Source organism: Artemia sp. Qi Xiang Cuo, chromosome 4, assembly GCF_049724085.1.
Source record: "Artemia sp. Qi Xiang Cuo chromosome 4, ASM4972408v1, whole genome shotgun sequence".
Lineage (NCBI taxonomy): Eukaryota > Metazoa > Arthropoda > Branchiopoda > Anostraca > Artemiidae > Artemia > Artemia sp. Qi Xiang Cuo.
In genome coordinates, this window is record NC_142797.1 from 23,594,566 (window position 1) to 23,655,513 (window position 60,948).

The window sequence follows — 60,948 nt, forward strand, 5'->3', positions numbered from 1 at the left end:
AAATCAAATAATCTACCAAGCGTGAAACTACCAGAAATCAGCATCGATAAATAAATGAAACCCAAAGCGAACAGAAATTGCAATAAATAACCGAGTCAAACTCAAAACGAGCAGAAATTAACATAAGTTGGGCTCAAAACCCCTATGCCTTTCCAAGGCCAGATCATAATTTGCACTTCACTAAAAAAAATACAAATGAATGTACATTGTCAGTTTAATATACATATACTGATATTTAGTAATCAAAATGTAAATATTATTTGATATATTTAAGTTATAAAGACAATTTCTTAAACCTCATTGGCCTGACACCACATAAAGAAAGAAAAACGAGCAAAAATGGGGTTTTTATAGGCCAAATGAAGATACTGAAAAAACAAAGCGAATATTTCGAGAGCTAATCAAGCTAGTTTTATTTCGCATGATAAAGGTATTGTCCAGCACTACAGAGAAGCTGTTGAACTTTATAAATACCAACATTTAAGGATAAACGAGTCATATTTCGGTTTTCTCAAAAGAGAAGCCGATACTTTAGTAATCCCTGAAATAAACCTTGAACAACTTTCCCAATCATGTAATCAAACACGTGAACAACCCCTTAGATCTCAAAGGATGTCTGCAGGAAATACAATAATTAAAATCCGAAATCAAATTACATAGTTTTCCAACTTATTTAATTGCTGGTTCGTTTTGTTTTTCGAGTGAATGAATTGTTTCCTTTCCTCTGTCAGTTGTTCGCTAGTATCCGTCGATGGCAGTTCATGTTTTTTTGGATTTTGTGCAAATTGCGGATATTGGTGAATAAATCACTTTTATGGTTGTTAGGTAGTTGGTTTTTAATTCTTTTAATTTTTGGCTTTTATTGATACATCGTTTCGTTTCGCGCTGAAGAAGAGAGGCGTTTGTCCTCTCGAAAAATTCGCTTTGTTTTTTCAGTATATTCACTTGGTCTATAAAAACCCCAATTTTGATCGTTTTTATTTATTTATATTAAAGTTATAAAAGTAAAAACATTTATATTTTTTTAGATAGCCATTTTGTTTAGCGTAGTTGATTTCCAGATAGAAAACATATTTTTGAGGAGGACACTCCCCCACAACCCTCAGGGCAAGAATTATAAGTTATGCCCTGGGGGCATATAAGGTTTTTATTGAAATTTGTCGTAGAAACTTGAAAAAGGGCTCATTCAATTTTAAACTCAAAGGTCTAGTACTCTTTTTGATAGTCGAAAGTGATTTGAGAACAACTAACCCCCCTCTCCCACCCACCTTTCCCCCAAACACATCCAATCAAAAAGTTTTTGTAGTCCTTTTGTTCAACGTAGGTAAATGTGTTGTAAATTAGGTCTTTAAGGATGACAACCCCTCCCCTCGCACCACTCAGGGCAAGGGTTGAAAATTATTCCCTGGGGGCATATAAGGTTTTTATTGAAAATGTTGTCGTAGAAACTTCAAAAGGGCTCATTCAATTGGAAATTGAAAGAGCTAGTGCCCTTTTTAATAGTTTAAAGTGATTAGATAGCGACTAACTCTCACGCGTACAATTTTTCCACACATCGAATTAAAATTTCGAGATATCCATTTTGTTCAACGTAGTTAAAAGTTCTGTAAATTAGGTCTTTTAGGATCATAACCCCCTCAGAGCCCTCAGTGCAAGGGTTGTAAGTTATGCCCTGGGGATGTAAAGTTTTTATTGAAAGCGCTGTCGTAGAAACTTCAAAAGAGCTCATTCAATTGGAAATTGAAAGGGCTAGTGCCTTTTTTAATAGTTGAAAGTGATTGGATAGCGAGTAACACCCCTCTCACGCCCACCATTTTCCAAAACACGTCTAATCAAAATTTTGAGAATTCCCTTTTGTTCAACGTAGTTGAACGTTCTGGAAATTACGTCTTTTAGGATGATAACCCCCTCAGAGCCCTCGGTGCAAGGGTTGTAAGTTATGCCCTGGGGGCATATAAGGTTTATATAGAAAGTTGTTGCATAAATCATAGGCAGTGCGATCGCGCTGCCTAAGTAAAGAACGGGGACACTCGAGAACGAGACAAGAAACGGGGACTAAGTAAAGAGGAGGACACCCCCTTTACGTCCTAAGGGCAATGGTTTTAAGTTATGCCCTAGGGGTATATAAGAACGATTTTGGTATAATGTATTATTTATTAATTTTTTCCTTTTGAGCAAGGCACTTCGTATCGAAGAAGTTGTCGTAGAAACTTCAAAAAGCGCTCATTCAATTGGAAATTAGAGTGGATTATCCCCTTTTTAATAATCAAAAGTGATTGGAAGTTGACTAACACCCCTTCGTCACCCACCATTTCCCGAAACACATCCAGTCAAAATTTCGAGATAGTCATTTTGTTCAGTGTAGTTGATTTCCAGATAGAAATTATGTTTTTGAGGACAGTCCTCCTTAGGGCAAAGGTTGGAATTTATGCCCTGGGGGCATATAAGGTTTTTTTTATAGAAAGTGTTGTCGTAGAAACTTTAAAAAAGGCTCATTTGATTGGAAATTCAAAGAGCTAGTGCCATTTTAAATAGCTGAAAGTGATTAGAGGGCAACTAACCCGCCTCATGCCCACCTTTTCCCCAAACACATCTAATCAAAACCTTGAGATAGCCATTTTATTTAACGTAGTTTTAAGTTCTGGAAATTAGGTCTCTGAGGATGACAACCCCCCCCCCCCACCGTCCTCAGGGCAAGGGTTGTAAATTATACCCAGGGGGGCATACAAGGTTTTTATATAACGCGTTGTCGTAGAAACTTTAAAAAGAAAGGGCTCATTTGATTGGAAATTGAAATGGCTAATGCCCTTTTTAATAGTTGAAAATGATTGAAAAGCAACTAACACCCCTTCCACGCTCACCATTTCCCCAAACACATCTAATAAAGGTTTTGAGATAGCCATTTTGTTCCACGCAGTTCAAAGTTCAAGAAATTATACCTTTGAGCAGGACACTCCCCCCACAGTCTTCAGGGCAAGGGTTATAAGTTATGCCCTGTTGTTAATAAGGTTTTTATTGAAACCTTTGTCTTAGAAACCTGAAAAAGGGCTCCTTCGATTGGAAATTCAAAGGGTTAGTTCCCATTTTAATATTCAAAAGTTTTTTGAGGGCAACTAAACACCCTCTCTCGCCCATATTTTCCCCAAACGTATCCAATCACATTATTAGATATTAATTTTGTTCAGCGTAGTTGATTTCCAGATAGAAAATATGTTTTTGAGGAGGACACTCCCCCACAACCCTCTGGGCAAGGGTTTTAAGTTATGCCCATCTGTTCTCCAAACACATCCAATCAATATATATAAAAAATGTGTTTTTTTTTTTTTTTTTTTTTTTCTCCAAACCCGGGCACTTAGTATCGAAGTAGTTGTGGTGGAAAATTTGAAAAGGGCTCATTCAATGGAAATTGGAGTGGCTAGTGCCCTTTTTAATAGTCGAAAGTCATTGGAGGGCAACTAGCCCTCCCCCACGCCCATCAATCCCCCAAACACATCCCATCAAAATTTTGAGACAGCCATTTTGTTCAGCGTAGCTGATTTCCAGATAGAAAATATGTTTTTGAGGAGGACACGCCTCCACAAACCTCAGGGCAAGAGTTTTAAGTTATGCCCTGGGGGCATATAAGGTTTTTATATTAGGCTTCGTCGTAGAAACTTCAAAAAAAGTTCATTCGATTGGAAATTCAAAGGACTAGTGCCCTTTTTAATAGTCGAAAGGGATTGGAGGGCAACTAGCCCTCCCCCCCCCCCCCATCATTTCTCCAAACACATCCAATCAAAATTTTGGGATAGCGATTTTGTTGAGCGTTGATGATTTGCAGATAGAAAATATGTTTTTGAGGAGGACACTCCCCCAGAGCCCTCAGTGTCCTGAGGCCAGTATCCATTTTGTTTAGCGTAGTTGATTTCTAGATAGAAAATATGTTTTTGAGGAGGACACTCCCCCACAACCCTCAGGGCAAGGGTTTTAAGTTATGCCTTTGTGGCATATAAGGTTTTTATAGAAGGCGTTGTCGTGGAAAGTTTATTATAGGCTCATTCAATTGGAAATTCATAGGGCTAGTACCCTTTTTAATAGTCGAAAGTGATTGGAGGGAAGCTAGCCCCCCCCCCCCCCAACGCCCATCATTCCCCCAAACACATCCAATCAAAATTTTGATATAGCCATTTTGTTCAGCGTAGTTGATTTCCGGATAGAAAATATGTTTTTGAGGAGCATACTCCTCTACAGCCCTCAGGGCAAGGGCTTTAAGTTTTTCTGGGGGCATACAAGGTCTTTAAAGAAGGCGTTATCGTAGAAACTTCAAAAAAGCTTATTCAATTGAAAATTCACATGGCTAGTGCCCTTTTTAATAGTCAAAAGTGATTGGAGGGCAACTAGCCCCACATCCAATAAAAATTTTGAGATGGCCATTTTGATCAGCGTAGTTGATTTCCAGATAGAAAACATATTTTTGAGGAGGACACTCCCCCAAAACCCTCAGGGAAAGGATTGCAAGTTATGCCCTAGGGGCATACAAGGTTTTTATTGAAATCTTTGTCGTAGAAACTTGAAAAAGGGCTCATTCGATTTGAAATTCAAAGGGCTAGTACCGTTTTTAATAGTCGAAAGTGATTAAAGGGCAACTAACCCCCTAACCTAATCTAACATACACCAGAGACGACACACAAACAGAGACGACACAAACATACAGACGACCCACACACAGAGACGACACACACATAGAGACGACACACACACAGAGACGACACACGCACAGAGACGACACACACACACACAGAGATGACACACACACAGAGATGACAAACACACAAAGACGAAACACAGACACAAAGACGACACACACACAGAGAGGACACACATAGAGATAATACTCATAGATACACATAGAAATAAGGTTTTTACTGAAATCTTAGTCGTAGAAACGTTAAAAGGGCTCATTCGATTTGAAATTCAAAGGGCTAGTACCCTTTTTAATAGTCGAAAGTGATTTGAGGGCAACTAACCCCCTGTCACGCTCACCTTTTCCCTCCCCCACAGCCCTCAGTGCAAGGATTATAAGTTATGTCCTGGGGGTATATAAGGTTTTTATTCAAATCTTTGTCGTAGAAACTTGAAAAAGGGCTCATTCGATTTGAAATTCAAAGGGCTAGTACCCTTTTTAATAGTCGAAAGTGATTTGAGGGCAGCTACCCCCCCCCCTCTCATCCCACCTTTTCCCCAAACATATCCAATCAAAATTTTTAGATAACCATTTTATTCAACGTAGTTGAAAGTTTTGGAAATAAGGTCTTTAAGTATGACAACCCCTTCCCCCAGCGCCCTCAGGGCAGGGGTTATAAGTTATGCCCTGGGGGTAACTGAAGTTTTATTGAAAGCGTTGTCGTAGAAACATCAAAAGGGCTCATTCAAATGGAAATTGAAAGGGCTAGTGCTTTTTTGATAGCTGAAAGTGATTGGATAACGACTAACGCCCCTCTCACGCCCACCATTTTCCCAAACACGTCCAATCAAAATTTTGAGATATCCATGTTGTTCAACGTAGTTGAAAGTTCTGGAAATTAGGTCTTTTATGATGAAAACCCCCTCAGAGCCCTCAGTGCCAGGGTTGTAAGTTATGCCCTGGGGGCATTAAAGTTTGTAGCGAAAGTTGTTATGGGAATTTCAAAAAGGGTACATTTGATTGGAAATTGAAATTGCCCTTCTTAATAGTCGAAAGCGAGTGGAGAGTAATTAACCCCCCTCTTACGCCCAACATTTCCCCAAAAATATTCAATCAAAGTTTAGAGATAGCCATTTTGTTCAACAGAGTTGAAAGTTCTGGAAATTATGTACTTAAGGATGACAAACCCCCGAGAGGCTAAAGGGCAAAGGTTGTAGTTTATGCCCTGCGGGTATTTAAGATTTTATAGATAGAGTTGTCGTAAAACTTCAAAAGGGGCTCATTCAATTTGAAATTGAGAGGGCTAGTGCCCTTTGTAATAGTCGAAAGTGATTGAAGAGTAACTAACCTCCCTGTCATGCACACAATTCCTCCAAACCCATCCAATCAAGATTTTCAAATAGTCATTTTGTTCAACGTAGTAGAAAGTTCTGGAAATTAGGTCTTTGAGAATGACTTTAGGGTAAGGGTTGTAATTTATGTCCTGGGGGCATATAAGGTGTTTATAGACAGCGTTGTCGTTTCCAAAGGTGCTCATTCGATTGGAAATCGAAAGGCCTAGTGCCCTTTTAAATAGTCGAAATTGATTGGAAGGCTTGACATTTTTATAGTAAAGATCGATATGGGTATAATGTATTAATGTTGTTGTTGTTGTTTAGACCAGGGCACTTCGTATCGAAGGAGTTGTCGTGGGAACTTCGAAAAGTGTTCATTCGATTGAAAATAGAAAGGGCTGATACCTTTTTAATAGTCGAAAGTGATTGGAGGGCAACTAGTCTCCCTTCCACTCCTACCCTCCCATTTGCCCATTATATTTAAAAACTAAATGTTGCCTTAAGATTAAATGAAAATGCACTGTGATAATGCTAATTCCCAATAAGGCATCTCAACAGTATCCCAAGAACGACTGAGGGTATTATATTCAAACTTTCGGGGCTGCTTCTGCTCTTAAAATTTGACCAAATCAAAATAGCGTAAGTGTATCCAAGCTATCAAAGAAAGTAAACAGAGTTTTTGCGAAGGGTATCAAGTTTTCCATTTCAGGTCAACTAGAGGAGGTATGAAACTAAATTAAACAGTACTATTTGTGTCCAGATTTTTAAAAGGGAGCATGTTGTTAAAAATTGCTGAAAAATTTTTCTCCAGCATACAAATAGCCAGCCAAACTATAAAGTCTTAAAAAACGAAAAGATTTAAAATATTATTTACTTTTTCCCTGAAAAAACTATGTCAATATAAAACGAACAGAAATTAATTAAAAAAACTTTTTTTACAAAGTAAGTTTTTCAAAGAAAAGTAAAGAACTCCAATAAACAAAAAAAGAGCAAAAATAAAATCAAATAATCTACCAAGCGTGAAACTACCACAAATCAGCATCGATAAATAAGTGAAACCCAAAACGAACAGAAATTACAATAAATAACTGAGTCAAACTCAAAATGAGCAGAAATTAACATAAGTTGGGCGCAAAACCCCTATGCCTTCCCAAGGCCAGAACAAAATTTGCACTTTACTGAAAAAATGCAAAGGAATGTGTATTGTCAGTTTAATATACATATACTGATTTAGTAATCAAAATGTTAATATTGTTTGATTTATTAAAGTTATAAAAGTCAAAACATTTATGTTTTTTTAGTAAAGCGCAAATTTTGTTCTGGCCTTGGGAAGGCTTAGGAGTTTTGCGCCTAACTTATGTTAATTTCTGCTCGTTTTGAGTTTCACTTGGTTATTTATTGTAATTACTGTTCGTTTTGAGTTTCATTTATTTATCGATGCTGATTTGTGGCAGTTTCACGCTTGGTATATTATTTGATTTTATTTCTGCTCTTTTTTTTGTTTAATGGAGTTTTTACTTTTCTTTGAAAAACTTATTTTGTAGAAATTTTGTTTAATTAATCACTGTAAAGATCAGCTGTAGGATGGAGTCGGGGAAGGCGAAAATTTGCCTTCGCCGCTCTATTCTGTACTGTTCGGAGTTGCCGAAGGGAAGAATAGTTAGTATTTTCCCATGCAGTGCAGCAATAAGAACGATAAAGAAAGACAAATGCATAGTAAAGAGAAAGAATTACATCGGGAGGAAGAAATTGATTGGCACGATGAAGCATAGAGACTTGACAAGAAATTATAGAATGTTTATAGGAAATATGAGTTTCGAAAGAAAGAAAACAATCAACCTGCACACCAAGAAGTTTAACACAAGAGCACTGGGGAATTATATCAGTACCATAAAAAACAGAGATTGTTGGGGAAGGTTCAGACATGTGGTATGGGGTTCGAAAATGAATAATGCTACTATTAGAGCTATTCAACAACATCTTGTTCTGCTCACACCAATCACGCACATGGTTTAGCAGAAGCTGAGCCTTAGCAACAGCAGAGGGCAGATCATTAGAAACCGCAAAAAAAATTACTATCGTCTGCAAACAAAACAGTGTGGGTATCAAGGTTGGGAGATGGAGGAAGGTCATTAATATAAATAAGAAAGAGGAGTGGTCTCAAAACTGAGTCCTGAGGTGTCCCTTTGGAAACCGAAGCTAGATCAGAATGTTTCCCATTGTAACACACAAACTGAGATCTATTAGACAGGTAAGATTTAAACCATTCAACGGCAATTCCCCGAACTCCGAGTAGAAACAGTTTTCCCAGTAAGACAAAATGATCTACCATGTTAAAAGCTTTATAAAAATCAAGAAATAGTCCTAGAACGCAACGAACCTTGTCAAAGTTTACACACATTAATCCTATAACGTCATCGAGAGCAGATGCAGTAGAGAGTTTAGGTTGGAAGCCATACTAGTGATCAGACAGAACAGAACCACTTCCAGTTGAAGCACCAGTTGACAGGAATGAAAAAAGCCTCTTATGCACAACTTTTTCAAGTAATTTCGAGAAAATTGGGAGAATTGATATAGGTCTATAATTTGACATTAAGCTGGGGTCACCCTTCTTAAAAAGAGGGAGTACTTTTGCAATTTTAAACGAATCAGGGTATACACCTTTTGAAACAGATAGATTAAAAATATGGGTAAGAGGTTCAACAACATAAGAAGAAACAGACTTAAGCACATGGTTTGTTAGTCCAAGCGCATCAGCTGTGTTACTACTACTTAAAGAAGAAATAAAATCACAGATCTCTATGCTTATACAAGGAGTTAGAAAAATACTTTTCTCAGCCGGCGAAGATTTACCTAGTTTAGGAAAGGAGGTGGTCTGAACAGTTGGTAGGGTGGTAAAGTAAGAGTTGAAGGCACTAGGTACAGCTGCTTTTTCAATAGTTGAACTATCTGCTTTCTTGAAGGCAGTAGGCTGTTTCTTTGATTGTTTCCTACGAGATAAAGCTTCATTAACTACACTCCAAACTTTCTGTAAATTACCTTTGCATTCCTGAATTTTCAACCAAAAATAATTCTTCTTAGATAGTCTAATTGTTGATGTTAATACATTCTTATAATGCTTATACTTTGATAAATCATCAGGTTCAAGGCTTTTGCAAGCCAGCTTGAAAATCTCTGACTTCTGCTTGTTGATCTTACAAGACTAGGAGACATCCAAGGCATCTTGGGCTTATATTTACTAGAAGATTTTACTAGGGGAAATTTTTTTTCAATTAGTGTTGTCAGCCGACTCATTAATGAGGCTGAAGCCCTATTAACATTTTCAGAATTCATTACTGAACACCAACCACTAGCACTAAGATCAGAGATAAGGTTATGAATATTCCTCTGACTAAAAATTCTTGAATAAGACTCACCTCTGGTATCCTCTTGGCTCAGCATATTCAATTTGGGAACAGAACAATAAATTGGAAAATGGTCAGAAAGATCAGAAAAAATAATACCAGAGGAAAATTTAATATAATTTTTAGAAGACAAAAAAATGTTGTCAATCAGAGTTGCAGAAGATCTGACTGGATCAACACGAGTAGGAAAGAAAATGCAAGGAAGAAGGCTAGAGGAAGAAATAGAATAAAAAAAAATGGTCAGACTCATTATCACACCCAATTTTCAATAAATTGCAGTTAAAGTCTCCAAGCATAAAAAAATTTCTAGAAGCAAGCTTACGAATTGACTACAGTTTATAATTTAATTTATAAAATTTCGCTATAAAGAAAGGTGGAGGCTTCTAAAATAAGCAAGAGGTTTCTGAACTTACTATATCATATGAAAGGTCCACAGTCAATGCATACACACTTCCATTATTTACGACTGGATCAAAAATTTTCTCAAGGTCAAAACGTCTCCCAACATTAAGATTACTTCTGACAAAAAGGAATATACCACCAGAACACTTAGTTAGAGATCTAGTTGAGTGGTATGCAGTAAAACTTAGTATGGCATATACAGACATATCATCACTTGAAGACAGCCAGGTCTCTGTGAGACCTACTACATCATAAGGGCAGTTGATACCACCAATATATTGCAGAACATTATTCCATTTGTACCTTAAACCTTGCACATTCAAAGTAAACACATTAAAGTTTTTAACAGAAGACATTGAGGGCAGCACTTTTTCAAATGGTAACAATAAATGGTAACAATAATCAGACTGATGAAGAGATTTTAACAGAGGACCATTTTCACTATCATCATTAGAAACAAAAGGTGAATCAAAACACACTGAATCAAGAAGAGAAAGTTTAGTCAGGAAACATAAAGAATCCTGAGCATCATCCATTGTCTTTATCCAATTTTAGGAAAAGTGGTGAAATAGATAAAGCTAAATTAGTGTGGACAGGAAGAATACAGCATGGAAAATAAGTTAAAAAAGACACTGCATGTAATAATTTTGATGACAAGGGAAAAAGAACAAGCCAAAGAAAAAAAAAGAAAAATTGGCAAGAAATAACCAAGCAGATGAAATTTTGTTGTAAAGAGAAGAGTTACGTTAAGCAGCACTAGTCATTCTGAAACAATACTGGCAAAAGATTCTTGCAAAACAGGAGGGGCATTAATGTCACCAATGGATGATATTTTGAGTACCCTACTTCCACTTTTAACAAAAATATCACCATTCACAGCCCATGCATTATTCCTGCCATGATGAGCTTTAGCTTGTGAAAGTAAGGTAAGCCTAGGTTTAGTCAAAGGCTCATTAATGACCACACCAGATCCTTTAAGGTCCTTTTTATTTTTGAGAAGCAAGAAACAGGCTTTCAGGTTGCAGAACTCAATAATAACTGGTCGATTTTTATTACCAACTCGTTTTCCAATACGTTTTACAAACACAATGTCACTGTTCAAAAGACTAATGCCAGGAAACTTATCTTGGCAAAGTGACAAAAAACTTAGGTTCAGGGTTGTCAAATGTAGTATCCTCAGGCAACCCAAATACAATGAGTTGATTTTTTAATTCTTGCTGCTTAAGTTGATCAGTTTGAGCAGCAACATGATCAGCAAGCTTTTTTTCAATATCTGCAATTCTACCAGAAAAGTTCATTGCTTGAAGCTGTGTACTGACCATCTGTTTAATGTCTTCCTGGATGGAGCCTGACATCAGGTCATTTACTGCCAAATTAAGGTCAACTTTGTCACCTTTCATTGGCAGACCAAGGGATTGAACTTGTGACTGAATGCTCTTTGTAACAGTAGTAAGCGGGGATTTAAAGACATTTTCTTCTATGAACCTTGCCATCTTCTTCAAATTAGTAATATCTGTCTAAATCTCAGTACTAGCAATGGGAGGATTACTTGGACTAGCAGACCTAGAATTAGCAGCAGCAGATTCGCTCCTGGTAGACATTCCAAAGAAGCAACATGAGCAAAGCACAACTGAATAGAGAAACCAACCAAATAGCAGTAAGCAAACAGATGCTGAGTAGCAGCAGGATTGATGGAAATTAGTAGAAATTGGAAAGAATCTTACCCTTAAAATCCCCTCTTTACCGTAGGGGTATCGTTGGATATACTTGTCAGTTGTAATAGGGACAACTGATGAACCCACTGGTACCAATAGTTGTTGTTTCTTGTTAAAAACCAATGAGATATAATTCAGCACATATGTCTCGAATTTTGAATTTCCTCAGAGCCAGAATATTTAAGAAACTCATTTACCTCACGATCAGCACCTGGAGCCTTATTATTTTTAATCCTTTTAGTACTGTCGCTATATCTTCCTCACAAAACAAATCTTTCTTCACATTCAAGGTATCACAAACTTTTTTATTTTCCTCTATAGCTTTTTCGGCAGCTGTATCTCGGTTTAGCACATTCTCAAAATGTTCTGCCCATCTCTCTTTAACTCTTTCCTTATCAATAATTGTGGCCCCGTCCTAGCTGCAGTTTTAACTTTTTTCCCTAAGACGCCATCAGCAACTTCACAAATTGTTTTTCTAAAATTATTCTAACCATCTTCCACATTGTCAAATTTTAAACTCTGAACTTTAGTATTCAACTGTTACTGGAAAATTTTGCTCAAATCGTCATCCTAGAGTCTACCAACATCATAACTTCCCGGGAGGTAGTTACCCTTCCAAAATTTCAACTTTAAATTAACCCTAGCCAATACTAGATGGCTATATTTACTTTTAACATCATCTTTTGCTTTTCACATTGTCTCCCTCTGCAATAGTATTAGATACTCCGTCCTCTGCAGCCAATTCGTTTTCTTCCTGTCCTAATTGAAGAGATGAGTCATTGCTTATAATTCATTTTGATAAAACTTTGATCGCTCTCTAGATCATACTGCAATATTTTTTTTCACCGCTACTTGTTGGGCAACTTTTGGCTTTGCAACTTTGCTTCTTTCCCTCATTTTAGCGTTCTCCTCAGCTTCAATTTGTTTTTTAACTGAAGTGTCAGTTAATACCTTTATTGAGCCACACTTCCTTTCCCTTGTAGATTGTTTTCTAGGAACAACTTTTACAAAAGTTCTGGAGGGATAAAAGAAGAAGAAGGTTGTTCACTGTCAGTAAAGTCTGTAATACCCGCTTTGGAGTATGCATACTTGGGTAGTCCTTGAGGTTCATCATCTTTGTCAGTTTCATTAGCTGTATGATCTGACGGCATGCTTGGTCTGTCACTTAGATACGAGGACATAAAATCTTCCTCGTTAAAGACGTCAGGATTAAAATGCCCGATACCAAATTTGGCAAATCCACTCTGAATATTGGAGGGGGTGAATGCACGTGGGAAGGATATACCAACCAATTCTGCTATATTGTAGATGGTAACCGTTTTCCCTGGACTACTTAGCATTGAATTATCCATCACTCTGTTGTAGTGAGCATTTAAAAGGGAGAAAACACTGATGTCTAGTGGTTGTAGCCTAATGCTACAATGAGTAGGAATGATAAGAAAGATAATGGCATTTTCGTCTTCTATGTTCAAAGCGTTTACGAAAATAGGTGATTCATGAATTCGAGGATCAGTAGCTTGTTGTGCTCAGGGGAGGCACATGAATACTTCACTAAATGGTGCAAATACTCACAAAACAGCTCTTGTGGTATTCCCCCCAGACGGGTTTGCTCCAGCAGCTGACCCATTTGGACTCCCATTTAGCATGTTGGGATGGAAGTTCTTTCTTGGAAAGACAAGATAAGGCGGTAAGAAGTTTCCACTCGAAGCAACTCTTCCGATCATTGTAGCTAGAGGGCCTCGTTCGGCTGAAGGAACTTAGCTGACTATTTTCTGCCCTATATCATAGGTCATCAGGATGTGGAGGTCAAATTATCATGTCTGTCATATTTTGAAAACCCCTGATGATAGGGACAAGGACTCGCTTAAAAGTCTATTAAGTTGCTCATGAATGTGGATAATTTGTGTAGGCATACTTTTGTTTGTTTTGTCTTGTTTTCTTAATCTTTTTCTGAGCATTTTTTTATGTACAGAAGTTAACATCAAATTTTTAGAAGGTAAATAATGCTATGGTACCTATTGAGTCAGTGGCCCACTATGTACCACCTAATACTGGCGCATTATGCACCACCCGCCCTCTAGCCACCAAAACCGGAATCTGAGGAGACTGGTGCATTATGAAAAGAATCGATGGCGTTATATACAATGTCTGATCATCAAGGATCCTAACAAGCCAATAAAAAATTTTCTAGTATAATTCAAGATAGAGATAAATGAAAAAGTATGGGCACAGAATATGTTTCTAGGACGTAGCAAAAAATTTAAGGATAGCTAGCATGAAATGAAGGCTGTAAATTATATTCAAAACAGGATAAGGAAGTCAACCCCGTTGTAAGCAATATCACATTGATCAGGCAACTTGTTACCACCTGAATAGATGGCAGTTAAGGTCAATGGCTCACTGTGCACCAATGCCAACATGGACCACCTAAAATTGATATTTTAGGATATTCTCGCATAAAAAAATGATCTAGATAGGTGAGAAGTCTGGAAAAATTTGTTAAAAACTTTAATTTTGGAAAAAACAACAGTAATAATCAAATATCTTTGAATAGACTGCAGTATGAAAAGACATTCAACTGCCTAAAGAACCAAAAATCGGTAATTGCAAAAATACTTTTAAATGTTTTAACAAAAGACTACAAAAGTTCAAAAGTAGTAAAAAAGTAAACAGGATGTTTGAAATTTAGTAGACATCATTATTAGAAATTGGACTTGATTGAATCAGAAAATATCTTTGAAAAGACTCAATATGAAAATACAACAAATTGTCTGCGGTTAGAAGATAAGCGACAATGAGAATATATAAAGAATCCATAAGTAGAAGCCTGCCGCGTGCCGAGTGCACGCAGATATCAAATATCTTTTAATAGACTTCAGCATGAAAAAAAATTTAATTGCGTAAAGATCAAAAAAACTGGTAATTGCAACAATTCATAAACCTTAAAAAATAAAACCAAAAGTTTAAAGCTTAGTAGACATTGTTGTTAGAAATGGGACTTGCTTGAATAATAAAATATCCTTGAAAAGACTCAATATGAAAATACAACAAATTGTCTGCGGTTAGAAGATAAGCGACAATGAGAATATATAAAGAATCCATAAGTAGAACCCGGCTGCTGGCGGAGTGCACGCAGGTATTAAATATCGTTGAATAGCTTGCAGTAGGAAAATACATGATACCACGTAATCAGCAAAATTACTAGTATCGCAAAACTATTTTCAAATATTTTAACAAGGGAAAAAAGTAATTCAAAAACCTTGGTGAAGAACACGAAAAATTTAAATCTTAGTAGAAATCGTTGTTTGGAATTAGACTTGCTGTAATTATCAAATATCTTTGAATAGACTGCAGTATGAAATAACATTTAACTGCGTAAAGAGCAAAAAACTGGTAATTGCAAAAATATTTGTATATATTTTAACAGAGGATTACAACAATTCAAAAACCTTAAAAAATAAAACCAAAAGTTTGAAGCTTAGTAGACATCGTTGTTTGGAATTAGACTTGCTGTAATTATCAAATATCTTTGAATAGACTGCAGTATGAAAAAAACTGAAAAAAAAACTGGTAATCGCAATAATATTTGTATATATTTACCAAGTGATTGCAACAATTCAAAAACCTTAAATATCAAACTTAAAGTTTGTAGCATAGTAGAAATCGTTGTTAGAAATGGGACTTGCTTTAGTACTAGTAATTGCAAAAATATTTGTATCTATTTTAATAAGGGATTGCAACAATTCAAATACCTTAGAAGTGATCAGATTAGGAGTGATCAGATTGAGCTGAAATTTTGAAGATAAGCTCCCAGGCCCCAGGAAAGCTTATCCTCTAAATTTCAGCCCGATCAGACAACGTTAAAGGGGGGTTGTGGTGGGAAAAATTAACATGGGCTATTATAGGAAAACGAAGTTTTTCGTACATGTAAATTCGGGGGATCATTTTTTTGGTATGAAAATACAATAGTCCCTAACAAGTTAAAGTCTGTTTTAAATGAGTCCTCATTCACCCGGATCAGGGGCCAACTATGTCCTGTAGGCGTGGCTAAGAAAAAAAAAAGAGATGAATTTTCAATGGCTATATTTGGTTTTTTTGAAAACAGGGAAGGAGTGGTCGGATTGAGCTGAAATTTCGCGGATAAGCTCCCGGACCCTAGGACATCTTAACATCTAAATTTAAGCCCAATCGGACAACGTTAAAGGGGGGCTGTGGTGGGAGGGTCGAAATTTCCGGCCCAGTTTACCCCATGAAGATTATGTCGGAGGAGGATGAAATTTTGCAAGTTTCTTAGTTTGAGCTTGGGCTACAAAATGCGATTACCGCCGTCTCTCTGCGACCTCTAGGACCTGAAATCGCTTAACATTGTGGTGGGTCGCCTCTTTATAGAGGCACAAGTGTGCCTCCTTGATAAAAACAAATGTATTCTCGTTTACCCTCAATTAATGCAATTATTTCTCACAAAAAAGGACCGCGATTCACTGTAGTATCCATTCTGTATAAATCAGGGTATCGGAAAAAAAAATAACAAAACGTCGCTGTCACCATCAAGCTTTGCATATAACTGACACGAACTTCGCATAAGACCGACGAAGCTGACTGAATCCAAGCAGAGATAAGGATTTGTTTTTTTGTTTTTTCCTATCTTACCTCTCTATTATAGATAAGGATTGAGTTTTAAGAATTGGGGTTCTTACCTCTCTTTTGGACATTCACCAGAGCATATCTGTTGTTGTCGACACACACCGGTGAGGGTCTGAATTCACAAGAATGTCATGAAATATTTTATCTCTCACTGACATATTTGGTGTTTGTTTATATTCACCGGTGAAAGTTGACATTCACCATTTTTGGACTTTCACGGTAACACACAAACACACACACACACACACACACACACACACACATATATATATATATATATATATATATATATATATATATATATATATATATATATATATATATATATATATATATATATATATATATATATATATATATATATATATATATATATATATATATATATATATGTATATATAAAATTTCTAGGGGAGGGATTTCGTTAACCGGGGGATGTAGTTACTAGTGCCTACTACTTATTGCGCTACTATTTTTACTTGTATCTTCTTTCAAATTAGTTAAACGTATCCGTGTAAAAGGTATTCACTTTGTAATTTATTTTAGTTGAAGATGTAATTAATCTTAAATTTATTTAAATAACTTTAGTAGTTAGTTTTTGAAATTCATTTTGTTTAATTTGTGCTAATCCATTTTTAAATTTAATTTTAATGAAGGTGAAGAAATGGCCTCTGAAATGTTACCACCTTCACCAGAGGTTATAACACTCAGGCCTACACCAGTCTCAACGCCTAGAAATAAACCTAAGGTCACTTGCCACGTCTGCGGAAAATCTCTCGGCGACGCATGGAAGTTAAAACGCCATCTAAACTCACTAAATAAATGTAGTAGTAGACCTTGGAATTGTGGAAGCTGTGAAGCAGTGTATAAAACGGAGCTTGAATTATATGATCATATCCTAACACATCCCGAAGGTAAGAATTTTTTATTCGTTTTGAGTACTGCTCCCTGAAAAATAAAATGGAAAAAGTTTAGTTTCTTAGATAATTCTTTCTTTCATAATTTTGAAACACTTCCAACTTCAGTATCGTCTAAGGTCTTGAAAGTTGAAGCTAAAAGATATTTTTATCTAAAAGCTAAATGTTATTTAAATTACTTGAAACTTGAAAGTTGTTCTTTCAGTTATTTTCTCATGCCGTACGACTTGGTCAACTGCTATAGAATGTGCTTTGCTGTTGTCATTTTAGTCGTTTTTCACTAGTCATTTTATTCAAGTCATTGTTACTTTTGTGCTTTCTAATCTGTCGCGTGAAAGCAAGGGAGAATCTTCTTTTTATGCATAGATTTTCCTTTGACAGAAATATTTTTAATTGATACTACGGCAATTAAGTTTAGGTACTTAGTTACTTTTTGTTTAATATGATAAACGGAGAGGGGCTATTTTTCCACTGACCATGCTCAAGGTCAGTATCATTGCTTTCTGAAAAGCACTCTTTTAATTTGTGCCGAAATTTGTGGGTATTTTTGGTCCTCTGCCGTCCCCAAAGAACTTTGTGCTTACATTGCGCTCGGGTTAAGATTGCAGCTGGGCGGCTGTTCTAAATATAAGATGCTAGAAAAAAAAAATGAGGGGGGCTTACTTTCTGCCACCTAGTGTACATTTCAGAACTCCATGCCGCACAGTTTTTGCCACGCTTGGTACAGTTTTCTGCCACGCTTTGCACAGTTTCTTCCACTCTTTGCACAGTTTCTGCGACGCTTTACACAGTTAATATTACGCAGGGCTCATTTCCACCACGCTTAGCACGCGTCATTCGGTGTACGTGATTTCTCAGTAAGCTCTTAAGCAAGTGAATAAGTGTGAGTCCTTCTATAGTTATGGTCTTTGCTTCAAGTTTTTTGCTTATGATTGTCCTGAACTACTGAAGCATTTGTAGTTATTGTTTCAGATGGGCTTGGCACAGTCTATTGTGCCAGATAGTTTTTGGTCCGGCTGTATATCTTCTAATTGTTCAGAGGATTAAGAACCCCTGTGCTTGCTCTAATTACCATCCTATCACTGTGTCTTGTTTTATTAGTAAGCTATTTGAATGTGTGCTGCTACCGGCAATTAACTCCAAGTGCGATTTTACACCCTTTCAGCTTGGTTTTAGCAAATGTATGGGCTGCGGTCAAGCTCACCATATTGTAGGTTGGCTAATGAAACAAGATGTTGCTCAAAAAAGCCCCTTGACCGTTGACATATATATATTGCTTTTGGCAATTTAATTCATCCAAATGCTTTGTTTTCTTTAGCAGCGTCTGTTAATTCCTGTTAAAAAAAAGGTGTTAGGCAAGGTGCCGTGTTATCTCCGAGTATATTTAAGTTTGTTTTAGCTTCGTGTGTCCGACTTCTTTAACCGTCAGTTTTTTACAATGATAGTTTAGATATTAGTCACGTTGCTTATGCTGATGATGTTCCGCTTCTTAGCCGGACAAAACAAAGTCTAAATGCCAACTTTGACCTGCTTTCAGCCGCACTGTCCGCAGTAGGCCTTTCAGTTAATGCTGCCAAATGTGAGGTTTTGTGTTTTGGGAGTCCTCTACCAGCATCGCCTCTTTGCTTGAGTTCTTTAACTATACCATGTTCTGCCTATATTAAATGGTTAGGTCTATCTTTTTCCACGTCACTTTCGTCTACTTGCTCCGCTATTACGTCCAGCGTGCTAAAAAGTATACGGGTTGGTCACAGGAAAATTTCACCCAATCGTGGTACCGGAACCATAGAATCGTTTCTAAATTTGACATTGTTGATGCTCCCTTGCGACTGAAACAAACATCTGCAGATCTACGTTTTAAAACTCAACAAATGATTGGTGTCTTTGACCCTCTTTGGCCATTCTTTGAATTTAGTTAATCTATTTATTTTGTATTATAGAATCGTATGTTTTTGTTCTTTTGTTTTTTTATTCCACAGTTTTTTCATTGTATATTGTGGGTTATGAATAAATATTATTATTATTATATTGGATGCATTTCGGGAAAACACGACATGTGTGCGTGTGCATGGGGGGAGGGTAACTGCCGTTTGATCACTTCGACTGTTAAAAAGGGCACTAGAACTTCTGATTACCAATCCGATCCGCCCCCTCCAAAGTAAATAGGACTCTCCTTTCAATAAAAACCTTATATACCCGCAGCGCATAACTTACAACCCTTGCCCTGAGGGCTGTGGTGGGGGGGGTATCATCTTTAAAGACATAATTCCTGGAGCTTTCAACTACGCTGAACAAAATTGCTATCTCAAATGTTAATTGGATGTGTTTGGGGAAATGTTGGGCTTGTGGAGAGGGGAAGGGCTGGTTGTTCTCAAATCACTTTTGACTCTTAATAAAGGCACTCTGACTTTCAATTTCAAATCTATTAATCCCCATCTGAAGTTTATACGACCACCCATTGAATTAAAACCTTATATGTCCAAAGGGCATGACTTTTAACCCTTGCCCTAAGGCTCTGGGGAGCTGTGTCCACCTTGGAGGCATTGTTATATGTTCTTTGGACTATTTTAAACAAAGTAACAATCGCAGATTTTTTAATCAGATGCATTTGGTGAAAAAGGGGTTGTTGGGGTGGAGCTAGGTGCCCTCCATCACTTTCGACTCTTAAAAGGGAACTAGAACTTTGAATCTTTAACCGAATGAGCCTACTTGGGAGACATTTATTGGGAGAGGGGAGGTAATTTATTATTATTGTCATTATTAATGTCTTAGGTTTTTTTTTTTTTTTTTTTTTTTTTTTTTTTTTTTCTCCATAGTTTTTGGTATTATTGTTTAATTGAGTGTTCAGGTCTTTTTTTTTTTTTTTTTTTTTTTTTTTTTTTTTTTTTTAATGAAATTTGTAAAAGGTTGAGAATTAGAGGATTGCAGCCGTCTTTCATCAGGCTTTTTGAGCCTTCCCCGGGCGGCTGCTTGCATATAGTTTATTTTGGAATTAGTAGTAAATAAAGCAAGTCAAGTCAAGTATACAACCATCCGTTCCATATAAACCTTAAATGCCCCCGGGGGCATTCCGATCACTTTGACTCTTCAAAAGGGCTCTAGAACTTCTTATAACCACTCTTTAGATCCCCCTCCGAAGTTTGAACGACCACCCATTCTATAAAAAAAACGTATATGCCATTAGGGCATAACTTACAATCCTTGTCATGATAGCTTTAGGGGGGAGGGGGGTGCCATCCTCAAAGACATAATTTCGACTACGCTGAACAAAATGGCTATTGCAAAATTTTATTCGATGTATTTGGGGAAATGATATGCGTTGAGGGGGAGGGCTATTGGCTCTCCAATTACTTTTGACTATAAAAGAGCACTAGGCTTCTCAAATTCCAATCGAATGAGTCCCTTTCAAAGTTTTTACGACAACTCATTCTATAGAAAGTTCTCTGGTCTAGAACAAACCAAAAATTAAATAAAACATTGTGCCAACATCGTTCTTTACTTAGGCAGCGCTATTGCGCTGCCTATGATAAGTACAGATCTAGTAATCTCATACGTATTAATTAACAATTTAATAAAGGGCCCAGATAGCCTTATCTTAACTAGGTAACAAAATAAAATATGATTTCTATCTTATTCTTTCTCAATATCAAGGAAAGCGACATGAAGCGTACCCTTTCCTCTACAATATTTCCCCATGAGAGCTTCAAGTATAAAAACCTGGTCAGTTGTTGAATACCCCTTTTGACATCCACCTTACGTCTCCCTTATAATATTAAATAAAAGAAACAAGTTTTTTTTTAAACTGAAAGTAAGGAGCGACATTAAAACTTAAAATGAACAGAAATTATTCCGTATATGAAAGGGGATGTCCCCTCCTCAGCGCCTCGCTCTTTACGCTAAAGTTTTTTATTGTTTTAAAATATAGAGTTGCGAGAAAGAGTCACTTCTATATTCGTATATTTTTATTACATATATTAGGCGGTCACCCTCTAGTCAATACCTCGCTCTTTACGCTAAAGTTTGACTTTTTTCTAATTCTTTAAGAATGACCCCTGAATCACAAAGGCCGTTAATTATAATAAATAGTTCTTATAAAAGTACTAAAAAAAAACTTTAGCGTAAGAGCGAAGTATTGACTTGGCGAACCCTATCATATACGCAATAGTTTCTGTTCGTTTTAAGTTTTGATGTTGAAAACTTTTCAGTTAAGTTTTTCTGTTGAAAACTTTTTTTTTTTTTTTTTTTTTTTTTTTTATTTCTGATCGTTTTCTTAAATAATGCTGGAAAATCCGGCGCCCTCTTCATAGCAATATCCCTTCCCCGATGACAACTTCCTCCATGGAAAGATCCTCCCACGTAACCTCCGACCCCCCCCCCCCATCCCCACTATCACAAAAAATCCCCCTGAAAACGTCTGTATACTTCCCAGTAACCAATATTATATGTAAACATTGGGCAAAGTTCATAACTTACAGCCCTTCTCTCGGGGACTCTGGAGGATTAAGTCATCCTCAAAGACATAGTTATTGTATTTTTTTTACCATGCTGAACAGAATGGCTATCTCAAAATTTTGATCGGGTGACTTTGGAAAAAAATGAGCGTGAGGGGGCCTAGTTGCCCTCCATTTTTTTGAATCGCTTAAAAAGGGCACTAGAACTTTTAATTTCAGTTTGAATGAGGCCTCCCGCGATATTCTAGGACCACTGGGTTAATACGATCACCCCTGGAGAAACAAAAAACAAATAAACACGCATCCGTTATCTTTCTTCTGGCAAAAAATACTAACTTCCACATTCCTGCAGATAGGAGCTTGAAACGTCTACAGTAGGGTTCTCTGATACGCTAAATCTGATTGTGTGATTTTCATTAAGGTCCTGTGACTTTTAGGAGGTGTTTCCCCCTTTTTTGAAAATAAGGCAAATTTTCTCAGGTGCGTAACTTTTAAGCTTGATGAAACTCGTTTATTTGGAATCCTCATAAAAATCCGATTCTTCTTGATGCATCTACTGGTATAGAAATTGAGTTTTTTAGAGTTTTGGTTACTATTGAGCCGGGTCGCTCCGTACTTACAGTTCGTTGCCACGAACCGTTTGATTACCCCTATCTATCCAGCACCCCAATCTAGCTTTCAAAATGTCTTTCAAGAATTTACTAATAATTGGTACTGTGCTTATTGGGCGGTAATTACTATGCGTCATGCGGTAACTCTTTTTAAATAACGACTTTAAAACCGACGTATTCCACGCTGCTGGCCATCTGCACGAAACTTAGTCCGCAAAACAAACTTCAATAGAACTGGGTCCTACTAATTCTTTATACGTATTAGAGCGGATTCCACGAACCGTTTGATTACCCCTATCTATCCAGCACCCCAATCTAGCTTTCAATATGTCTTTCAAGAATTTACTAATAATTGGCGCTGTGCTTATTGGACGGTAATTACTATGCGTCATGCGGTAACTCTTTTTAAATAACGACTTTAAAACCGACGTATTAAACTGCACGAAACTGCACGAAACTTAGTCCGCAAAACAAACTTCAATAGAACTGGGTCCTATTAATTCCTTGTACGTATTAGAGCGGATTCCATCAGTATCTGTTGAAGATCTTGTTGAAGATCCAGCACTTGTTGAAGATGACTCTTAATACTTTTCGTCAACTCTTTCTCTGACATCTCCTGTATGAACTGTTAAGAATACTCTGGGAGGCAGATACCTGGGAGTGTATACTCGGTATTCACCTGCGGGTAAGTGGGTGGGGTTGCTATGTTCATGTGACCCTCCAGGTTTGTAAAAAATGTTGGTCAGAAATCAATTTTTGGGACAACCCTTGACTGGTCACGTGACTCACGCATGGACTTCCAGAATTATTTCGTACTGGCCGATTTGAAGACTTGAAAACAATTTTCTTGTTCTTTGATTTTATATAAAAGTTTCTTTCTTTTTACTAAAGCCTTCTGGTGCCTTATAGCTAATCTTAATGCTAATTGGTCTTCGTGTCGTTCCTCTGACCCAGTAGCATTTTTTATCTTCTGTAACAAACTAATTAGGGCCACCTTGTTGAATTTATACTCATCATCAAAAGTTTTCATCCTTGCCGATTTTTGTGTCAGGACCCGGTCATCCTCTTCATGGAAAAATTGTGTCACTGAAACCTTGCTTAGTATGCAATGTGCACCAATTGTATACGCCGTTCCGAATTTTCTCCAGTTGATCACTGTTCAAATTTTAATCATAAAATTCTTTATTGACTACTTAGAGTCAAGAGTTAATGCATAATTGTTTTTAACTGTAAAAAATGGTAGCTTGAAACAGTAATTTTCTTTCTGTAACAGAAATGTGATAAAAGATAAGAAAAAGCAGTATTAGTAGACAATAATTCGGAACAAATTTGTGGTTATACAAGCTTTTCAAACTGATTTCCTGCCATTTTAATTTTTCATTTCTGAAATAAAAGTGTGACGTCAAAATTAAGAAAAAAAATATGTTATTATTAAACTTTGGCTTTCTTATAGACAGATGTGGGTCGGACTTTACAGAAAAGGTCAGTCTTGAAAAAAAGGATCGATTCTGATCTTAGATTCAATTCATTATTAAGGGTCGTGCTTACTAGAAACAACAAGGAAAGACAAAAATTACACTATTAATATTTTGTACAAAGTCAATTTATAGATTGTATTTTAAGTAAGGCTCATGTTTTAAGTATAATTTTAACTAAGAATCATCTTTTTTCAATTCCAGGTTTCAAAGTTGATTCTCTATCAAAAACGAGTAAAAACAAAGCAAAAGAAGAGTATCCATCAATAGTCCAATCTACACCAGATGCTCAAGGAAAACCAAATCTCAGACAAAGGAAGAAAAATACTATTTACGTTGATTCTTCCGATTCTGATATAGATGATACCACTGTTGAAGGTATGTAGCCTTGGTTTTCATAGGGGTTCACAGAAGGTGAATATTGATGAAATAAAAAATATCTTGGTTCACAAAAAGGTGAAATTTCCCCCTCCCCCTCCTTGAGACCGTTTCTAAGGAACCCTCTCCTAAAATAATTTTGTAAGCAGGCACCAAAACTTAGATTTAATGGCGTTGAGGCCTGATTCTTTTGACCCTACCATTCTTTCTAAAAAAAAAAATGGGGGCTGTTGGCAATCAAGTGTCTTTTATAATTGTTGCCGTCAAATTTGTTTTTCTTGTACCCAACATCGGGGTTTTCAAAGAGTAAACCTGCAGAATCTCAGGAACAGCAAAAGATATTAATTTCAAATAGGGAATGTTGAGCGAATGTTGAGCGGGATATAGGACTGAATCAAAAGCATGTTGGACATCCAAGATGTCACAATGGTCTATTTGTGATATCTCACGAATGGATATGGGTATCTGGTTGAAATTTGTAGGGAACGTTAAGGAATATGTTGAATTAAATAAAAAAGAAGTATGTGCATCCAAGGAGTCTAACACTTTATCTACAACGTTCTAGGGATGGTTAAGGATATTTAGTTGAAAATTACAGGAAATAACGAGAACGTTGTTCAACTAACCAAAAGCACTATAAGCACAAAAAAAGACACATTGGTGCAGATCCTTACACTGATATATTGATCTTGATATAATATTCATGTAACCAGATCATTCCTTGCAAGATGAGATGGAGCTTGGATGAGAGATTTGAATAAGCAACAGAAAAGGTCAAAACAACTGAGCAAAAATTAAACTGCTTTGTTGGAAGTCTTAGAAAAATCATTTAAATTCTACCTGTTTGTGCTGGAGATAGAGATATTCATAAATGTATATTTTTTTTATTAAACGTTTTTTTTTATTAGATTTTAGTTTAAAGTTCAGGAAAGGTCCCTAAAAATGCTTTCGCATAATTGCTCAGAAAACATTTATACTTACCTCTAAGGAAACTTGATTTGAGCAATTTGACAGGTTTGGGTGGTCCCTGTTGAGCTTTTTGTCTTGCTTGGAAATCTTGTTATCACAGGTTACGTTTTATTCATGCTGTATATACATTGAATAGACAGTCCTGTACTACTACCACTACTATTAACTCACTGCAGTACCCATCCGCCTAATGCCAACCCAGCTACACATGCTCCTACTCCTTCCCATTTCCTTACGACATCCTCTTGCCCCATTCGTGGAAGATCTGATTTTCGTTTGACTCTAGTCGGTGAGCCGACAAGGACGGTCTTTGGCAATCTGTGATCCGTAGAACTTTTCTTAGCCATCTATCCTTCCCGCATGATAGCCCTAGAAACTGGGATTGAATACCATTCTTCGTACAGGTTACTGTTTGAGATATTTTCTGTCAGTCGGGTACTCAAATCAATCCGCTGACAATTTCTCTTGAAAACACCTAGTAAATCTTCCTCCGTTTTTTGGAGGACCTCTGCTTCAGAACCATACTTCCCCACTGTCACCACTGTATCTTCTAATATTTTAATCTTGGCTTGCAGACTTATCTTTGTATTCTTGCTAGTTTTTCAACTGTGAAAAAGCACCCTCGGCCTTTGTTATAGGCTACTACTTAAAACATCCTCACTATGTTTCTAGGCGTTTAACCCCTCCCCCCACCCCGGCGATTACCCCCCCTCCCCTCCCGGTAAATACCCCCTCGGAAAGTATCCCCCCAAGGAAAATTCCACATGGAAATACCCTAGGTATTTCCTTTCTAGGAATATGGCCACTAAACAATTACAGAAGAAATGTGAGGTATCTGGAAATTTTGTTAACTAAAGAAAAAAAAAAATCCCAGTATAAAGTAAATGTAATGTTTCATTTAAGTGTTTTTTTCCAAGTGTTAAGTGTTTTTTTTTTTTTTTTTTTTTCAATGACCGTTTTTCCAAGTATTTAGTACTATTATTAGGTTAATGTAGTGTTTCATTTAATGTAGTGTTTCATTTATGTGTTTTATGATGATCGCTGATCAAAATTTATGTTATTTTTATCTTTCATTTATGTTATTTTACTGTGTTCATGGCTGTATATTTGACTTTAAAATACACTTATCTATCTATCTATCTAATATGCAGAATAATTGTACCAAACACGTTTTGCATGCAGTCCCGCTATAATTCACCCCCCCCCCTCCCCCCCTAATGTGCAAATCTATAGCCCAAATTCACTTCTAAAGTAACGAAGAAACTAACAAAAAAAAAACGATGTGTTCTCGAATTTTACACAGCGTAAACTTAAGTGAGTGGCACATAATACACAAGTACCAAAATTCCTTCCCCCTACGGAAACTAAAAAAATAAAACCCAAATAAAATTCTGAAATTTGGAAAACCTTATTTTCCACTAGGGGTATTTTCAGTGGGGGTATTTTTGGGGGGGGGGGCATAAACGCTGGCCACCCCTCACCACACCCACCTAGGTAAATGAAGCTGTTCACTTGATCAATGTTCTCATTACCTAACATCATCTATTCACCTTCACTTATTGGTGAATAGACCATCTATTCACCTTCGTAGCAACTTGTCCTGGGGGTATATATGGTTTTTATGGAAGGTATGCTCGTGTAAACTTCATAGAGGGTTCATTTGATTGGAAACTGAAAATTGTAGTTCACTTTTTAAGAGTCAAAAGTGATCAGAGCAGCTAGCCCCCCATGTTATTTTTCCCCCAAATGTATCAGATACAAATTTTGAGATAGCCATTTTGTTAAAAATAGTTCAAGGTTCAGATAACAAAATTTCCTGTGTCGACACAACCCCCCAGGGCCTGGGAGCAGGCGTTTTAGGTTATACCCTGGGGGCATATATTGCTCTTATGGAAGGGATGCTCGTATAAACTTCAGAGAGGGCTCATTTGATTGGAAACTGAAAGTTCTAGTTCAGTTTTTAAGAATTAAAGAGATCCAAGGACAACTAGCTCCTCACCCCTCCCGCCCCACCCCCTTTTTCCCCGGCCCCATCCGAAAAAAAATTTGAGATAGCCAATTTTTTTAAATAGTTTAAATATCAGATAACAAAAACTCCGGTATCGACACAAACCCCCAGGGCCTGGGGGCAGGTGTTGTAAGTTATGGCTTTGGGGCATATATGGTTCTTATAGAAGGGATGCTTGTATAAGCTTCAGAGAGGGCTCAGTTGATTGGAAATTAAAAGTTGTAGCTCACTTTTTAAGAGTCAAAAGTGATCGGTGGGCAGCTACCCCCCCCCCCCCCACACACTTTTTACCCCAAATGCATCAGATAGAAAATTTGCAGATTACCATTTTGTTAAATATAGTTCAAGGGTCAGATAACAAAATTTCCTCTGTCCACCCAACCCCCCAGGGCGCGGAAGCAGTCGTATTAAGTTATGCCCTGAGTTCGTATATGGTTCTTATGGAAGGGATGCTTGTATAAACTTCATAGTGGGCTCACTTGATTGGAATGTGAAAGCTCTAGTTCACTTTTTAAGAGTCAAAGGAGATCGGACGGCTACTACCCCCCCCCCCCCTTTACGCCCTTTTTCCCCAAATGCATCAAATGAAATTTTTAGATAGCCATTTTTTTTTAATATTTAAAAGGTTAGATAATGAAAACTGGTTTCGACACAACCCTCCAGGGCCCGGGGGCAGGCGTTGTAAGGTATGCCCTTGGGGTATATATGGTTATTATGGAATGGATGCTCGTATGTACTTCAGAGAGGGCTAATTTGTGTGAAAGTTCTTTTTACTTTTTAAGAGTCAAAAGAAAATGGAGGACAAATACCCCCCCCCCCCCCTCCACACCCTTTTTTCTCAAATGTATCAGTTAAAAATTTTGAGATAGCTATTTTGTTAAAAATAGTTAAAGGGTGAAATAACAAAAACTCCGGTATCGACACAAACCCCAAGGGCCTGGGGGCAGGTGTTGTAAGTTATGGCTTTGGGGCATATATGGTTCTTATAGAAGGGATGCTTGTATAAGCTTCAGAGAGGGCTCATTTGATTGGAAATTGAAAGTTGTAGTTCACATTTTAATTGTCAAAAGTGATCGGTGGGCAGCTACCCCCCCCCCCCCCCACACTTTTTACCCCAAATGCATCAGATAGAAAATTTTGAGATTACCATTTTGTTAAATATAGTTCAAGGGTCAGATAACAAAATTTCCTCTGTCGACCCAACCCCCCAGGGCGTAGGGGCAGTCATTGTAAGTTAGGCCCTGGGTTCGTATATGGTTCTTATGGAAGGGATGCTTTTATAAACTTCAGAGTGGGCTCACTTGATTGGAATGTGAAAGTTCTAGTTCAATTTTTAAGAGTCAAAGGAGATCGGGCGGCAAATACCCCCCCCCCCTTTACACTCTTTTTCTCCAAATGTATCAAATTAAATTTTTATATAGCCATTTTTTTTTAATAGTTAAAAGGTTAGATAACGAAAACTGGTTTTGACACAACCCTCCAGGGCCCGGGGGCAGGCGTTGTAAGGTATGCCCTTGGGGCATATATGGTTATTATGGAATGGATGCTCGTATGTACTTCAGAGAGGGCTAATTTGTGTGAAAGTTCTTTTTACTTTTTAAGAGTAAAAAAAAAATGGAGGGCGAATACCCCTCCCCCCCCCCCCCTGCACACCCTTTTTTCTCAAATGTATCAGGTAAAAATTTTGAGATAGCTATTTTGTTAAAAATAGTTAAAGGGTGAAATAACAAAAACTCTGGTGTCGACACAACCCCCTAGAGCCTGAGAGAAGTTGTTGCATGTTATGCCCTGGGGGTATATATGTTTCTTATGGAATGGATGCTCGTATAAACTTCAGAGAGGGCTCATTTGATTGGAAATTCAAAGTTCTAGATCATTTTTTAAGAAGCGAAAGAGATCCAAGGGCAACTTATAGAAGGGATGCTCCTATAAACGTCAGAGGGTTTATTTGATTTAAAACTGAAAGTTCTAGTTCATTTTTATAGAGTCAAAAGAGATCGAAGGGCAATTACCCCCCCCCCCCCCCCGCGTTCTTTTTTCCCAAACCCTTCCGATAAAAATATTGAAATAGCCATTTGTATATAACTTGCTATCTCAATTCTGATCTTGCGGATTAGGACTTATGATCAAGTGCCCCCTTTCCTTCGGGAATCGAATAAGAAACTTTTTCGGGAACTTTTTTGAAAACGTTAAAATAATCAAAATTACTGCCATACTTAAAATAAGGTTAAAATACATACTTTCCGATAAATGCTAAATTGTTGTGGCACGAAAAATCCAATAATGGTTAAATCAAAATGATCTTGTCTCTGAGTCAACAATCGAAATAGTCTAACCACTCTTTTTCGAAGCTATTCTTTTGTTCTATTCAATGTTGTACGAAATAAATCAAGTGTGATTTATCAGAGGCATGTATTCACTTTGTCAAACAGTTCGTGGTAACGAACTGTAAGTAAGGAGCGACCCGGCTCAATGGTAACCGAAACTCTAGAAAACGGTATTTTGATACAAATAGATGCATCAAAAGAATCAGATTTTAATGCTGATTTCAAATATATAGTTTTCATCAAGTTTAGTCCTACCAATCAAAATTTACGCGCCTGAGAAAATTTGGCTGATTTTCGAAAGATCCCCTAAAAGCTATAGAACCTTAATTAAAATCACACCATCATATTCAGCGTATCAGAGAACGCTACTGTAGAGGTTTCAAGCTCTTATCTACAAAAATGTGGAATTTTTATTTTTTGCCAGAAGAAAGATCACGGGTGCGTGTTTATTTGTTTGTTTGTTTTTTTTTGTTTTTTTTTTGCCCAGGGGTGATCGTATCGACCCAGTGGTCCTAGAATATCGTGGGAGGGCTCATTGGAATGGAAATTAAAAGTTTTAGTGCACTTTTTAATTGACGAAAAACATGGAGGGCAACTAGGCCCCCTCCCACGCTCATTTTTTTCCCGAAGTCACCCGATCAAAATTTTGAGATAGCCATTTTGTTCAACATGGTCGAAAATATTATAAGTATGTCTTTTAGGATGACTTAATATCCCGAAGTTCCCAGGGGGAGGGCTGAAAGCTATGAACTTTACCCAATGTTAACATATAGCAGCCTATTGGTTATTGGGAAGTATACAGACGTTTTCAGGGGAGAATTTTTCTGGTAGTGGGGGGGGGTTATATGGTAGGATCTTTCCACGAAGGAAGTTTTCATGGGGGAAGGGACATTGCTATGAATGGGACGCCGGACTTCCCAGCATTATTTAAAAAAAGATCAGAAATTAAATATAAAAAAAAAGTTTTTCAGCTGCAACAGCAGCAACATCAATACTTTAAACGAACAGAAAATATTACATATATAATTGGGTTCACCCCCTAGTCAATACCTCGCTCTTTAAGCCAAAGATTTTTTAGTACTTTCATAAGAGCTATTTATTCTAAGTAACGGCCTATTTCATTAAGCAGTCATTTTTAAAGAATCTGAACAAAATTCGAACTTTAGCTTAAAGAGCAATGTATTGATTAGGGGGCAAACCCCCTAATATGCGTATTAAAAATATATGAATATAAAATTTCGTTACGTAAGTTAATTCGTAAGTTACGTATATTTATTACTAATAAAAATGTTCGTAAATAAAATTAAACAAGTTTTGAGAAAGCCATTTAACCAAATAAAAGTAAAATTAATATGCAAATTTTGTTTTAATTCTTCATGCACGGTGAGCCAAAATCAAAACCTGCATTAATTCAAAAAGGTTCAAAAACTAAATAAAAAAAAAAAGTTTTTTTAACTGAAAATAAGGAACGACGTTAAAACTTAAAACGAACAGAAATTATTCCGGATATGAAAGGGCTGTCCCCTCCTCAACGCCTCGGTCTTTACGCTAAAGTTTTTTATTGTTTTAAAAAATATAGTTGTGAGACAGAGTCAAACTTTTGCGTAAAGAGCGAGGCGTTGAGGAGGGGACAGCCCCTTTCATATACGGAATAATTTCTGTTCGTTTTAAGTTTTAACGTCGTTCCTTACTTTCAGTTAAAAAAAACTTGTTTTTTTTTATTTAATCTATAACAAAGGCCATAAGGCTTCAATGTTTTATTACTATTAATTTTAAAAACCTTGCATAAAAAGAAGTTTTCTGAGAAAAGTTAAGAGCCATATTGAACTCAGGACCAACAGAAATTAATTTCTATTATAGTTAAAACTCAAAAAGACCAGAAGTTACTGTTAAAGAATAAACGAAACCCCAAACGAATAGAAAATAAAATCAACTATCTTACAAACATAAGGATAACAGGTGCAAACATAAATGAATGAATAAATCCTATTATTCTCCCCCTAGAGGGGCTTCATATGCTAGGGGCGGTGCTATAAAGTTTGGACGGGCTCATTATTGGAAATAATAATTTCTAGTGTCCTCTTTAAGAGTCAAATATAATTGGAAGGCACGAAGCCCCTGACACGTACCCAGGGGGGAGGGCCTCCGGGCCCGGCCCCCCTCCGAAATCTTATGATTTTTATTTTCCCATAATTTTCTGATGCTTCTCACAAAATAATGGACTTGAAGGATGTCCCCCCCCTGAATCAAATTCCTGTGTACTTGCCTGCCAAGCCTCTCCCCCTCCCCCCCCATTCACGCCCTCTTTTCCCCAAATTCAGCCAATCAAAATTTTGAGATGGCCATTATGTCCAAAATAGTCAAATGGTGAAGCAATTAAGATAATCATGCCTCTGGGGTTGACAAAACCTCCCACTTCCCCCAGGGCAAGGGGTGTAAGCTATGCAAGCTGTCCATTGTTCATATATAAGGTTTTTTACAAAGGAAAATAGCGACGACCCCACACTGCCTTTCCATAACAAACAACACAAGCACGAAGAACAAGAGGGAAATCTTTTTGCAAGACAGTGGAGATAATTTGAATGACATAGGGCCGAAATATTCATTCAAATTATCTCCACTGTCTTGCAAAAAGATTTCCCTATTGTTCTTCGTGCTTTTGTTGTTTTTTTTTATCAAAGGAGTAATCGTATAGAATTTGGAAAAGGCTAATCCGATTTAAATTTAAAGTTCTAGCTCCGTTTTTAAAAGTCAAGAAAAATCGGACGGTAAGCAATCCCCCCTCCACGCCATTTTTTCTAAATGGTTCCGATCAAAATTTCGAGTTAGCTATTTTTTTCAAAATGATTCAAATGTCATACAGCTACGGTTCCAGGTTTGAATCCCCCCCCCCAACCCTGGGGGAAAGGGCTGTAAGTTACTGCCCATCGTTAACATATAAAGCTTCTATTATAGAATATAAGGTTTTTGTGGAAGGGGTGGTCGTATTAACTTTGGAGGGGGCTCATTTGATTGGAAATTGAAACTTCTTTTGAGTCAAAAGTGATCAATAGGCAACTAGCCGACGCCCTACTTTTCAAAGGGCATCCGGTCAAAATTTTGAGATTGCCATTTTGTTCAAAAAGTTCAAAGGCCAAATAATTATACTTCCGTGGTTGAATTCCCCACCCCCAACCCTGGGGAAATGACTCTGAGCTATGGAACTTGCTTATTGTTGCTTTGACACCTTTCTATTTTCTTAAATACTTGGATTTAGTGATTTACGTGGCAACTTCGATTTACAGTGCAAGGGCTTATTGTTACTTTGATACCTTGTTCTACTTTGATGCTTTCCTTACTTTGTTATTTTTTTTACTTTGACATTGTTGCTTTGATACTAGTTTGATACGTTGATGAACATTTGATGTTGAAAAAAAAAGTTTGATTTTGAAATCAGGAATTTTTGAAAACTTGAAACTTTTTGCAATCAAAAACGGAAAAAAATAATTAAAAAAAAACTTTCTGAAAAGGAAGTTTTTAAAAGAAAAGTAAAGGTAATTTTAAACTTAAGATCAGAATATACAAATATATGCTAAAATTCAAACTCAAAACGACCATAAATTACTATTAAAGAATAGATAAAACCCAAAACGAACTGAAATTAAATAAATAGTCTTAGCAAAAAACATGCAACAAGTAAAAATATAAAAGAATAAATAAATCTTAAAGCGAGTGATTCTTAAATTGAATATGCAAATCAAGCTTAAAATGGGAAAAATATTTTGCTATTGAAGCATAAATGAAACCCAAAACGAACACAAAGTAAATAAACAATCAATGTAAACAAACATACAATAGGTTCTAATATAAATGAATAAACAAATCTTAAAACGAGTGAAACTTAAATTGAATGAGCAAATCAAGCTTGAAACGAACAAAAATCACCACAAACAAGAATTTGGGTATAGCCTCCTTCTCTCACTGTAAAAGTCTGAAACCTACTGCGTCATTGGCGCTGTGATGAAAACGAATTATATTACAAATATTTCTTTTGTACTTATTACAACATTAGAAATAAACATTAAAATTACAGTAAAATTTTGAACTGATGAGCTTTCAGAAATTAATATCATTGTACATCAAATATTCAGTTTAATTTATTAGTTCTTTCTAAGAGTGTTCAAAACCATTATAGTTTCACTACAAACAAGAGTTTGGATACTACCCCCTTCCTTAACTGTAAAAACCTAAAGCCTGTTATGTCATTGGCGCGTCACTGAAAACGGATTATATTACAAATATTTTCTTTTCCAGTTCTTACAGCATTGAAAATGAAAATAAAATCACAGTGAAATAAAATTCACTGATGGATCTTTCAATTATTAATATCATTATATATATTCAATATGATTTTGTATATAGGCTACACTCCAAGACTGTTCAAGACACATATAGTTGTAATATATAAAACAAAATTTAATATATTGAATGATCTCAAGTGAAAACTTTCAGGGCATGTTGTGTGGGCCGTTGTGCTAAATCAAAAGACATTATGTGCATCCAGGTAGTCATAAGGGCATATATTCAAAATGTCAGGAATAGCTGAGGGTCTATATATGCACATCTAGGTTGTCAAAAGAGCGCATATTCGTACATAACTACAAAGTTGTAGGGTATGTTGAGGGGAATATTTAAGTACGTCAAAAGATACCAAATGTATCAAGTTGGTCAAAATGGCATATCTTTAATATGTCAGGAAGAGTTGACGGTATTAAGTTGAAACTGCATCACAGCGCTGCTATAAATGGTCATTCTCATAGGAACAGAATGAGGATGAGAAACGGATTTAGGTGCAGAATTTGTCACCTCCTAAGTAATGTTAAAATCATTACCGCTCGCAGAGAATTTGTTTTGGTGTTAAAGGCACTTGGCCTTCCTACACAAGTAATCACAAATGTTCCTGTGGAGTTTGATTCAATTTAGTAAAATATAATTTACTTGAGTTTTGTTGGACCATAATCTTTCCCGAGATTAGTTGTCCATCTCCAACTCTTAACAAGACCAGATGTTATCTATGGGTTTAAAGAAACAATCCTTTTAATCCATGATCAAAAAGGTTGCGTCTTACCATCCAGGATAGCTCCTTTTGTGGTCCCACAAAAGAACTCAAATAAACGATTAAAATTAAATTCCTCATCGAAAATCTGCCAATTTAGATTCAAGAACAGATAAATCTTTCTCACCAAATCAGACTGAATAAGAGTGAGCATTTTGCTCTTGTTAGTCCTATTATGATCTAAAGTAAAACGAAAATAAATCGTAAAATAATTTGTAACCAAACTTGGTGGTGCACGAAGACAAATCATTCTTCTTCACGACTTTTGAGGTTCGTAACTTATTGTTGGATCATATGTGACGACATATTAAGAGTAAACAATACATCTTTATTTGAAAACAGAGCATGAAAAATCTTGCATTAACATTAGAAATGAACTGAACGAAAAGAACGAAAAAAACTTGGCTTTTTTATAGGGCAAAAAAAGATATAGTGTTTCATTGTTTCCATTTCACCATGTGTGTATTAGATTAATTGTCAAACTCCCGGTTACGCAGTTGAATGTTGGTTGATACCCACTTTAGGCGGATGACTGTTTTCAGTAAAGACCCATATAATTTTTCATAATATTCATGTTATTAGTTTCTTTTTTTTTAGAAATGGATAAATTCAGTGAAGATGCTTATGAAGAAATGCCAGGAAATATGCTTCCAAAGAGCTATATTAGTCATATCAAGGCGATAAATCACGCCAGTGGTAAAGGACTATCACAGTCTGAAGAAGTTACTTTGGAATCCTTTGGTTCACTGTGGTTGAAAGAAGTGTCACTTAGGTTAAAAAAAAAGCCGAGTATAGAGTCCTCAGAAAACACCCACATTTGTAAAATTTGCAGTGAATCCTTTTCCCTCCGCATTTCACTTTCAAATCATATGAAAGGTCATGATGAAATAGAAATTCAGCAATGTCAGTTTTACCGTTCAGAATTCAAGAAAAAGCGTAATCTTGATTGTTGTTTCGAAACTCAAAATGCGACAAGATATAATTCTTATGAGTGCGCTATCTGCAAAACGGAATACACCATTCGTAAATCATTCTTAGATCATATGCGATGGCACAAGCAGGTACTGCGTACTACGGCACTAAATGATAAATCTGCAAGTGATCCAGTGTCTACAAATCATAGAGGTTTGACCTACGATAATTCAAATAAATGTGCTACCTGTGGGTCAACTTACAAATACCGCAAAGGTCTTTTACAGCACTTGCAATGCACCCCAGAACATAGAGAAACTCAGTTTTGCAACATTCACAACAAATCTTTTTCTCCCAATCTGTTGTTTCAACCTCAGACAGAAATTTCAAAATCGGACCATAAAAATGAAATGTTACAGTGTCCCTTTTGTCAAACCAAATTCAAGAAAGAACATCATCTTTCTAATCATTTAGTCGCCCACAGGGACAAAACATGCAACTTGTGTATTAGATGTAACATGTGCACTAGTTCTTTTTCTTTGCCTTCTGAATTACTAACTCATTTAAAAATGCACGAGAAGACTGAAGCTGCACCTTCAGTTCAACTTTCAGAAAATCCAGATGCTGAATCGACGATTAATTCTCGAGCAGCAAAGAATGACATAGTACCAGAAAGTAACTTCAATGAATGTAGTATATGCAAAAAGACTTACGTCAAACGTAGATCATTCTTAGGGCACTTGCGACAGCATGCCACGGGTAGAAAATTCTTGTGCTACATTTGTGGCTTAGGTTTTTTCAAAAACATTGACCTTAAAATGCATATACAAAGACATACTGGCGATAAAAATTTCACGTGTGACAAATGCGGAAATAGTTTCTACAGCATGTATGATTTGAACCAGCATTTGAAAAAGCATACTACAGAAGAGAGTGGACAGAGACCAGAAAAGATATTTGGTTGTGAAATCTGCAACACAAAATTTGAAACGAAGGCAGGTTTCTTACTGCATATGAAGAAACACAATGTTGGTGCCACACACGAATGTGGATTATGTCAAAGAAAGTTTTACACAAGCTACAGGTTAACTGAACATATGAGGACTCATACGGGAGAAAAACCGTATGAATGCAAGATATGCAACAACACTTTTGCTCAAAAACAGGGTTTAAGTTCCCATATGAAATCTCACAGTGATAAAAGACCTTATAGCTGTGAACTTTGTACCAAAACATTCAAGAAAAAAAGTACGAAGAATGATCATGTTAATACTCACACTGGTAATACACCTTATAAATGCAAGCAATGTGATATGCGTTTTGGTTCAAGAAAGAATCTTAGAAACCATAAGAAAGTCCACATGAGGAATCCAGAAGAAAGGAAATTCAGAGAGAAGAAGTACAGATGTAACATATGCAATGAAACATTCGCAGTGTCTGATTATCGTGATAAACATGTGGCTTTACATGCAAATCCTAACCCTTTCAGCTGCGAGTTCTGCAGTAAAAGTTTCAACTATAAGAAAAACATGGTAGCCCATGTACAACGAATGCATCCCAGTTGCAATCCATTTAGATGTAAGCTGTGTAGTAAGACTTATGATACCATTAGGAAAATTGATGTACACATAAATTCTCGTGCTTGTGTAAAAAATTACATATCTCATAAGAAGTTGAAAAATAAAGACAAATCCATTGAGGTAGACGGAAATACGAATTCTGAAAATCTATTTATATGTAATATTTGTAACGAGGAGTTTGAATCAGTTGAGAAAATTCAAGACCATTTTAACTCTTCCCACAAGCCTTCTAAGTAGGAATCGATCATAATATTAGTTTAATAGAATTAGTGAAAAAAGTATTCTTTATATTTTGAATTCTTTTATTCTTTATATTTTGCCAAAAAGTGATAACCCGTTTTTACATTAAATAAACTGAAACTGATCAAAAGGATGAACAATAACTACACCTTACGTGAAAAGTTACAGCTCAGAATATTGTTTTAAAATAAATATTGTGTGTCTATTTTTCTTCTATTTTGCAGTCTATATACACTTGTTGTTCTAGGTCGTGAAATGTAAGGATTTGATTGATTGTGTCTTATGTACAATTCCTATAATTTAGCATGGTTTCTTTAGAATTTTTACTTGGTTCATTCTTTTGTTATACGAGAAATTTGGTTTTTGACGATCTGTTTGTATTTCTTGTCCAGAAGTAGACAGTTTATTTTGGTTTTGTTTACTCTACATTTTGATATATTATTCAAAATTAATGTAATTACTTGACTAGGATTAGTTGATTGCTTCTAATTGGGTGCATGGTTTGATTCACTGTTTCGCAAATTCTTTAAATTAACTTAGCTACATTTACTCATTTCTGATTATTTTGTCATGATTTATTGATTTATGATCTAAACATTCGCTGCTCATTTTGACCAACATGTTACTTTAAAACCAAATCCTAAGCCTTTCAGTTGCGAGTTTGTGGCAAGAGGTGCAACTATAATAAAAAGTTGGTGTAATAAAACTTGGTAGTCCATGAGCAGTTTGTGCATTCCACCCACAATTTGTTTAAATGTAAGCTATGTGGTAAGACATTCGATTGCACTAGAAAAATTTATCTTCATATTAGCTCTCTTGCTTGTGACAAAAATACAAATCTCGTTAAACTGGAAAAATCAGGACAATTCTATTTTTCCATAATTTTAAAACTGAATAAGAAAAATGATAAAAAGTGCCTGTCCATGAATGCTGAAGGAAAATAAAAAGCCTGGGGCTTTTTCCCTCCAGCAAAAACCCGAAGGCATTTTACTTGTTTTATAGGCTTTTCATTTATGGTTGAAAACCTAGTATTATGTTTCTCATGCTTTTCTCAACCGATTTCTTCCTTATAGATTGTAAACATCAATAATTGTTTAATGAATGGTAGTTTCCTGCATTTTCAATTTTTTCTGGTTCACGATTAAAATGGTGTGTCCTAATTAAAATTTTGGGCAAAATTTGAATATTTAGTCTAAATTTTAGATAGACTTTAGTTTTGTTGGAGAAGTCCTTAATAGTATGTTTACTACGGAATTTCGGTTGGAAAAATCCTCGAAAATGAAAACAATTTTTCATATGAACAGAAATTTAGTCTTATCCGCCGAAATTCTGTTTGTATGTAATAAGACATTTTTACCAGTTAAAGACATTCAAGCGGTTTAACCCTTCTCATAACGTTCGTATGTAGAGATTGCTTATGGTAAGAAAGGGAAATATACAATTTCTTGTACTTTTAATTTGATTAAAAATTTTGCAACTCTCCTCCATAAATGCAAGCTTGCCTTAAACTTATTTTTTCTCATGCTTTTCCAGCCACATCCACATATTTCTAAATGTTTGGAAATGTAACACAAACCCAGTTCAACAAAATGGCTATCTCAAAATTTTATTGGGCGTGGGGAGGGGGGGGGTGTTTGCCCTCCAATCACTTTAAACTATTAAAAAGGGTGCTAGCCCTGTCAATTTCCAATTGAATGAGCCCTTTCGAAGTTTCTTTACAACTCCTTCTGTACGAAGTGCCCTGGTCTAAAACAAACCAAATAAATAAATAATACATTATATCAACATCGTTCTTTACTAAGGCAGCGCTATTGCGCTGCCTATGATAGAATATATATATAATATATATATATATATATATATATATATATATATATATATATATATATACTATATATATATATATATATATATATATATATATATATATATATATATATATATATATATATATATATATATATATATATATATATATATATATTTCTTTAAGATGAATGTCCTTTCTTTTTCTCTTCTTTGGTTGTTAATTATCCCCTTTTCTCTTTGTGGTAATCTTTTAATTTTCTTTTAATATTGGTTATGCCATTTTCTTTCTTTTATTGCGTAGGCAGATAAAACCACGAGGTATAACTGCGCACTCTTACGAGTGAGTCACCCGGCCAAAAGTTATTTTCGGTTAACAAGTTTGGCCGAAATTGACGGGGGTGAAACAAGGGTCATAAAGTTGATTCACTTGAATTGAGGTGGGAATCGGTAGGGTTTGGATTGGCTGGAAAATTGTTGCTGCCACCCGCAGCACATACGCGGCCCTACGTTCTAGGGCCAAGATTTTATTTTATTATCAGTTTTTGTACCGTCTTGAAAGTGAATAGTAAGAAATCTTTTCTTTATATCTTTGACTTTTTTTGATTAGCCTAGGTAAAGTCCGAAGTCTACATAGAGGCTAAGATTATATTAACTGGATATAGGAAGAGAACCCTATACTCAGTGGGGGAAGAAAAGGGAATTGTGGAGGTTTAATCTTTATGGTTGCTGAGGTCAAATAGTGTGGCCCTTTTGTATCACAAGGAAAGTACGCTTGTCAGAGAACCCTGACGATTGTGTAAACCGCCAGAGACGACAAGTAGAAATCCGTGACGCGTAGAAGTTACGCTGCCTTTTGGGGTCCGCCAGATTACTCTAATAGAATTAGAGATTTCCCCAATATAAGAGGGTATTTCAAAATATTCAAACCCCCTCCCCCTACAATACTGGTGGCAGCGAATAAAGGAGCTATCAGCAGCACTGGTAGATAAAGAACGAGCGTTTCCGAAGATACGATTGGATGTAGCCTAGAAGCAGTAGGCTATTTAAAAAAAACTGCACGGAAAGACAGATTGAAAATATTGCGAATTTAAAATTGGATGAAAGGGGTTTAGGCCTAGCCTAATTAAATATAGAAATTAGAGAAAATCACAAAGATCGACCGTTTTTCGCGAGAATAGTTTGACAATTGTAAGATTTTGCGAATAAAAAGAAATAATGTGAAATTAATTGAGTTTTGAGTTTACAGTGGGGGAATGTCCGTATTAGAAAGCATTACATGGTTTAAGAACGGATAAGAGATAGTGGAAGTCGGGCTATTATTTGAGTGAATTGGTGGACTTGGATATAAGCTTCAGTGGGGAAGGTTATAAGATTATTGAAGACAGCAATAAAGGAAAATTTGTCAGTTTTGTGCGCACATTTGATAAGAATGGTGAGAGGCACCTCTCCTATTTGCTAATCAGCCTAAGAGACGATGACATTTGGAGTTCCAGTATCCGGAGTGGATACGTGATTGATTTTGCAGGGTTGTTCCCTTGTTTGAATTTAGTCCGGCTAATCCACTAGTGGAATATTCGCGCGGTTATTCAGTTTACTTTCTCGTCCAACCCCTGCTATTTGGTTTCCATAGACATATTTCACTCGTGTAAAATTGCTTGCTGTGAAAGAAGTTGTTATTCTCTAATTAAGTTTAGATATTCCAGTTATTTGAGAGATAGTTGAATTCATTACGCAGCGCTAATAATTCACAATAGTAATTGCTTGCAATAATTGTTGCGTTTGGCAGTTGTTGAGCTTGCCGCGATTGACTAATTAATTAAGAGATAATAGAATTGGGAAGGAGTACACCCGGTAAAAGTAGTGGTTACTAAATAAACAAGGACGATATAATATATGAGAAAAAAGAGACCAACTCACCCCTCAGTTGCTATGCAAAATGAAGGGGAATTGCAGGTAAAAGAAAATACGGATAGAGAACGAACAGGTTCAGAAAACGAATTAAGAAGAAATAATGACAGAAGGAATCAAAGTAGTCCGAATAGAAGGGCAAGAGAGGCCCGTAGAAAAATTAGATAAAGAAAGACTAATATAGAGACCTTTGAGAGAAAGTACCAAGAGTATAATGAAAAAAAACACAGGAGGAGATAGATAAAATTGAAAAAGTATGTCAAGCCCGTGAAATACTTCATGAGGCACGTATGGATAAAAATGAAAAAGATAGTCAAGCTAATGGAATAAATCATCAGGCTCGTATGGAAAAAATTGAAGCTCGTAAGGGAATCTCAATGATTGAGAGATTTTCAGACATTAAATGCTAAGATGGAAAAATATGCATCTTCGTTGACAAGGCGGGGAGGTGGACCAACCCATAAAACAAAATGGGAGGCTAAGCAACCTTGTCTAAAAAACGAAATGTTTGATACTCCATTTCAAAATGTTGATATTCTGCAAATATTGGATGCGGAAGTAAAGAGGCCACATAATATTGAAAATAAGACGCGCCAAATTGATTTTTCGGGAATTTATTTTAGAAAACAGGAAACTTCATAACACTTATAACTAATATGAAACACCGACAAGTCCATACCAAAGTGAAACACTCATTGTGCCAGAAACAAATGAGAAGAAATTTATTGTACGCGCTTTTCCTCGTAAAGCTCGAGAAATTTAGGTGCAATATGAAAAACTAAATGTCGGAATTCAATTAACATTTGATGACGAATTATTCGTTTCTGCGACAAAAGTAAAGAAAACAAAAAGTGAGAAAAAAGATGCAAAGCGAAACTACAATTTAAGAATTCAATTTTCATTTAGCGACGAATAAATTCCTGATACCATGACAAAAGTATAGAAGACTAAAAGGGAGAAACGAAAAATTCAATGGAAATACAATGAAGAAATGCAGTCAAAGATGGTGGACACTGGAGTCCAATTCAAATTTAATGATGATTTATTTTGCGCGATTGAAAAAGTTGAGAAAAGTGAAGAAGAACAAATAAATGCAAAAAAGAGATAAAATTTGGAGATTCATTCTGCAGTAGCGGAAAACAAAATTCGTCCTTCATGCAATTGTCTTAGGGAATGGGAACCAGAAAAAAGCGGTCCATGGTTCGCTCAAAATTTTACCTCATTTCCCTGAACCCCTATTGTTTTCACTGGCCTTTGAATTTTCGGCCATATAAGATTTCGCATTTTGCCGAGGGGCAATTAGTGGTTTGATTGAGATGTGGTGTCGTTTCCACCGATGGAAATTAAGAGGCTAGTGCAGCCAAAGTTTCATGATGGCTGGCATCATCGAATGTGCCAGAATTTGATTCGACGCTTCTCCTAAATGTAAATTTTGTGAGAGCCAGAGATTTTTTATATGTAGTCATGCTTAGCACGATTAGGTTCTACAAATCGCGTGGATTCTCCCTTCTTCGAAATCCCAAGCTTGATGAAGAGAGCCGTACAGATAATAGCTTTGATTGGTTAGACAGAGATACTGAATGGCAATGGAGCTAAGCCAAGCGGATGGTATAGTCTCAAATCCATAAGCCAACGGGTAGCTGCAGTGGAGAGGCACAAAAGGAGTAAAGATAAACAAGTTTGGTGACTTTGAAGTAGGTGCTATTTATTTTATGATTTTATGTGGCGTATGAGGTTCCAGCCAATCTACCGGATTAGCAGCCATTTATCTTAGGAGGGAGGTGTTGGAACCTTCGGTAGCTGTGACAAGGTAAACTAGGACAAGACACTACTGAAATATTCCAATTCTTGCATTTCACGAAAGAAATTCAAAATGAACTTTGAAAAATATACTGAAATATTCCAACTCTTGCATTTCACGACAGAAATTCAAAATGAACTTCGAAAAATCAAGAGAAAGTAACTGTGACAAGGTAAAACACAACAAGTCACTACTGAAATATTCCAACTCTTGCATTTCACGACAGAAATTCAAAATGAACTTCGAAAAATTAAGAGAATGTAACTGTGACAAGGTAAAGCACAACAAGTCACTACTGAAATATTCCAACTCTTGCATTTCACGACAGAAATTCAAAATGAACTTTGAAAAATCATGAGAATGTAGCTGTGACAAGGTAAACCAGGACAAGACACTACTGAAATATTCCAATTCTTGCATTTCACGAAAGAAATTAAAAATGAACTTTGAAAAATATACCGAAATATTCCAACTCTTGCATTTCCCAACAGAAATTCAAAATGAACTTCGAAATGTCAAGAGAATGTAACTGTGACAAGGTAAAGCACAACAAGTCACTACTGAAATATTCCAACTCTTGCATTTCAACGAAAGAAATTCAAAATGAACTTTGAAAAATCAAGAGAATGTAACTGTGACAAGGTAAAGCATAACAAAACACTACTGAAATATTCCAACTCTTGCATTTAAATGAAAGAAATTCAAAATGAACTATGAAAATCAACAGAATGTGACTCTGACAAGGTAAAGCACAACAAAACACTACTGAAATATTCCAACTCTTGAATTTCACGACAGAAATTCAAAGGGAACATCGAAAAATAAAGAAAATGTAACTGTGACAATGTAAAGCACAACAAGTCACTACTGAAATATTCTAACTCTTTCATTTTACGACAGAAATTCAAAATGAACTTCGAAAAATCAAGAGAATGTACCTGTGACAAGGTAAAGCACAACACGTCACTACTGAAATATTCCAACTCTTGCATTTCACGACAGAAATTCAAAATGAACTTTGAACAATCATGAGAATGTAGCTGTGACAAAGTAAACCAGGACAAGACACTACTGAAATATTCCAATTCTTGCATTTCACGAAAGAAATTCAAAATGAACTTTGAAAAATATACTGAAATATTCCAACTCTGGCATTTCAAGAAAGAAATTCAAAATGAACTTCTAAAAATCAAGAGAATGTAACTATGACAAGTTAAAGCGCAACAAGTCACTACTGAAATATTCCAACTCTTGCATTTCACGACAGAAATTCAAAATGAACTTTGAAAAATTAAGAGAATGTAACTGTGACAAGGTAAAGCACAACAAGTCACAACTGAAATATTCCAACTCTTGCATTTCACGAAAGAAATTCAAAATGAACTTTGAAAAATCAAGAGAATGTAGCTGTGACAAGGTAAACCAGGACAAGACACTACTGAAATATTCCAATTCTTGCATTTCACGAAAGAAATTCAAAATGAACTTTGAAAAATATACCGAAATATTCCAACTCTTGCATTTCACGACAGAAATTCAAAATGAACTTCTAAAAATCAAGAGAATGTAACTGTGACAATGTAAAGCACAACAAGTCACTAGTGAAATAATCCAAATCTTTCATTTCAACGAAAGAAATACAAAATGAACTTTGAAAAATTAAGCAAATGTAACTGTGACAAGGTAAAGCACAACAAAACACTACTGAAATATTCCAACTCTTGCATTTCAATGAAAGAAATTCGAAATGAACTATGAAAATCAACAGAATGTAACTGTGACAAGGTAAAGCACAATAAAATACTACTCAAATATTCCAACTCTTGCATTTCACGACAGAAATTCAAAATGAACTTCGAAAAATTAAGAGAATGTAACTGTGACAAGGTAAAGCACAACAAGTCACAACTGAAATATTCCAACTCTTGCATTTCACGACAGAAATTCAAAATGAACTTTGAAAAATCATGAGAATGTAGCTGTGACAAGGTAAACCACGACAAGACACTACTGAAATATTCCAATTCTTGCATTTCACGAAAGAAATTCAAAATGAACTTTGAAAAATATACCGAAATATTCCAAATCTTGCATTTCACGACAGAAATTCAAAATGAACTTCGAAAAATCAAGAGAATGTAACTGTGACAAGGTAAAGCACAACAAGTCACTACTGAAATATTCCAACTCTTGCATTTCGCGAAAAAAATTCAAAATAAACTTTGAAAAATTAAGAGAATGTAACTTTGACAATGTAAACCACAGTAAAACACTACTGAAATATTCCAACTCTTGCATTTCAATGAAAGAAATTCAAAATGAACTTTGAAAATCAACAGAATGTAACTGTGACAAGGTAAAGAACAACAAAACACTACTGAAATATTCCAACTTTTGCATTTCACGACATAAATTCAAAATGAACTTCGAAAAATCAAGAGGATGTAACTGTGACAAGGTAAAGCACAACAAGTCACTACTGAAATATTCCAACTCTTGCATTTTACAACAGAAATTCAAAATGAACTTCGAAAAATCAAGAGAATGTAACTGTGACAAGGTAAAGCACAACAAGACACTACTGAAATGTTCCAACTCTTGCATTTCACGACAGAAATTCAAAATGAACATTCTGAGTATTTTTGGTTTTCCCTCCAAAATTGACCCCTCCCCTGCTCTCAGAAATGGAGGAAGGAGGGGCCTCTGAGCCTTCCCCTTGAGGCAGATCCTATTTATTTTCGATTCTGAGTATTTTTCGTTTTCCCTCCAAAATTGTCCCCCCCCCGCCCCCGCCCGCAGAAATGGGGGAACGAAGGGCCTCTGAGCCTTCCTCTTGAGGCAGATCCAATTTATTTTTGATTCTGAGTATTTTTGATTTTCCCTCCAAAATTGACACATCGGAGAGGTAAAGCTAGGTCAACTCACAATGTCATTCTATCGTCGTTTGCCATTTTCATAGACTGATGTTGTTTCAAACTTATAACAAATTACCTGAGTTAACAACCCCTTAGGGGTTAACTTAACTGCTAATCAGTTTAATCTTTTTTTTCTCCACCTTCATCCAATCCAATCACTAATTAGACTCATTCACACTTCTATTATTCAAAACATTAATTAATATCGTTCATAGTGTCCAATTTGCGAATTCCTTATCCCTTTTTACAAAAATATCAAATACTCACTCTCTTTGAAAAACTAAACCAGACTATACCCACCAAACCAGACTATACCCACCAAACAAGATTATACCCACCAAACGTGTCTCAAGCATGGGTTTTTCTTGCCCAATTCCAATGTAAATTTTCATGTAAGTTTGAAACTGTACTGTATATTCTTGTGCAATTCCTTGTGCAATTGAAACTGTGCACATACACACTACTTCAATAGTCGTTCCTTTAGAAAAAAAAAATTCAGAACAGAAGTTGAATTTTGTTTGTGTCCTTTGGGAAAATTCAGAAGTGGAGTGTGACATTTCTCTTCTTTTGGAAAAATTCAAAACAGAAGTTGCACCTTTTTCTTGAATACACTCCCACTTCATATATCTCTAACTCTAAAAAGAATCCGATTCATCTCTCACACTAAAGTAAAAACCTTATCCATGCATTTCAGACCCTAGTAAACCCCCTTTTTACTCCTTAACCCAGCTCTAATGAAAATATACCTGTTTCTCTGGCCGTCTATTTGCCTGTGTGTGTGTGGTTTTTGGAAGAAATACAGCTCATCTCTCTCAGACTTTGATATAAAACCTACTAACCCATCTCAGGCTTTAGTAGACCTTCTATGAGCCTGCTAGTAGTACCTATGTCTCTAAAATTTCCTTTTCTTGCATCTCTGACTTTTGAATAAACATTCTAAACGTTGGAGCGGCTAGTGTACCCTAAAAATAATGAAAACATAACAAAGAAATGAAATGAAATAATTTTATTGAAGTAATAGCATGTAGAATATCACCATGAAAAAAATTAAATTATTTGAACCCATTCCATAAAATACTTCATTATGTTTTCTGTTGACATGGCACATATTTCATTTTGGGTTCATTCACAAGTTTTAACATGGTTTCAGCTACAATCTCATCATACATTTCATCATTGGTATTATTGGGTTCATTGTCTGTATCTGTTGGTGAGCTGTCGATGATATTAGTAATGTTTGCAGGTTCTTTGTTTTTCTTCAATTCATCTTCATACCCCGTTGTTATATTGTCTACCAATGCCCTTTCTATTTTACTTGTGATTTCACTGTCTATTACCACATTACTTTTACATAGTTTGCAGTTTTTGCACATTATGCATTATGGTATTGGTGCAGCAGTAGGTTTTTGTTTTCCCCTTTACTTTCATTTGAATGCTAATGCCAGAAAGACTTTTATACGATCTATCAATAGGTAACGTGTTACCGGAACCATGAGCAAGAAGTTTACCTTCTCATCAACTAATAGTTTTATTTACGCATTCTCTTTGAGTGCTGTCATCTCTGGAAATGTCTTTCTGTCATCTTCAGTACTGGTGAATTTTTTCGGTGGTCCAAAGCAATCGTATCTCTCACTGTTATAACAACGCATGCATACATTTCCAATAGTCTTACCACTATTACTTGTTTCATAATTCAAATATTTTTCTTTGTCAGTATTCAACACTACGATAACTTTTTCATGTGCACACATTTTAATGAAATATTTCATCTTCACTTTTTAATGTATTATGTAAGTGTTTATCCTTCGAATGTCCAAATAATAATGATTGAAAACATACAGTAAACTAGGTACTGTTGATGACCAGCCATAAAGTACCACGGGGGCCGCCGCCTTAAAAAATCCCAAAAACAATGTTCACCAAAGATAAAATTTCATTCTAAGACACGAAAAAAAAAGTCTGAGGGGGGCAAAAGTTGGATGGTCACAAAGCTGGGTTAAGGGGGCATTGGGGCCCCTGGAGGGGTAAGTTGGGATTTAAGATCGTGCGGATGCCCGGTAATGAAAAACCAGTTTGCTCTGGGCCATTGCAATACAAAAATGATACCTGGCCGGTTGTAGTCATTACAATTTTTTGGACAGAAATAAGTTTCATTGACCATCATAAAAATATGTATGTCCAGAAAGCATATCAATTACTATGGTATGTATATTCCTGGAATGATGTCAAAAAAGGTTCCGGGAAACAATTGCGCAATTAACTTGGACGAATACTCATTCTTGTGTATCAAATATTTGGCATTAAAATGCATCTTTCACCCGAAACTTAGACAATAACTTCCAGATACAGCGTGGTATTGGTCACTTGTATTCATAGCATTGTTGCATCGACAAAATAAACTTGGCAAGCAAATGCATTTTCCATCGGAAACTCAGATATGATATTTACAACATAGGACCGTGAATATACAGTGACCATATTCTTTGGCATACAATGTTTCCAGGAAACGTTCTTATTTCTATGACAAGATGCGATGAGATTCGTAACTTCAATTGGCTCTTGTATATCTCTATGTTTGTCATGATAATGGTGAGATATATATGTCATGGGAATGGTGGAATATGTGTGCCTTGGGACCCATCTATATGATACTACTTGTGAGGAGGGAGTATATCCCCGCGGATCACTTTTGACGGTTCTGAAAAAGGTAACTAGAACTTTCAATTTTCAATAAAATGAACCACCTCTGATGTTTATAGGGTCATCCCTTACATAAAACCTTATCTGCCCCAGGGACAGAACTTACAACACTGCTCCCTGGGCTCGGGGGCGAGGGGATTGCTTCTACCCGTGAGTTTTTTTATTTGATCTTTAAACTATTTTGAACAAAATGGCTGTCTCAAAATTTTGATCAGATGCATTGTGGGAAATAAGAGCCTTGGGAGGGCTAGTTGCCATCTGATCCCCCTTCACTCTTAATAGAGCTCTATAAATTCCAATTTACAGTTTAATAAGCCACCTCCAAAGGTTATGCGACTTTCCCTCCCAGAAAATTCTTATATGCCCCGGAGAATAATTTACAACACTTGCTGCCAGGTTCAGGAGGGGCTGTGTTATCCCTGAAGTGTTTTATATGATCTTTGGTCTATTTGAACAAAATGACTGTATAAAAATTTTCATCAGACGCATTTGGGGAAAAGAGGGTGGGGGGGGGCTAGTTGCCATTGGTTCACTTTTGACTCTTAAAAAGGGAATTAGAGCTTTCAGTTTCTAATCATTTGAGTCCCCTCCGGGGTCTATACGACCACTTCTTCCATAAAAATTTTATAAGGCCCCAGGGCATAAGTTATAACCCTTCCCCCGGTTTCTGCAGGAGGGGGTTATGTTGACCTCCAAATTTTTCTTAACTGAGGGCTGGATTATATCAAACAAACTTGAAATCTCAAAATTGTAATATGCATTTGGAGAAAACAGGGGATATGTTTGTGGGAGGGGGATAGATAACCTTTGATCCCTTTTGCAGGGGCGCCAATTAGGGGGGGCAGTGGGGGGGCCATGCCCCCCCCCTAGACTTTGAAAATTACCTTCTTATTTATATTTGACAGCTATTTTATATTTTAGCTATGTGCTATATTAAACCAGCAACTGGTCCAATAAATAGGACCAACAAACTGGTGCCCTAATTATATAATCTTGTTTTGAAATGTCTAAGAGCAAGCGCGTCTACACTATTTTATTTCCGAGTAGGGTTCATTCAAAACTAAGCTTCATGTGGTCAGTACCCGTTTCGTTATTGTTCTTGTGAAGAATTCGTTGTAAACTATGAGTTTTGTGTATTGCCTTTTTTAGTAGCTGGGAAAGGAAATGTGTTCTAGGGTTTCAAGGGGGTTTTGGGCAGCAGATTCTTGACATTGTTGAATAGTTTATGGGATGACTAGTCCCAGTGGAGTGTATGGGACTGTCGGGAACAGGAAATGTAAGTGATTGGTTTATGGGGTTTATAAGCGGGGTAGTTTCACCGTGGAGTATGGGAGTGAGTTTCTCCGTTTTTCTTCATTTCTTCTCTTGCCGTGTCTGAGTGAAGTCCTTGTCTACTACTCGTTTAACTATGAGTAAAAAGCGACAACAAACTTTGGATTTTTTTTTCGGTGAAAATGCGGAAGAAAAATGAAGAAACTGGCAATAGTGTCAGCGCCCAAAGTCTCAGGTTAGTTTAGATAAATTCCCCCACCTGTGACAGAATTTCGGAAACAAGCGGAACAATAAATGGCTCAGATCAACATGAAAGTTCGGTCTGCATTGCTGAACCCCTTGCGGGTTCCAGTAGCAGTCTAGAAACTCTCTCAGATATCTCTAGGACGCGTCACGACAAACCAGCTCAACCTATTCTTGAGAGATATCCGGCTTCCACTTCTAACGGACGGAAATTCACTGCACATTACTATAAGATTTATGAATGGATTGAATACTCATAAAAATTTGAATTCCATGTTTTGTTTTGCTTGCCACCATTTTTCTATGGGGACCCAAAGGGCTTGAGAAACTGCAGGAAAAAGGGCTTTCATTGAGTCAGGATTTTGCAAGTGGAAAGATAGTTCTGCATTATTAAAGCAACATGATGCTTCTGAAAGACACAGGCCTTGTATGTCAGCATGGACGGAATTCAAGATAATGAGTACTGATACTTCGAAATCTATAGCGAATGCCTTAATTCAATCCAGATCTCAAGAGGTTCAAGAAAATAGAGATCATGAGAAGTACCTTTTCCGCGTTGTTTGCTTTCTCGTGCCGTCAGGGTCTTCCTTCGAGGGGTCATGACAAATCAGAAATATCTGCAAACCGGGGTAATTTCGTTGAACTAATGGAGGAAATGTCTAAAGGCGACGAAAAACTGAAGGCCAAGTTACAGCGCCGATATGGTCACTATTGCAGTCATCAGTACCAAAATGACGCAGTTACACTGATAGGAAATGCCTTGCGCCAAGATAATATTTCAGAAGTAAAATCAGCTAATTACTTTGCTATTCTTGTCGATGAGACAAAAGACGTTTCTAGAAAAGAACAATTAGCGATCCTACTCAGGTACATATCAAATGGAAAAGTAGTGGAGCGACCAATCGGCTGCTATCACATGCACAAATTAGACGCCGAGAGCTTATCCACCTCGATTTGTGAAACCATAGAAAAGCTTGGTGTAGATTCGATGCTGTGTATTGCCCAATGTTATGATGGCGCGTCCGTTATGAGTGGGGAATTTAACGGAGTTCAAGCAAAGTATAGGGAGAAGGTGCCTCATGCAGTTTATGTACACTTTCACGCCCACAGATTAAACTTGGTTTTGACTGACTGCCTAAAAAATATCAGCGAACTTTCTGAATTTTTCTCTGTGGTGCAAAGACTTTACGCATTTATATCATGCAGCAATACTCGTCACGAGCTATTTATGGAATCTCAGCATATTAGCGGGCAAAAAGTCTTGGAGCTAGAGAGGACCGTCCAGACTCGCAGGTTTTACGCAGTCCGCTCTATTTCGAAGGTGAAGGCCAGATTTGATTGTATTGTTGCTGTGCTTGCCGCAGTCTCTGATAGTTCCACCGGCGAGGCAGCGTTTTAAGAAAAATAACTACTGTAAAAACTCGACTCGGTCCCTTTGTCACAACTTTGCAAATAATGGAAAAAGTATTAGTCATTGTAAATTTCTTATCAGAGCAACTTCAATCCGGAAGTTTGTTGATTTATAAGGCACTTGCACTGATTTCTGGGACATATGAGACACTCCAAAAGCTGAGAAATGATAACAAATGGAACAACTTAACCAAAAACATATCTGAATTCTTGACTTTAAACGATATCCATGAATCAAAATCTCCACAATCTAAAACCAGTGCTCGAAGCAAGAGAAGTCAAGCCATTTCCATTCGTTTCAAAGACTTTCTTTCAAACTCAACAACCGGTAAACGCAACACCAGTCAGCCAGTTGAATCAGACTGCGGTAAACTTCTGTACTTCGAGGTAATAGATCGTTTCACGAGTGAGATGGACCAACGTTTCATGCAGAATATGCCTCTGCTCGACGCTTTATCTTCCTTTGACCCCTCAAATTCCAATTTTCTCAAACTTTCGAAAGTGGAAAGAGTTATGGGTCATTATCTAGAGATTCTCGGTGTCGACGACCATGCCATAGAATCCCAGCTTTCTCTTGCAAAGCTGCATCTGTCAAAAAGTGATATTTCAAAATAGGATCTTCTTCGAGCTATCAAAATCTTATCCGACCTCCCAGTTGCCTATTCTGCAGTGCTAAAACTGATGAAGCTAGTTACTACTTTGCCTTTGACCACTGCCAGTAATCAACGATTCTTCCCGGCATTAGGGCGTGTGAAAGACTGTCTGCGATCAACGATGGGAAACGACAGACTCAGTGATCTCATGATAATGGCCGTTGAAAAAGAGGAGGTAAAGAAACTGGATTTGGATAGATTAGTCGACGATTTTGCCAAGCAGTGACCTCGCCGCTACCCCCTGTTTTAGGTATGTTTGCTAAATGTTGTTCTTTTTTTTGCATCTTAATTTTTAAAAAAATCGAAAAAAAATCCTTGCCCCCCCCCTACATTTTTGTGAATTGGCGCCACTGCCCTTTTGAGTCGTAAAAAGACAACTAGAACTTTCGATTTCAGATCAAATGAGCCCCTCTGAAGTTTATACGACCAACCATTACATAAAAATCTTACGTGCACCCGGGACATAACTTAAAACACTAGCCCCGGGCTCTGGGGGTTTGTGTCGACCCCGGAGTTTTTGCTATGTAATGTTTGAACTATGTAATGTTTGAAGGCGTTGTCGTAGAAACTTTAAAATGGGCTCGTTCGATTGGAAATTCAAAGGGCTAGTACCCTTTTTAATAGTCGAAAGTGACTGGAGGGCAACTAGCCCCCCCCCCCCCTCCCACGTCCATCATTCCCCCAAACACATCCAATCAAATTTTGAGATAGCAATTTTGTTCAGCGTAGTTGATTTCCAGATAGAAAATATGTTTTTGAGAAGGACACTCCCCCACAACCCTTAGAGCAAGGGTTTTAAGTTGTGCCCTGGGGCATATACGGTTTTTATAGAAGGGGTTGTCATAGAAACTTCAAAAAAGGCTCATTCGATCGGAAATTCAAAGGGCTAGTGCCCTTTTCAATAGTCGAAAGAGATTGGGATTGCAACTAGCCCCCCCCCCTACGTCCATCATTCCCCCAAACACATCCAATCAAAATTTTGAGATAGCCATTTGGTTCAGCGTAGTTGAGTTACACATAGAAAATATGTTTTTGAGGAGCGCACTCCCCCACAACCCTCAAAGCAAGGGTTTTAAGTTATACCCTGGGGGCATATACGGTTTTTATAGAAGGTGGTGTCGTAGAAACTTCAAAAAAGTCTCATTCGATTGGAAATTCAAAGGGCTAGTACCCTTTTTAATAGTCGAAAGTGATTTGAATGCAACTAACCACCCTCCAAAGCCCACCTTTTCTCCAAACACATCCAATCAAAATTTTGAGACAGCCATTTTATTAAACATAGTTTTAAGTTCTGGAAATTAGGTCTTTGAGGATGACAACTCCCCCCAGCCTTCAGGACAAGGGTTGCAATTTAAGGATTCTCCAAATCCTTTCATATAATTTTTAATGGAAGGGATGCTCGTATAAACTTTAGAGAGGGTTCATTTGATTGGAAATTGAATGTTCTTGTTCACTTTTTAAGAGTCAAAAGACATTGGAGGGCAACTACCTCCCCCCCCCCTACTCCACGCCCTAAATGCATCAGATAAAAATTTTGAGATAGACATTTTTTAAAATAGTTCAAAGTTCTGATAACAAAAACTCCGGTGTCGTTACAGCCCACCAGGGCCTGGGGGTAGGCGTTGTAAGTTATGTCCTGGGGGCATTCAAACAATCATTAAATAAACAATCAATGCAAACAAACATACAATAGATATTAATGTAAATTAATAAATAAATTCAGTGCTGATATTAATGTAAATTAATAAGTAAATTTTTGCTGGGTGGAATTTAACGAATTATTAGCTGGAAAACAAAATGTTCTTCGAGGGGGGAGGAGTTTCCCAGGGTTGGGTTTCCCAAATGTAAATTATTCAGGGAGGGGACGACTAAATCCATTCAATAATATTATAAATTTTACATCTGAGAGTAACGGGAATAAAGAATCAATGGAAATGTCAGGGATAGCACTTCAGGTTCCTTTAGACGATTTTGTTCGTGCCTTTTGAAAAAAGACATTTTCAAAAGACAGATTATTTTCATTTGTATTACTTTCTCTGTGGCTGCTCAAATATGCATGTGAGGGAGGAGACTTCCCCACATCACTGTCGACATTAAGGTTTTAGTTTTTATCTCAAGGCTTAAAAATGAACGCAATGCGATAAAAGTATAACTCAAAATAACACATATAGAATAATATATGCACATAATACGGAAAAATTAATCAAAATTGCATATTATGAGTTGAGGCTCGCCCAAATGATGGGCCAGGCTTCTCACCATTCCACAATATATTAAATCAATCCTGCGATAACTGAAAATATAAAGTATTTTTGAGTATTTTAACGTCTTCCACAACTCAAATGGTCCAACATTCTACAGCCCAATGAGTCTGTCTAATCTCCTAAATCGAGAACGAAGGAGATAAGTGAAGTTCCGCCCCGTATTAGATGAGTCTCCAACCTCACCCTCCCCCTCCCCTACTGTCTACGCTAAAGTTTTCTTCTTTATGCCAAGTGCACCGCCCCCACCCCAAAGACTTTAATAAGGTAAAGTTTTGTATGGGAAGAACACATAGTAAATCTATTATAATTATCCAATTATATGGTTAAAATACATACTTTGTGATACATGCGAAATTGCTTTGGCACACAAATCCTATTAGAGTCAATTCCAAACAGTCGTGATCCCTTTGTGTCAGCAAGTGAAATGGTCTAAACCCCCTTATTGGAGCTATTTTTCAATCTATTCATAGTTGTCAATCTTTGTCCACAAGTTATGCAAGCTTTCTATTGTTCATATATAAGGTTTTTATCAAAGAGGTAATCGTATAGACTTTGAAAAAAGCCTCATTCGATTTAAATTGAAAGTTCTAGATCCGGTTTTTAAAGTCAAGAATAATCAGACAGTAAGCACCCCCCCCCCCCCATGCCATAAAAACTTGAAACTTTTGCAATAAAAACGAACAAATTTAAAAAAAAATTCCGAAAAATAAGTTTTTCAAAGAAAAGTAAAGGCCATTTTAAACTTAAAAGCTCAGTAGATACAAATACCTGTTAAAATTCAAACTCAAAATGACCAGAAATTAAATAAACAATCATAGTAAAAAAAAAACATACAACAAGTAATAATATAAATGAATAAATAGATCTTAAAGCGAGTAATGCTTAGATTGAATATGAAAATCAAGCTTAAAACAAAAAACATTTCGCTATTAAAGTATAAATGAACTTAAAACGAACAGAAATTAAATAAACAATCAATTCGAACAAACATACAATATATATTAATGTAAATGAATAAATAAATCTTAAAACGAGTGAGACTTCAATTGAATATGCAAATCAAGTTTGAATCGAATAAAAATAACCACAAACAAGAGTTTGGGCATCGCCTCACTGCAGAAGCCTAAAAACTACTGTGTCATTGGCGCTTTACTGAAAACAAATTATATTACAAATGTTTTCTTTTGTACTTAATATTGAAAATAAATATTAAAATTACAGTAACATTTTGAACTGATGAGCTTTCAGCAATTAATATCATTATACATCATATATTCAGTTTAATTTATTAGTTCTTTCCAAGATTGGTAAAGACAAATATAATTTCAATATAAACAAAATTTGGATACTGCCCCCCTCTTTAACTGTAAAAACCTAAAGCCTTCTGCGCCATTGGCGCTTCACTGAAAACGAATTACTCGTATATTACAAATTTAATCTTTTCCAGTTCTTACAGCATTGAAAATGAAAATAAAAGTTACAGTGAAAAAAAAAATCTTGAACTGATGGATCTTTCAACAATTAATATCATTGTATATCTAATATTTAATTTGATTTTGTTTATACTTTCCAAGACTGTTCAAGGATCATATAGTTTTCAGTAAGGCGCCAATGACGCCGTAGGTTTTCGGCTTCTGCATTGAGGTGATACAAAAACTCTTGTTTGTAGTTATTTTTATTGGATTCAAACTTGATTTGCATATTCAATTTAAATTTCACTCGCTTTAAGATTTATTTATTCATTTACATTAATATATATTATATGTCTGTTCGAATTGATTGTTTATTTAATTTCTGTTCGGTTTAAGTTTCATTTATACTTTAATAGCAAAATTTTTTTTTTTTTAAGCTTGATTTTCATATTCAATCTAAGCATTACTTGCTTTAAGATCTTTTTATTCATTTATATTATTACTTGATGTATGTTTTTTGCTATGATTGTTTATTTAATTTCTGTTCATTCTGGGTTTCATTTATTCTTTAATAGTAATTAATTAAAAAAACTTTTTCCGCAAAATAAGTTTTTCAAAGAAAAATAAAGAACTCTTATTACACAAAAAATGAGCAAAATTAAAATCAAATAATCTACCAAGCGTGAAACTACCACAAATTAGCATCGATAAATAAATGAAACCCTAAACGAACAGAAATTACAATTATTAACCGAGTCAAACAAAATTTTTACTTTTACTGAAAAAAATATATATGTTTTTACTTTTATAACTTTTATAAATCAAATAGCATTAGCATTTTGATTACCAAATATCAGTATATGTGTATTAAACTGACAATGCACATTCATTTGTATTTTTTCAGTAGCGTGCAAATTTTGTTCTGGCCTTGGGAAGGCATAGGGGCTTTGCGCCCAACTTATGTTAATTTCTGCTCGTTTTGAGTTTGACTCGGTTAATAAATGTAATTTCTGTTCGTTTTGGGTTTCATTTATTTATCAGTGCTTATTTGTGGTAGTTTCATGCTTTATGGATTATTTGATTCTGTTTTTGCTCATTTTTTGTTTTTGAAAAACTTAGCTTATAGAAAAAGTTTTTTTAATAAGTTTATGTTTGCTTTATGTTTACATAGTCTTTTCAACGAAAAAGATAATAATACTTTAAATCTTTTTGTTTTTTAAGACTTTATAGTTTGGCCTGCTATTTGTATGCTGGAGGAAAATTTTCAGCAATTTTTAACCATATTCAACCTTTTAAAAATCTGGTCACAAATAGTACTGTTTAATTTAGTTTCATACCTCCTCTAGTTGACCTGAAATGAAAAACTTGATACCATTCGCAAAAAAATCTGTTTACTTTCTTTGATAGCTTTTTACACTTACGCAGAAATGGGAGGGTTGGCGTGGGAGGGTGGGAGCGGAAGGGGGATTAGTTGCCCTCAAATAACTTTTGACTATTAAAAAGGGCATCAGCATTTTCTACTTACAATCGAATGTGCCCTGGTCTAAACAACAACAAAAACAAAAAATAATACTTTATACCCAATTCGATCTTTACTATAAAAATATCAAGCCTTCCAATCACTTTCGACTATTAAAAAGGGCACTAGGCCTTTCGATTTCCAATCGAATGAGCCCTTTTGGAAACAACAACGCTTTCCATAATGCCTTATATGCCCCCAGGGCATAAATTACAACCCTTACCCTAAGGTCTGTTAAGATGGTTGTCATCCTCTAAGACCGAATTTCCAGAACTTTCAACTACGTTAAAAAACATGGCTATCTTAAAATTTTGATTGGATGTGTTTGGGAAAACGGTGGGCTTGAGAGGGGCGGTAGTCGCTCTCCAATCACTTTCAACTATTAAAAATGGCCCTAGCCCTTTCAATTTCCAATCAAATGAGCTTGAAGTTCTTACGACAAAACTTTCAATAAAAATCTTATATGCCCCCAGGTCATAACTTACAACCCTTGCCCTGAGTGCTGGGGGGGGGGTGTCATTCTCAAAGAATTAATTTCCTGAATTTTCAACTAGGTTGACAAAAATGGCTATCTGAAGGTTCTTAGCAATTGTATTGGGAAGACTGAGGGGCGTGAGAGGGGGGTTGGCTGCCCTCTCGTCACTTTCAACTATCAAAAAGATCACTATTACTTTCAGCTTTGAGCCGAAGAAGCTCACTTTGAAGTTTTGCAACAACTCTATCTATAACTTATATGTCCACAGGGCAGAACTTACAACCTTTGCCCTTGGGGCTCTGGGGGGTTTGTCATCCTTAAATACATAATTTTCAGAACTTTCAACTACGTTGAACAAAATGGCTATCTCCAAACTTTGACTGAATGTTTCTGGGGAAATGGTGGGCGTAAGAGGGGGTTAATTACTCTCCACTCACTTTCGACTATTAAGAAGGGCAATTCCAATTTTCAATCAAATGAGGCCTTTTTGAAATTTCTTTAACAATTTTCTATATAAACTTTATATGCCCCCAGGGCATAACTTACAACCCTTGCACTGAGGGCTCTGAGGGGGTTATCATCCTAAATAACCTAATTTCAAGAACTTTCAACTACGTTGAGCAAAATGGATATCTAAAAATTGTGATTATATGTGTTTCGGAAAATGGTGGGCGTGAGAGGGAAGTTAGTCGCTCTCCAATCACTTTCAACTATTATAAAGGCACTAGCCCTTTCAATTTCCAATTAAATGAGCCCTTTCGAAGTTTTTACTCTTTCAATAAAAACCTTTTACGCCCCAGGGCATAAATTACAACCCTTGCACTGAGGACTGTGGGGGGGGGTTGTCATCCTTAAAGATCTAATTTCCAAAAATTTCAACTACGTTGAATAAATGACTATCTAAAATATTGATTGGATGTGTTTGGGGGAATGATGAGCGTGGGGGAGGGGGCTATTTGCCCTCCAATCACTTTCGACTATTAAAAAAGGCATCATCCCTTTCTATGCTTTTGAAGCCTATCCTTTTGAGCCCAGGGCATAACTTACAACCCTGTCACTGAGGGCTTTAAGGGGGTTATCATCCTAAAAGACAAAATTTCCAGAACTCTCAATTCCCTTGACGGACATAGATATTTCAAATTGTGATTGGTTGTGTTTGGGAAAGTGATGAGCGTGAGAAGGTCATTAGTCACACTCAAACTACTCGACAATTAAAAGAGGTACTATCCCTTTAAATTTCTAATAAAGTGAGCTATTTTGAAGTTTCTATGACAACGCTTTCAATAAAAACTTTATATGCCCCAGGGCATAACTTACAGACCTTGCCCTGAGGGTTGTGCGGGGAGGGGCTGTCATCCTTAAAGACCTAATTTCCAAAACTTTCAACTACGTTGAATAAAATGGATATCCAAAAATTTTTATTGGATGTATTTGAGAAAAATGTGGGCGTGAGAGGGGGACTAGTTGTCCTTAAATCACTTTCAACCGTTAAAAAGGACACTAGCCCTTTGAATTTTAAATTGAATGAGCCCTTTTTCAAGTTTCTACGACAAAGATTTCAATAAAAACCTTATATGCCCCCAGGGCATAACTTATAATCCTTGCCCTGAGGTTTGTGGGGGAGTGTCCTCCTCAAAAATATGTTTTCTATCTGGAAATCAACTACCCTGAACAAAATGGCTATCTCAAAATTTTATTGGATGTGTTTGGGGGAATGATGGGTGTGGGGGGGAGCTAGTTGCCCTCCAATCATTTTTGACCATTAAAAAGAACACTAGGCCTTACGATTTCCAGTCGAATGAGCTTTTATTGAAGTTTCTATGACAACGCCTTCTTTAAAAACCTTATATACCCCCAGGGCATAACTTAAAACCCTTGCCCTGAGGGATGTGGGGGAGTGCCCTCCTCAAAAATATTTTTTCTAATTGGAAATCTAATATCTTGAACGAAATGGCTATCTAAAAATTTTTATGGGATGTGTTTGGGGTAATGAAGGGCGTGGGGGGGGGCTAGTTGCCCTCCAATCACTTTCGACTATTAAAAAGGGCACTAGCCCTTTGAATTTACAATCAAATGAGCCTGTCTTGAAGTTTCTATGGCAACGCCTTCTATAAAAACCTTATATACCCCCAGGGCATAACTTAAAACCCTTGCTCTGAGGGTTGTGAGGGAGTTTCCTCCTTAAAAATATATTTTCTATCTGGAAAAAAACTACGCTGAACAAAATGGCTATCTCAAAATTTTAATTGGTAATGTTTGCTGGAATGATGGGCGTGGGGGGGGGCTAGTTGCCCTCCAATCACTTTCGACTATTAAAAAGGGGACTAGCTCTTTGAATTTCCAATCGAATAAGCCTGTTTTGAAGTTTCTACGACAACGTGTTATATAAAAACCTTTTATGCCCCCAGGGCATAACTTAAAACCCTTGTCCTGAGGGTTGTGGTGGAGTGTCCTCCTCAAAAACATAGTTTCTATTTGGAAATCAACTACGCTGAACAAAATGGCTATCTCAAAATTTTGATTGGATGCGTGGCGTGGGAGGGGGGCTAGTTGCCCTCAAATCACTTTCGACTATTAAAAAGGCCAGTAGCCCTTTGAATTTCCAATCGTTGGAGCCTGTTTTGAAGTTTCTACGACAACGCTTTCTGTAAATACCTTATATACCCCAGGGCATAACTTAAAACCCTTGCCCTGAGGGTTGTGGGGGAGTTTCCTCCTCAAAAACATATTTTCTATCTGGAAATCAACGACGCTGAACAAAATGGTTATCTCAAAATTTTGATTGGATGTGTTTGGGGGAATGATGGGCGTGGGGGAGGGGGGGGGGGGTTGGGTTAGTTGCCCAGATCATAGAAACTCACTCAAAAGTGTGAGCCTTACCTCAATTATGCTGGCCATATCTGGCATAAAAAGAAATAGACATGTTAGTCAGGGAGCCACACGATAAAAATGTTGATATTTAAGGTTTTGGCTGATCAGCAAGCAGCATAAGGTTTTATAATGCTGTCTGTTGTAATCGACCATGCTGAATACGAAAATCGACGTTATATAGTCGACAAGTGGGTGCAACATCCCCATTTCTTAAAATTCCCTTAAAATGAATAAACAATTCAAAACCGCTCCAAAATTGCTTAGCTATAGCGCAAATTAAAGGAAATTGAATATTGCTCAATATTCTTTTTTCAAATTTGTTTTATCTTTTGCCGTTCAGTTTTAATCCCTAAAAATCAACGAAAAAGATAACATAATTTATAGCGTTTTTGGAATAATCTTGATCCATCTTGGAAATTTGCCTGCATAATGTACATTTTTTATTAATGGATTCTGTAGGAAATTTATTTTTCTATAAAATGAGTGATCTGGAAATTCTCTAACCCTTTTCGTCTTGGAACTATTAGCAAAGAAGCGGAGTAACCCAATTTTTAGCTCGGATAAGCAAAGG

At 36.4% G+C, this 60,948-nt stretch overlaps 1 protein-coding gene across 1 annotated transcript; it reads left to right on the forward strand.

Moving 5' to 3' along the window:
• Positions 1 to 12,939: 12,939 nt before the first annotated feature.
• LOC148952908 (uncharacterized) lies at positions 12,940 to 38,912 on the forward strand. The gene is made up of 4 exons (XM_089087822.1): positions 12,940 to 13,007; positions 16,811 to 17,076; positions 23,821 to 23,994; positions 34,991 to 38,912. Exons 1-4 carry the CDS (start codon positions 12,940 to 12,942, stop codon positions 37,120 to 37,122), a joined length of 2,640 nt encoding a protein of 879 aa, XP_088943948.1. The 3' UTR covers positions 37,123 to 38,912.
• Positions 38,913 to 60,948: the final 22,036 nt, after the last annotated feature.

Excerpts from the sequence above, each read along its gene's own strand:
- LOC148952908 (XM_089087822.1), top strand. The coding sequence starts at position 12,940 with ATGAGTAGGAATGATAAGAAAGATAATGGCATTTTCGTCTTCTATGTT. Across the intron at positions 17,077-23,820 it reads TATCCTAACACATCCCGAAG|GTTTCAAAGTTGATTCTCTA; the intron begins GTAAGAATTTTT and ends TTTCAATTCCAG. Across the intron at positions 23,995-34,990 it reads AGATGATACCACTGTTGAAG|AAATGGATAAATTCAGTGAA; the intron begins GTATGTAGCCTT and ends CTTTTTTTTTAG.